This window comes from Hypanus sabinus, chromosome 13, assembly GCF_030144855.1.
Source record: "Hypanus sabinus isolate sHypSab1 chromosome 13, sHypSab1.hap1, whole genome shotgun sequence".
In the NCBI taxonomy this organism is placed as follows: domain Eukaryota; kingdom Metazoa; phylum Chordata; class Chondrichthyes; order Myliobatiformes; family Dasyatidae; genus Hypanus; species Hypanus sabinus.
The window spans coordinates 89,936,216-90,008,304 of record NC_082718.1 but is presented as its reverse complement, the minus strand read 5'-3'; the positions used below and the strand labels follow the sequence as shown (position 1 = coordinate 90,008,304).

The window sequence follows — 72,089 nt, the reverse complement described above, 5'->3', positions numbered from 1 at the left end:
CAAAGGCTTGTTGTTTGCTCTCAGTTTTACTCAGGAGGCAGTAACATTTTGGAATGGTCATTAATTAGAGATTTAACTTATATTAGGTGACAGGTACAGAAATACCAAGAGCGGAGAGAACAAAGGATTATTGAAATTATTATTAAAGCATTGGATCATCACCTAACTAATAATTGGAAATCAAGTTCATGGACTCACAAACTGCAATCCTGTTCTGGACTGACATAGCCATTGGAACTGTCCCCTCACTAAAAGCAGCCAGTATTCCTCACCTGCCTACTACCTGCCTCACTAAAATGAAAAGCAACACATACCAAGTGCTGAGGGAACTCAGCAGATCGGGCTGCATCCATGGAAATGAATAAACAGAGGTTGTTTCCGACCGAACCCCTTTGTCAGGACTGGAAAGAGAAGACACCAGGATAAAAAGCTGGGGGGAGGGAAAGGAAGGTAGGTCGAAGGTGGTAGGTGAAGCCAAGTGGGTAGGAAGTGTATAGGGCTGAGGGAAGGCATCTGATAGGAAAGGAGAGTGAATGTAGCTGGGCTTTTTGATTCAAAGACACACTTGGCAATTTATGAAAATGTATAGTACTTTTGTTTTTTTTTGCAATATCTTCCGGCTGTTCATTTTTTGCTGCTTTTTTGAAAAAAAAGTAACTGTTTTTTTACACGGCAAGGTTTTCACCAGCTGCTGCTTCAGCAGCCATAATATTTAGCTTGAGAATGCCAAAGGGCTTCACGCAGGCAGTGATTGATGTGAATGATGAAGAAAAGCTGGTGCAGAGGGAACAAAGGCAGGTGATGCCATACCTCAGGCACTGAATCTCATTCTGCCTTTGGAGATGAATTTTGTGCAACAACCTTAACAGAACTTCCATCTCTGCCACATCTTTAATGTAATAAATTGTCCGCAACTATTTCATCGGAGTATTATCAAGCACAGGGGGCCTCCACGTCTGGAGTGGAGATACAGAGCTGATGAAAAAGGCCCAAAAGGCTTCAGAAAGGATTAATGAAGGAACTCCAGAGCTCAGAAACTCAGAAGCTGGGGGTCTGCGGTCAGCGGTGTAGCAATCAATTCATCCTAAATTTAAGAAAGCAGGCTGGGACGAGGAAGGAATTGAAAGTGTGGAAGTGGGCAGGGGAAGGGGTGATCAGGGTGGGAAATGCGAATTAGGAAGGAGATCATGAAGGATATTGAAAATGGTCAATATTTTAAAATAGGTGTGTTGTTAATCACAGGGACCAATGTAGATTTGCAAGCCTGGGGTGATTCAGAGGGTTCAAAGGTCCATTTTATTATCAAAGTATGTATGCGGAATAGAACTCTGAGATTCGTCTTCTCCAGCTAGCCATGAAATACAAAAAAACCATGAAAGTCTTTGAAAGAAAAGACCTCACCCCCCCAACACACACACAAAAGAGAAAAAGAAACAAAACTTGCAAACCCCAAGCCCCAACCCCCTCCCTCGCATATCAGAATAGCGACAATAACAAAAAAGCTCTAAACCCCTCTCGCGCACAGAAAAGATTAACAAATCCCCCACACGGAAAACCACCAACAAGGAAACTAGACCCCAAATCCCTAGCCCCCTACCTCAAAACTAACGTATCGCCCACCCGGATATTAAGCCCCCAAATCCACAACCTGCCAAATGGCAACAAGAAAGTAAACGCAGAAAACTGAAAGAGATTATTATAAACTACAGCCCACACCAACAATCGCGTTAAATCTCAGAATTTCAAGAACATCCTCTGTCAGCATCAAGGAGAGCAACCGCTGTCCCGCGACCTCTGTGGAGAGCGATCTCTAACCCGGCCTCCTCAGCATTTGCCTCGGTGTTTCATTTTCCTTGACGCTTTGATCGGTGAGAAATGGAGTCAATCATGGTCCCACATCGTTTCTCTGGTCTACTCGAGGCAACTAACGCTTGCGGTCCTCTCTTGCAACTTTCCTGGGGACAGCAGAGCGCTAGAGCACTTGGTCGAACTCCAAACCGTAAGTCACAGGGCTCCAACAGTTTCTGAGGCACAATAATGGTAAAAGGAATAAGGAAAAGATGTAGAAAAAGTGAACTGATTGACTATCCGCAAGGTGTTACCCGAGGAATCGTTCACTGGTGCCATCTTGACCGGAAGATGGCGGAGAGCGGCTTGGAGATATTTCAAATGATCGAAGTTCGAAGTAAATTTAGTATCAAATATGTACATGTACATCACCATATACTCAGCTGATATCCATTTTCTTGCAGGCATTCACAGTAGAACAAAGAAATACAATAAAATCAATTAAAAATTCATACAAATACTGATAATCAATAATAATAAAACAGATTTTTAATTGAATAGATAGTGTGGTTGACTGTGAGTTTCTGCGGCATTCGTGGTCTCAGGATCTGGACTATGTTTTTTGGCTGATTTTTACTGATATCTGACGTGCCCTTGCTGTCTTGTATGTGCTATGCATGCTTCGTGCTGTGTGTGCCTGTTGGTACTGTGTTTTGTACCTTGGCCCTGGAGTAGCACCGTTTCAATTGGCTGTATCCATGGGTACTCACGTATAACAAATAAACTGGGAAATGGATTGAATAAAGGCTCCCTGTTCCTGCAGTGGTTGGTGCGACGCTATTACGGCCCGGGATCTTGGAGTGCGGAGTTCAGCTCCATCATTGCCTGTAAGGGGTCTGCACGTCCTCCCTGTGGAATGTGTGGGTTTCTGCAGGGTGCTCCGGTTTCCTCCCACAGTCCGAATACATACCAGTTAGTAGGTTAATTGGTCTTTGTAAATTATCCCCTGATTAGGCTCGGGGCAAATTGAAGGTTGCTGGGTAGTGCAGCTCAAAGGGCTGGAAGGGCCTGTTTCACGATGTATCATAACAAATAAATAAATAAACAAACAGACAGACAGATGGATAAACAAATAGATAACTGAATGAATAAATAGATAGGTAAATGGATGAATGAATGAACATGTAGGTAGATAGATAAAAGAATGAATAAAATAGATGAATGAATGAATAAATAAATAGATAGATAACTAGATGGATTCATGTTACTGAGAACATGAACTGTATAGTCCATGGAATTAAGTACCTAGGTTGTGAAATCAGTTCAGAGTTGAGATGAGCTGAGTTATGCACACTAGTTCAGGACCCTGTTGGGTGAAGAGTTTGCTCCTGAACCGAGTGATATGGTACCAAAGGCTCCTGTATGTTCTTCCGGATTGCGGCAGTGAGAAGAAAGAGCCTCAATGGAAGTCTTCTTCTATGCTTCTTCAGAGAGGCAGGCTTGACATTGTTGTTTCATCCAAGCCCGATTTTCCACAAGCACCGCCTTGTGTAAGATAATCCATCGTTAAATTTTCATGCAACAGGAACCTTCCATGTCACGGATGTCATTCAATCAAATCAATCTTCAGTCCTGCGGTAGATAAAACCAGTGGAAGAAGTCATTTTGTCTCAAGAAAGCTTTTCACCGCTCTTCTCATGAAAACACACGTCACAGTTTCTGAGCAAAAAGCTTCCCAGAAGGGTTGGGTTTCTTCTGGTGGTGTAACATACAACTATCATATTCACAAGTAAGAAAGCCTTTCGTTGCTTTAACCCCCAGTTTGTATCAGTCCGTTAATGGTCCTCTGGAGTTCTGTATTAACATTGCAGGTTCGTACCTGTACATCACTTTGAATCAGAAGATGATAGGTTCATATCCAGAGACTTGGAACAGCACCTAAGGAAACGATTTAAGAGGGGGTACACTCAGGGGTGCTGTCCATCAGATGGAGTTTTAGCAGAAGCTGCTAGTGCACATTCAGGTGAACGTAAAAGCTATGGATCCCGTGGTCGGGATCCCACATGTCAGGTCGGCAAATGTAGTGAACAAAGACCTGTGAGGACAATGGCTGCCCCCCCCCCCCCAGATCAGTGAGTCCCTCATGGGGTCAATGGGATTGGAGGCTTGAGGGCCAGTGAGCCATTGAATCCAGAGTTCAAAATCAGGATTTTGTGGTTCTTGTCATTGGGCAGTACAGAATCTGAGGCCTGGAGTTCACGGTGCAGTCATCAGTGAGTCCAGAGTACGAGGCCTGAAGCTCGGGATGCAAGTACATGGTTCATATTCTGCATGGAGGACAGTGACCAGTGGTGTTCTGCAAGGATCTGTTCTGGGACCCCTCCTCTTTGTGAGTTTTATTAATGATCTGGGTGGGGATGCAGAAGGATGGGTTGCAAGTTTGCTGATGACACAGAAGTTGGGGGTGTTGTGGATATGCTGGAGCGTTGTCAGAGGTTACAGAGGGACGTTGATAGCATGCTGAACTGGACTGAGAAGTGGCGGATGGAGTTCAACCCAGAGAAGTCCAGAACAGTTAGTGGAGAGGTTGTGGAGGCAGATGTTGGTAAGACTTCAGACAAAGTTAGGAATCAAAAGGTTAAGCATAGTGGGACTAGTGTCCTGAGCTGCCTGCATTTCAATGCAGTAAGCGTACAATGTACTGTGTACGTTTATCAAAATGGCTTCTTTGGTTTGCTAGAGTAGGAATGCTTTTATGTTTGGTAAGTGTTTTCTCTCGCAGTTGTTTAGCTTTGGACTTGCTGGTATGGGGATTGTATTCAATTTTTAAGCAATGGGGAATGTTATTTTGTCTTGTGAGGCTGGGAGCTTGGGGTTTTCGCGGTCTTTTCGGGGAGGCGGGAAGGAGACGCTGAGGAAGGTGGGCGTGCGCTGCACTGCTCGGTTGACCACTGGGGTTGGTCCCAGGTGCGAGGATGTGGAGGTCGGAGGAAAGTGACGAGGGGTCGAATGGTTCGATGGTTGAGCTCCAACTATGTGCACTAAACTGACTGAACTTTGATAAGTTGGCGCCTTTTACTTCATTTTACTTTCCTTCATATATACTGTATTGCATAGTACTCTTTTAGTTTTAGTAAGATCTTTAAACTGTATTCCATAACGGTATCTGGTGTGAGTTTGATATTGTGTGTGTGTACGCGCGGCATAAACTTGATTCCCACAGCAACTGCGTGTACGGGAGGTGGGGTTGGTGAGTGGCTGGATCTCCTTTTCCCCTAGACATATACCAGCCTGTTGGGTAAGTGTTGCATAAGTATCATAGGAAAGGCGGAAGATGAGGTAGCTTGTTTTCAAACACAGGCGATGTGTAGTGAGAAGAGGCTGTTGACAGTGCAGTCAACAGGATGAGTTGCAATGTAAAAGGTGGACAGAATCAAAAAGAGTGAATACAGGACTGAAGATGTTGTATTTGAACGTGAGCAGTACATGGAATAAGGTGGCTGAACACGGTTGTAGATTGGCAGGTATGATGTTGTTGGCATCACTGAATCACGGCTGAAAGAAGATTATAGCCCGGAGCTTAATGTCCAAGGATACACGTTGTATCGAAAGGACAGGCAGGAAGGCGGGGGGGGGGGTGGCATTTCTCTGTTGGTAAAAAAAAATGAAATCAAATCATTAGAAAGAGGTGACATAGGGTCGGAAGATGTTGAATCTTTGCAGATGGAAGCTAAGGAATCGCAAGGGTAAAAAGACCCTGATTGGAGTTGTATACAGACCCCCCCCCCCCACCCCCAAACAGTATTGAGGATGTGGCCTACAAGTTACAATGAGAGATAGAAAATGCAGACAAAAGGGCATTGTTACAATAGTCATGAGGGATTTCAATATGCAGGTAGATTGGGCAAATCAAGTTGGTGCTGGATTCCAGGAGGGGGAATTTCTACACTGCCTATGAAATGGCTTTCTTAGAGCATCTTATGGTTCAGCCCACTAGAGGATCAACTATTCTGGGTTGGGTGTTGTGCAATGAACCAGAATTAATTAGAGAGATTAAGGTGAAAGAATCCTTAGAGGAAAGTGATCATAATATGATCAAATTCACCCTGAAATTTGAGAACGAGAAGCTAAAAGTCAGATGTATCAGTATTACAGTGGAGTAAAGAGAATTACAGAGGCATGAGAGAGGAGTGGGCCAGAATTGATTGGAAAAGAACACTGGCAGGGATGATGGCAGAGCAGCAATGGCTGGAGTTTCTGGAAGCAATTCAGAAGGCACAGGATATATACAACCCAAAGAGGAAGAAGTATTCTAAAGGAAAGATGACACAACCGTGGCTAACAGGAGAAGTCAAAGCCAACATAAAAGCCAAAGAGAGAACGCATACAAAAGCTTTTAAAAACCAACAGGAGGCAACTAAAAAAGTAATTGAGAGGGTAAAGAGGGAATATGAAAGTAAGCTAGCAAATAATATTAAAGAGGATACGAAAAGTCAGAAATTTCCATCAGCACGGGAGTAATCAAAGTTGTGACAGAGGGGCAGGAAGAATGTGTATCTCTGTAGTTCTGTGAAGGTTCTAATAAATACTGTGAAAGGCAGAGAGAGAGACCGCAATTACAGTAAAATGGGGCTAACAGAAAAATAGAATTGTGAGTCACCTTGAAAAGCAGCAAAAAAAGATGTCTAGGTTTCTTTGGATGGCATGTTAGAGTCCAGTGATTAATTACATCATATTCCCTTTCTTGTGCATATCTGTGGCACTGAACTCTTAACCGGTCATGGGCTTTCAACTAATTTCTTTTTCAATATTTTTATTATTATTAATATCAACATAATGAGATTAATACATAGATAGTGGGATTACAAACTTACAACTTTAAACTGAACATGAAAGGATACACAAGCAATAGTTACAATATAATTAAGTCTTCCCAAATCATGAATGATACAAATATCATATAAACAAAGCAAAACTAGGTATATCATAATATATGCTAAAAAAAACAGAAAAGAGAAAAAGAAAAAAAAATTAACCCTAGAAAAACTAATCTAACAACCTAATAACTAATAAAGAGAAAAAAAGAAGAAAAAAATAAAAAAAATAATGAATAATGGGCTGTTTATAATAGCTATAAAATCATCAGTGTTGCCAACTCCGATCCTCTCAACATATGTATAATCAAAACTGGAAAAACGAATAGGTTTGGAACAGGGTCAAATTACATCATATGAAAATATTGAATAAATGGTCTCCACGTCTTTTCAAATTTAATAGAAGAGTGAAATACAACACTTCTAAATTTCTCCAAATTTAGACATAACGTAGTTTGAGAAAGCCAATGAAATATGGTAGGGGGATTAATTTCTTTCCAATTCAACAAAATAGATCTTCTAGCCATTAGTGTAAGAAATGCAATCATTCGACAAGCAGAAGAGGATAAATAGATTGAGTCCATCATTGGTAAACCAAAAATTGCAGTAATAGGATGAGGTTGTAAATCAATGTTCAATACCGTAGAAATAATATCAAAAATGTCTTTCCAATATTTTTTCAAAAGTGGACATGACCAAAACATATGAGTTAAAGATGCTATCTCAGAATGACATCTGTCACATATAGGATTTATATAGGAATAAAAACGAGCCAATTTATCCTTGGACATCCTTGGACATTTATCCTTGAGCCCTATGCACAACTTTAAACTATATTAATGAATGTTTAGCACATATAGATGATAAATTGACTAATTGAAGAATTTTATCCCAATTCTCAATAGGGATAGTAAGGTTAAGTTCTCTTTCCCAATCATTTTTAATCTTATAGAAGGGCTCTGAACGTATTTTCATAATTATATTGTAGAATTTTGATACTAGCCCTTTCTGAGAAGGATTTAGCTCTAACAAATTCTCCGAAATACCTGAAGACTCAAGATTTGGAAAGGTAGGAAGTACAGTGTTTAAGAAATTCCTAATCTGTAAATATCTAAAAAAATGAAACCTAGGCAAATTATATTTATTAGATAATTGTTCAAAAGACATAAAACAATTATCCAAAAATAAATTGGAAAATCGTAGTAATCCTTTAGTCTTCCAAGCTGAATAAGCTTGGTCTATAATAGGAGGATGAAAAAAGAAATTGGATACAATAGGAATAGTTAAAATAAATTGATTCAACCCAAAAAATTTCCGAAATTGAAACCATATATGTAAAGTATGTTTAACTATCGGATTGTCAATTCGTTTCTGCATTTTAGAAAGAGCAAAGGGAAGAGAAGACCCTAAAATAGAACCCAACAAAAATCATTGTACAGATTTAGTTTCCAGGTTCACCCAATGAGGGCTAAAAGATATATCCGAATCCTTAACCAACATATCAAATATCGGATATTAATTGCCCAATAATAAAATCTAAAATTAGGCAATGCCAATCCACCTTCCTTCTTTGCCTTCTGTAAATATATTTTACCTAATCTAGGATTTTTATTCTGCCATTTATATAAGGAAATTTTTGAATCAACATTAGCAAAAAAAGATTTCGGAATAAAAATTGGTACCGCTTGAAATATATATAAAAACTTGGGTAAAATAATCATCTTAATAGCATTAATCCGACCTATCAGAGATAAAGATAATGGTGACCATTTAGTGAACAAACATTTAATCTGATCAATTAAGGGTAAAAAATTAACCTTAAATAACTCCTTATAATTTTTTGTAATTTTAATCCCTAAGTATATAAAAGAGTCATTAACTAATTTAAAGGTAAATTTCCATAAATTGGAACCTGTCTATTTAAAGGAAACAATTCACTCTTATTAAGATTTAATTTATACCCAGAAAAATTACTAAATTGAGCCAACAATGATATAACTGCAGGAATGGATTTCTCAGGATCAGAAATATATAATAATAAATCATCTGCATATAATGATAACTTATGTATATCCATCCCACGAGTAATGCCAGAAATGTTCGGTGATTCTCTAATAGCAATTGCCAAAGGTTCTAAAGCAATATCAAATAATAATGGACTAAGAGGACAGCCTTGCCTAGTTCCCCAAAATAAACGAAAAAAGGGAGATCTTTGATTGTTAGTAAAAACCAAGGCTACTGGAGTATGATATATCAGTTTAATCCAGGAAATGAATGTCAGACTAAAATTAAACTTCTCAAGCACAGTAATTAAGTATGGCCATTCAACTCTATCAAATGCTTTCTCCGCATCTAATGAAATGACACATTCTGAGGTGCTACGTGAAGGAGTATAAACAATATTCAATAATCTCCTAATATTGAAAAAAGAATAGCGATTTTTAATAAAACCAGTTTGATCTTCCGAGATAATTTGAGGTAATACCTTCTCCAGCCTGGACGCCAGTAACTTGGAAAAAAATCTTGGAATCTACATTCAATAAGGATATTGGTCTATAGGATGCACAGTCAGTAGGGTCTTTATCTTTTTTCAATATTAAAGAAATGGAAGCTCTATAAAAAGATTGTGGCTGTTTACCCAATCTAATTGCTTCTTCAAAAAAGAGAAAGAGTAGAGGAAAAAAACTTAAAAAATTCCACTGTATACTCATCTGGACCTGGTGCTTTCCCAGAATTCATAGAGGAAATAACCCCTTTAATTTCTGCATCCGTAATAGGAGTTTCTAATATTGAAAGATCATCTGATGATAATTTTGGAAAATTCAATTTCCCAAGAAAATAATGCATGGTATTATGATCATGAGGGAATTCAGAATGATACAGAGAGGTATAAAAACTAATTTTTTATTTCCTATTTTACAACTGTGATTATTCTTCTAGTGTACTTCAATTGGCTGTCAACAGCTCTGAGACATTCCGAACAAGAAATGAATGGTGGCATACAAAATGCAGGTCCTTCCTTCATCCCTGCTTCTTTCTCTGCAGACACCATTATGAAGTTCAGAGAGGAGGCATACAGTGCATGCAGCTCCTAGAAGTGAAAATGCGATGTGGTGTAATGTAATTTCCAAGTATGCTTCCAGAATTTTTGCCAAACTCCATGACTTTTGAACTGTCTTTAAAAGTAACTGTTTGCAGCTTGCAGTAAAATTTAATTTGTCCAGTCATAAAACTGTTATTTGGAGATACAGCATAGTGACAGGCCATTCTGCCCAACAGGCCAGTGTTGCCCAATTACACCCATGTGACCAATTAATATACTAACCTAGTGATTCTCAACAGGGACACTCAACAAGTTCGTGCAATTTAACAGTTGGTAGGTTAAGTACGCCCTCTCAACTTTCTCTACAGATCTACGGAAAACAGGTCGCGCAGTGATACAGCGCTGGCCAGAACCAAACGGTGAAATAGAAAACCTGCCAACCCCAAAGATCACTGAGGTGTTCAAAGCGACCTCGGCTTCATATGTGTGGCCAAGGACCATCTTTGGAGATTATGAGACCTTACGTGTCAACAAGGCATTGCTAATGGCATATGCATGGTTTATGAAAAATGGAAAAGTTTATGAAGAGATTCTCTTTTGTAAAAAGTTAAAAACAAATATCATTGGAGAACCAATTTACAATAAGCTCAAAATGTATATTGAGGATAAAAATATTCACTGGCTGCTGCTTAAAACGTTTCTCTTATCTTTTTGGCATCTTTGATCTTGAGGATTAAATTTTGCTCAAAGTCAACGAGAGCTTGGGAATCAAGATTGAATTTCTACGTGGAGATGTGGCATACCTAGCTGATCTGTATGACAAAATTAACATTCTAAATATGAAACTGCAGGTTGAGAATTTCAATTTAATCCAGGCAAAAAGTGCAGTGTCTACTTTTATCCAAAAATTGAAAATATATTAGCGAAACGTTGGGAGAAGAATGTTCTCACAGTTTCCCTGCATGGAAAGTATGGCACTCTCTTTCACAGACAGAGTACTGCTTACATCTGCAGTCACTGAAGAAGGCTTTTCAGAATCGATTCAAGGATTTGAACAATCTGGAGATTCTGGACAGGGTAATCAAGCCATTTCTTTGCAAGGTGGAAGAACAGGAAGAGAGCTTGCGAGTAGAAATAATTGAAATTCAGAATGATGAAGAAGCAAAAATGCTTTTCAAAAATGTCATCTTTTGTGGTATGTGGCTACACTGTCGTATGAAGATTGCTGGTCTTTGGAGAAGAGCCAAACTGCTCTTTGTTGCATTTCCATCCTCCTAACGTGTTGAAAGAGGTTTCAGTGCAGTGAACCACAAACTCACAAAAAGCAGAAACCACTTGGACATTGTTACACGTGGAGACTTCAGGCTTTTGCTGTCACAACTTAACCCAGACATTTCAACTCTTGCTAAAAGCCTTCAAGCACAAGGATCACATTGATATCAAAGCTGTTGTACAGCGCACAGGTGCTGTGTAAGCAAGGATTAAAGACAAATAACAATTTAAAGCAGAATCATTTTTCTCATGTTAGCAAATGGTAGACATGTCTTTACAATATGGGGGCGCCGGAAAGTATATTGTGTCGAAGAGGGGCATTGGCAAGTATGAAGGTGCTTTGGGGAGGGGCATTGGGCTAAAAAAGGTTTGGAAACGCTGACTGTATATCTAAGAAGGAATAGTGAGACTCAATTGTGTATGGGATAATCCAGTAGGTCACAGTGTGAGTTTGACAGCAGGAGCTTAATGAACGTTTGCAAAGCGTTGTCAAAGGCATTGTCACCATAGAGATGGGAGACACCAAAATTTGAGAGGAAACTTGAGCACCTGAAGGAACCACATGCAGTCACAGGGAGAACATGCAAACTCCTCAGAGGCAGCAGCGGAATTGGACCCAGTCATTGGCGCTGCAATAACACGACTCTAATTTTTATACTACTGTGCTATCTCTTCACATGTGTGTGCGTGCGCGCACACACACACACACACACACACACAATAAATTATGAAAAGTTGAAAAATTGAAATCTGCTTCCACACTCAAACTCACCTCCGTCATATAAAGGCTTCACTGTACCAGATATGTTGAACTGTAGTATTGAAGTAACTCAAGCAATTGCACATTAAAATAGCTGTATATTATTCCTGGAAAAAAAATTGAAAATGGCACTAAGTGCATTACCAAAAATAGATGCTGTATCTCCAGTGTGATAAGATGATCCTTACTGAATATTAATAAACCACCTGTCAGTTTTCAGGGCATTCAACATTGCTCGCCTGGGCTACTTCTCAGCCAAGGACCGAGGAGAAAGAAAAAAGATGGGTTGCTGATAAAAGCGTTACCTCCAAGTTTCCTGAACTATGCAGAAATTGTTTATATGTCTTCCAGTAACCAGCCAGTGGTGTAGTGGCATCTGCACTGGACTTCAAGGCGAGGGGTCCCGACAGCTCCTTGCACACTTTTCATCCGCGCCGGGTTGAGTGCCAAGCTAGCAACTTAGCCTTGTAACAAACAGGCAAAATGCTAGAGAAATGGCTAGGTTGCCACCTGATGTACCACAAGGTGCGAAAGGAACAACAAATCATTTTCACTGCGTGTTACTATACCCTAATGGCTCGTACATTTTTGTGGCACATTGGCAAAATTGAATCTGCAAAACTCTTTGAACCTCAATATCAAAGTTCAAAGTAAATTTATTATCTAAGTACATACAGTCTATGTTACCATAAACTGCCTTGAGATTCATTTTCTTGCAGGCTTTTACAGGGAAAAAACAGAAATTTAACAGAATTTTACAATTCTGAGCAAATAAAATTAATACTGGACAAATAAAATTAATACTAAGGAGTTGTTAAGAGTCCCAGAAAGTGAGTCTATGGGTAGCAGAATTGGTTCAGACTAATGAAGTTATCTACACCAGGTCAGAAGTTTGCTGGTTGTAGGGTAATAACTGTTCCTGAATCTGGTGGTGTGTGTCCTACCTTCCACCCAATGGTAGTAGTGAGAAGAGGGCACAGCCTGGATGGTGGGGGTCTGTGATGATGGATGCTGCTCGCTTGCACTCAATGGTGAGGATGTCTTTGCCTGTGTCCACCACTTCCTATAGACTTTTCTGTTCCTGGGCACTGATGTTTCCATAACAGGATTCGATGCACCCCACTGTGCCACTATAGAAGTTTGTCAAAGTTTTTGGTGACATGCCATTATCTTATCCTTTGCATATTAATACTTGGACTCACATTTTATTACTGAATTAGGAATTAAACAACTAACCTACCCACAAAATCTCTCTTCATGACTTTGAAAGAAAGATTGGCATTCTGTAAATATATTGATTTCTCGATATATTGGTAAAGCAAGGTACTCTTCTCTCCAAAAGAGGAGACTCAGTAGCTAAATTTGCACTGGATTTCATTTTAAGTACGTAAATATTTAAAACATAATGTGTTATTTAAAATGTAATTTAAATATTCAAAATGTAATCTTGGCTGTCTGGAGAAGACAAATATCAAGAGTTGTATGTGCATACTTTGACAATGAAACTAACCTTTGAAACTTTGAATTGTTTTTTGGAAGTTTCCTTAAGTGATTATTGAAATCACTATTTTGGCTCTGTGATCTTTGAAATGTTGAAGGTGTTGACAAGAGAAAGAAGTTGTATTTACACAACAACATCTATGACATTGCAGAGCAACTTGTAGAGTCAATGAAGTGCAATCATTGTTATCGGAGGATGCACAGAGGTGGGAGTGTACCCTACTGATCCCCAGCTGGCACTATCAAAGTATAAAGCTAAATTAACTAGCCCGGCCATCACAGAGTAGGATTTGCCCGACAACAGATCAGATATGTTAAAGCAATGGTGCTGGGTGGGCTGCAATGGCAAAATTCTATTGTGCATAGAGCCCAGTGATCATGCCTGGTTGTTGTGCCTTGCACCCTTTGGATTTGGACGTTGCATGTGTCGGGGATATTCTGGAGTTATGGTAGAAAACAAGTACTAATTTCAACAGCAACCAGTCTTCAGATCTGAATATGGATTTAAAGTGCAGCTCAGATCAATGGTGTTCTTGGAGCTGCAGGCTGGGATCGATTGCAAACCAAGAAACACTCATTGACCTGAATTGTCTGCATATGCGTGAATGCAGCTCAGAGACAATGGCGATTAGCCTTCATTTTAGAACATTGATGTGAAGATGTAGGTGTTTGAAAACTATATGAAATTTGAAGGAAGCATTGTAGATACATTGTAACTATAGAATTGTCCTGCCATTGCCTTTGATCTTTAGCATATAAAAATGTTGTGTAATATTGGATCAGGGAGCCTTGTCTTCCAAGAAGACTGCACATGTGTACATGATGCAAATGGAGATCAAGAACACACTCTGGAAGCGCCCAGCATTCAGGTACTCACAGTGCCTTTAGCTCACAGCTGCATGTGGGGACTAATTGAATAGCCAATAAAATTGTGGCCATAAACCGTAGAACTTCAAAGCCTACATTTATTTCTGACTTGCTCATAAGAAGTATTCAAAAATGCTTTACAAATATGACTTTATTTTCTCTTGCCATTTTAGAAGTTCATATAGTTTTCCAGTGAAATTTTATTCCTGTCTCTAACTGCACAAATTACAATGTTTTGTCACAAAATTCCTCTCAAACTTGAACAAATATGAAGGAGGACATACTGCATTTCAAGTAATGATGACAATAGGATTTTTTTTTGTGTGCTTATAAAGTGAATGGTTAAGTATGATTTTACTTAAATTCCCTGGTGGAGGAACGGGCTTCTTTTTCAATCATCTTACTTTTTAACCAAATTTGAAGGTAATCTCAGTTCTTCCAATTTCTGTATCTTGGATTTTCTATGTTTTCTACTTGTGGTTTTAAAAGACATCAGAAGGCATGGAGTATAACAAAGAGGCTGTTTATTCAAAGAGGAAAGAAAACAAGAAATGTGTAGAAGAGCATGACAAAGACAAAGAAAGTTTCTTTATTCCTGGTCTTTCTCTTCTCCATGGGTAATGATATGTACCAGATTCTTGTAGTCCAGGTTACCAGATGCATCAGGTGGGAAAGCTGCAAACATCTGATCAATCTGAAAAAGGACATCACGTTTATTGAAACATAAAGATCATATTAGCAAAACATCTCAAAGCTTATTTGACACTCGTTACTTCAGATGCATAACTGCTTAAGTACCTCACTCAGACGTCTCTTTACTTGAAGGGGAGAAAATTCTTCAAGGAAATTTCTTCAAGCCAGAATTTTGAGAAAATGGATTAATTGGGAGAAGCGGGTACTTAGGACCTAATTAATGCGCTTTATATTTCAGTGACCGTGGAAGAGGTATCAGCCAAAGTGTGTTCCCCGTCCAACTGAAATCACAAGATGTATTGAGGAAGTATGTACGTAACTAGTATGTATGTACGTTAGTAACTCGCTCATCCCTAGAGAAATCACCTCCGAGTTAGAAAATCAAAATGTTAACTTCTGTGAGAGGGCAGAACTAAAAAGGCTGGACTTCTAATGGTTATTTTAGATCTCTAGTGCTTGGACTGAGTGCAATGTAGTAGCGTCACTTGGGATATTGCAGGGACCTACAGAACTGCTCCTTTCACATGAGTAATGAAAGTCGATTGTGGGGAGAACAGAATGAAATTTAATGAAGAAGCATGATCTGAAAATGGCCAATTTCTGCCGAAGCATTTATTTACTTATATGCTAAGGAAAAGTCAATACTATAACTTGAGTAAGGACCGGCAATTTTTCTCCCAGGTTAATTCAGTGGTTGCAAGGACGTACCTCTTCCTTGGAGAATCGTTCTGCCTGAGTCATCAACATTTCCTCAATGCTGTAAAAATGGGTAAAAATGTTTAAATGAAAGCAAAATACTTTAAGGTCTTTTAAAAAATGTTTAGATGTCAGACTCAAACAATAGGGCCTTAAGTTGACAAATATGCACTTACTAATCTTTCCTTAAAAGACCTTTGCCTTCAGGATCAAATATTTTGAATGCATTTAAGATTGACTCCTCTGGATCTGTACCTGTAATTATGCAAACAAACATTTTCTTACTCTGGTTTGACAACGTAGGTTTACAGAACTGCAGACAGTTTACAACATAATTGTGTTGTGGTGAAGAATATTAGTATTCGATTTGATTTAATTTGCTCTCTTTCACTGGAAAGATCAGAAAGCTGCACTCAAACTCTCGCAAAATATTTGCTCTTCCCCTTTCCTTGTCAGTCGTGAAGAAGGGTCCCGGCCTGAAGCATTGACTGTTCATTCATTTCCGTAGAAGCTGAGTTCCTACATCATTTTGAGTGTGGTGCTTTGGATTTTCATCATCTGCAGAATTTCAGTGCTTATGATGATTATAAGATTATTATAAGATATAACTATAAGATTATTAAGGGATTGAACAAGATAGAGGCAGGAAATATGTTCCAGATGCTGGGAGAGTCCAGTACCAGAGGGCATGGTTTGAGAATAAGGGGTAGGTCATTTAGGACAGAGTTAAGGAAAAACTTCTTCTCCCAGAGAGTTGTGGGGGTCTGGAATGCGCTGCCTCAGAAGGCAGTGGAGACCAATTCTCTAGATGCTTTCAAGAAGGAGCTAGATAGGTATCTTATGGATAGGGGAATCAAGGGATATGGGGACAAGGCAGGAACCGGGTATTGATAGTGGTTGATCAGCCATGATCTCAGAATGGCGGTGCAGGCTTGAAGGGCCGAATGGTCTACTGCTGCACTTATTGTCTATTGTCTATTATGACTTGCGATGACAACTCAGGATAGTCTCATAGTCACCAGCAGCTATATTTCTTCAGATCTGAATATGGATTGGAGATTGGGTTTAAAATGCAGCACACACGGGCTTCCCCGTGTTGATGATTCACTAGCAAATGCTTGGTCATTGTTCCCACTATTTTAAGACCATAAGACATAGTAACAGACAGGCCATTCAGCCCATCGAGTTTGCTCTGCCATTCCATCGTGGCTTTTGCTTCTTTATTTTGGGTTGAGTCAATCACAGTGAAGATTCTCAGTCTAGAGGAGTTGACCAGTACTGACCAGGTTGTCTTCCATTCAGGAAGCAGATGAGTCAAATTATTCCTTAACTTCCTTTTCTTAAATCGTTTGTTCAGGGGATATGGGCGTTGCTGGAAAGGTCAGAATTTACTGCCCCTCTTGAAATGTCTCAAAGAAGCTGATGTGGTTAATAAAACTCCTGAACAGTGTTTGTAGTTGGTTTGGGAGTTCCAGGATTTTGACCAAAAGGTGATGGGCAGGATGTTTCCAAATCAAGTCTGGTGCATCATTTCGAGCTGCTGGTCACCCTTAGATGCTTTACAAGGCTTCACAATATTGGGAGCTTCAAGTGGAACTGTATACGTACAATCATCTGTGAAGCTCCCCACTTCTCACATTCTGATGAAGAGAACATCACTGATAAAAGACCTGAAAGTGATTGGGCCTAGGCTGCTGCCTCAAAGGACTTCTGTGGCAGTCTCCTGAGATTTAGATTATTGATTTGCAAAGCTCAGCCACTTTGCCTCCATGAGATGAGTATCAATGGAGAGCCTCGTCACCCATAATTCCCAATTGACTTGGAAGGATGCAATTTACAAAATTAGATCAGTTTTTCCTTTTATGGATAGGACACAGTCAGACCATTTTCCAAATATTTGCCAAAGATGAACTTCTCTAATAATTCATGGAATCTACTCAACCAGTCACTTGTCTCATAGTTCACTATTATTCCTGACCAGCTCTGGTTAAACTGCAGAGCTGTGATCTGGTCAGTAGGTTCGAAGTTCAAAAGTTCAAAGTAAGTTTTATTATCGAAGTACATATATGTCACCATATACGACCCTGAGATTCATTATCCTATGGGCATACCCAACAAATCTATGGAATGGTAACTATAACAGGATCAATGAAAGATCAACCAGAGCGCAGAAGACAACAAACTGTGCAAATGCAAATATAAATAAATAGCGATAAATAACGAGAACTTGAGATAATGAGGTAAAAAGTCCTTAAAGTGAGATCATTGGTTGTGGGAACATTTCAATAATGGAGCAAGTGAGTGTAGTTACCCCCTTTTATTCAAGAGCCCAATGGTTGTGGTGTAGTAACTGCTCTTGAACCTGGTGGTGTGAGTGCTGATGTTCTTTTACCTTCTACCTGATGGCAGTAATGAGAAGAGAGCATGGCCTGGGTGGTGGAGATCCCTGATGATGGGTGCTGCTTTCCTGTGACAGCGTTTCATGTAGATGGGCTCAGTGGTTGGAAGGGCTTTACCCATGATGTACTGGGCCGAATCCACTACCTTCTGTAAGATTTTCTGTTCAAAGGCATTGGTGTTTTCCATACCAGGCCATGATACAGCCACTCAATATACTCTCCACCACACACCTATAGAAGTTTGTCAAAGTTTCAGGTGTCATTTCAAACCTCCATAGACTCATAAGGAAGTAGGGACACTGCCATGTTTTAATTTTGACTGTGGTGCTGACCCACCATGTATCAAGACCCCAAGACTGAAAGCTCATTTTTATGCCTTTCAAATGCCACACCAGCTTCAACTGTTTAATGTAACAAACAACCTACTCCAAGAGGACCACAACCTTGTCGCTGGGTTTGGAGGCTTTTGTACCTTAAAGACCTGGAGAGCTATGTTGGCCATAGTCAGGGCTTTATGTTTTGGCTCCTGGTAGGGTCACCCATGCCAAAGAGGTCAAAGGGTAGAGGCCAGACTAAGAGTGTTTGAGGTTTCAGCTCAAGGCTGTCAGCTCTGACTGGTGAAACAAAACTGTTACAGAAACAGCAATGAAGAATCCTTCCTCATCTGAGTGTGACGGTATTCGAGTCTCCACCCAGGACTTGCGTAGCTGACAGTAGTGAAAACTGAGAGGAAGCTACTGACGTGACGAAGCCCTGAACACAGCCGGAGACAGAGGACCTTCATCACTGCCCTAAACGCCAGTGGTGTAACGGGCCGTAAACAAAAAGAAGACAAGCTATCTGGTGGAGAAACTCAACATGTTGAGCAGTAGTTGTGAGGGGAAAGAAATTGTTGGTGTTTTGGTTTGAAACATTTCAGCCATTTATGTCTGTCTCACCTGCTTGTACTCCCTAATGAACCTGGAACATTGTCTTCATTTGATGGCAATGATAAATTGAGGGATATCTTGGACCAAGGGAATACTGGGTTCTGCTACCTAGTTTAGTTCTGCTCTGAATATGTCCCACTTGCTGGGAGTCATATGAGAATATTCGAGTATGAAGGTGGATCCACGAGGACTCTGTGGTGGTTGCAGCTGCATCTGGGACAGATAGATTGGCAAGGAAAAGATCAAATGGGGTTTTCATTCATTTTAGCTTTCTCACTGTCCACTACAGAATCAGCGTGACAGCAGGACAAGTAATCTGGAGTATAATCCCTGTGTCACAAGCCCTCTGGGCCTGTGGGGCAAACTGTAGAGCGTTGGGCTCCGAGGTATCTAGAACACCTGTATTTGTTAATTATTGTCTGAACTAGACTCATTTAGCCCTTGTGATCTCTGTTTAGCCTTGTCAAGCTTATTTTGACTAGCACAGGTTTTCTGTGTTCCATGATTACGTAAAGTGGATGCCTTATTAGCGCTTATCACGGGGTCCTTGTTTTGAGAATGAGTCATCTCGCGGTGTCACTCAGTCGACGTTCCGTCGGAATGTCTAAATATAAACTCTTGTTTCTGCCTCTACATGGGATTCTGTCGTTCCTCCGTTCCTGGGTTCAGTTGTTGCCAGCAAACTGTGGTTCCATGTTTATCATGACAGACAGAGGTGTAACGCCGTTACACCACTGGCGTTTAGGGCAGTGATGAAGGTCTTCTGTCTCCGGCTGTGTTCAGGTCTTCCTTCATCACGTCAGTAGCTTCCTCTCAGTTTTCACTACTGTCAGCTACGCAAGTCCTGGGTGGAGACTCGAATACCGTCACACTCAGATGAGGAAGGATTCTTCATTGCTGTTTCTGTAACAGTTTTGTTTCACCAGTCAGAGCTGACATCCTTGAGCTGTCCAGACAGCTCCAGACCGAGACGAGCTCTTGGAGTAACCCTATCAGTCCTGTTCTTCCTGCCCACTTACTTGCCTCTCACACACCATCAACTCTTCCCTGGTTCTCCTGCCACCCACATACTGGGTAATTCACCTTCCATTCTGCACATCAGTGCCAAATGGTTTGCCTGGTTTCATTCTTTCTTATGCTGTGTCTTAATCTGGTAAATCTGAACAATTTATAGGAACAAAAGTATGTAGGAAGCAGGATTCTTTTAAACCTGTTCCACTTTTTGTTAAGATCATCATCATCATTATGTGCCATGTCGTATGACATCATCATTATGTGCTGTGTTTCATGACGTAGCCAATCATGATCTCCTTGACCATGATTGTTCTTGGCAAATATTTCTGCAGGAGTGGTTTGCCTTTGCCTTCTGGGCAGTGTCTTTGCGAGACTGGTGACCCCAGCCAATATCAATGCTCTTCAGAGACTGTCATCCTGGTGTCAGTGGTCTCATAACCAGGACTTGTGATGTGCACCGGCTGCTCATATGACCATCCACCACCTGCTCCCCTGGCTTCACATAATCCTGATTTGGGGTGGGGGGGGGGTGCTAAGCAGGTGCTACATCTTGTCCGGGGTGACCTGCAGGCTAGTGGAGGGAAGGAGCACCTTACACCTCCTTTGGTAGAGATGCATCTCCATCCTACCACCCCTTAAGACCTTGGCTGATCCAAAGTTGGCCTGAGCGCCACTCTCCTGATCTTCCCCCACGGTCTTTCTAATCCCTTCACTCTCTGTCTCTGCTGGCTTTCGTGTCCACTCCGTGGGGGATGTCGAGAACATTGGTGAACCCCGCCCCAGCTTTTCCCAGGAGTCTGAGTGGAGGTTGGAGCTGTTCTGTACCGAAGGAGATGATAACCGACTTCTCCTTGGGCGAAGAGCATTGGCGACAACACAGCAGTGCACCATGGAACGGAAAATGTGGTGTCAATCAGTTACTCCAACCTCTTGGACTAGTTAGGAGGGGTAACTTCAGAGTGAGAGGGACATTCACCTCTTACAGACAGCGGTGTAGGCGCAAGCAAATGGCCGAAGCTCCTCCTTGCAGAAAGCGACAGGGCGGCCTCGGAAACGTCATGAGGGGAGATGGGCAGCAAACGTGAAACCATGGATTCAGAGGTTTCGAACCAAGCTGCTGGTATCATTAATAGCATCTATTTCACCATCCCCTTGTTGTGTAAATGTTCTACATTTATTTTAATTATTCAGTCAATGAAATAATCACATATCGTGCTCCCTTATTTCCCGTAAGATAGAATTCTTATTACATATCATATGATCCAATTTAAAACCAACAATAAGGGGAAAGAGGAAGCACCTTTGCTTTGAAGGAACCTATCAATATCTGAATCCCTGTCTACAATTTTCTCATAATTGTTCAAATTCTCTAAATCTATCCATGCCACAAACTAATTGCACAAATCAACACCAATGTTGACTTGTAACTGTTTATTTCCCATTGTTAGTTAAAATGTTTCCAATAATCTGTAACTTGCTTTGACGAATAGTTCATTAATATCACTTTATTTCACTCACCTTTAAGCTTCTCACCAAACATGGTAAGAAAAACTGTGAAGTTAATCGGCCCAGAAGACTCTTTAATCATTTCTTCCAGCTCTTCGTTTTTTACATTTAGCCGGCCTGTAGAATAGATTACAAATCATTAATAACATTTTTTTTTCACCTCAGCAGTAGAAATCCATTTGTAATCGTAAAACTAACCCAGAGCGGCGAATGTGTCCCTAAGGTCCTCCTTATCAATGAATCCATCCCTGTTTTGATCCATTATTGTGAAAGCCTGGTATCAAGGCAAAATCAATACAGTATTAAAAACTGGTATCTTTGATTATACCTTATGGTTCAGGTTCAGCAGCGATACATTTAATATAGTGCATCAGTGCCCCATGCCATTCATCATTCCTTGTCTAACTGAGCAGGAGACAACAGTCTCCTTGTTTTCTTTGCCAGTGTTAATCATTAGCATTTAATTGAAGACCACAGTCCCATAGCGGTGTCTAATTTAAGGTCTGCTCAGCAGTACTATAGCCCCCTGCACCGCAGCGCGATGGCAATTGAGTCTACAAGTGTAACTCTCCCCCGGTTTGTCAGTAACTCTCTCCTGTTTTGTCAGGGAAACAAAGAATGGGGATAATGCTGAGCGTGCAAGTGCTGGAGGAAACGGGTAATTTATCTGCAGTCTCAATTATTGAATAGAATCCTTGTTAACTTCCCTCAATCTACCCTACATAAACTCGAAAGGTCCTCAGAATCTTCACTGCTGTTGTATAACCTGTACCAACTCCTCCTCCTCCTCGTCCATCACCTTTCTACCTGCTTATTTCCATTGGTGAAGCAATGCTTTGAATTTATACATCTGTTTGCTGGCTCGTGATAGCTGATCCCTCCTACTTCTGTGATCTCCTCCAACCCGACTCCATATACAACCCTGAGATTCATTTTTTTGTGGGCATACTCCGTAAATCTAATATCCATAATAGAATCAATGAAACATTGCACCAACAGGGTGGACAAAGAGTGTACAAAAGACAAAAAGAAAGAGAAATAACAATAATAATAATAATAATAATAATAAGTATTGAGAACATGAGACAATGAGTCTGTAAAAGTGAGTCCATAGGTTGTGGAAACAGCTTAGTAATGGGGCAAGTGAAGTTGTGTGAAGTTATCCTCTCTGGTTCAAGAGCCTGGTGGTTAGGAGGTAGCAACTGATGCAGATCCTGAGGCTCCTGTACCTTCTACTTGATGGTAAGAGCAAGTAGGGAGCATGATCTTGGTGGTGGGGGGGGGGGTCCCTGATGATGGATACTGCTTTCCCGGGACAATGCTCCATGTAGATATGCTCAATGATGGGGAGGGATTTACCTGTGACTTTTTGTAGGATCTTCCGTACAAGGGCATTGGTGTTCCCACACCGTGATGGTATCATTCACACTTGTGCTCTTCAGTCATATTATTAAGTACTGCTCACAGCAAGTGCTCCTCTCAATAGTGACTAGTAGAGGCTAATTTTAGCACTTTTATTGCTCCCCAGATAACATCTGTCACCTCTTTACAGACTAGGGATCAACTTGAGACTTCTGCAGTGTCTCATAACTACCAGTTTAGATTTGATGGACATTTTGACTAGTTTTTTGGGGGTGGGGAGGGGGAGTGAAATGTTAAATCTGTTGTAGAACAAGAAGCAAAATATTAAGGAGAGAAGGAATCTGTAATAAGCAATGAGAAGGGTGGAGCACCCAGATCAGACAGTATTTTGAAAGATTAATATTTCAGGTCAATGACCTTTCATTCCCTCTTTCCTTTAAGCATTGTCAATTGACATTAAATTCTCTGAAGACAGCTGATCCTCTTTGAGAGCATGTTTGTCTGAATATAAACTTGGCAAGCCTACCTCCTTGAATTCCTGAATCTGTGACTGATCAAACATTGAAAACACATTGGAGTTGGCTCCCTCAATCTTCTTCTTTGCCTTCTTGGGTGGCTGAGAAACAAAACGGCACCCCAGTCAGCGGAGAACATGCTCGGACATGCAACAGCAGAGACACCTGAGGTTCTGCAGACGCTGGACGCCTTCAGTAAACACACATAAAGTGCTGGAGGGGCTCAACAGGTCAGGCAGCCTCTCTGGAGGGAAGTAGACAGTCAACGTTCCAGGCCGAGGACCTTCACCAGGAGAGTCCTGACCCGCTGAGTTCCTTTAGCATTCTGCGTGTGTTGCTGATGTGAATGGACTTTATGTGGTTGCCACTCACTAGGCACTGAGTGCTGTGGGCTTGATGCTCAACTTCTCAAATTTCATTGAGGCCCCAGTCAAAGGTAAATCCTTATTATCCTGTTGGACAGAAATGGATTGAAATGGTGACTTCAGTTCTATTATTTGATCTATCTTCATTGCTTCTAAATCCAGGAACGTGCATTACTCTCATATATCTTGTACATTCCATTTCACTGTCTCGTCTACAGAAATCTTCAAACCTAACTTACTGACCACTTGTTACACCACTGGTGTTTGGGGCAGCAATGAAGGCCTGCCCTTCTCTGTCTGACTGTACAGTCACACACAAATAAAGAAGGATTCTTCATTGCTATTTCTGTAACAACTTTTTTTTTGACCTGTCAGGGATGTTAACCCTGGGCTGAACCCCTGAAACTCTGTTAGTTTGGCCTCTACCCTTTGACCTGTCTGGCAAAGGTGACCCTACCAGGAGCCAAAGCACAAGGACCAGACTTTGGGCAACATAGTTCTCCGGGTCATTGAGGCACTCAAGCCTCCAAACCCAGTGACAAGGTTGTGGTCCTCTTGGAGGCCGAACCTAACCAGAGGACCCAAAATCAGAAGAAATTCTGATAAGAAGATTGAACATCTGGAATTTCTGCTTTGTTTATTTTTTCCCCTGAAACTCATCACAGGTGTGACCCGCTCTGTCCTCTCCCACCTCTAAACACTTTCTTAAAAGGAGGCGCAGCATGTCCAAACTTGGGTTAGCAGGAATGATAGGATCCCTGTGCTTGAAGACCACATAGAAGCATTCTTAGAATATCGTGCATCAGTCAGATACAGAAAGGTCATTCAAAACTTGACCTTACCATTGGCTGAGCAAATCCAACCACTGTTTTAGGTATGACTTATGTCAAGAACGCTAGGATCTGCTTTAGGACGATACACCAGATATTGAACAAGAACCAAGGACACTAAAAGTAAGCAAGGCAAGGCGCGGCTTGACCCTAAACCAACAGTGATCCAGTCCCCTGCACTATGAGCATTATAAGCCAAAAGAGATATAATTTATGGTCATGAATTCAATTGGGGTCTAAAAGACATCTTCATTGTGGGTTTAAACCTCATCACAGTGGAGCCACTTCCATTGAAAACTCTCTCCGACATCTGTCACAAAGGCTTATTTCAATAACTGATATAAATATTCTATAAAACTTCCAAGGGAATGGATATAATGTGAAAATCATTCCTAGAGTTACACAGCAGCCCTGATTCCCTGGGTGGTTCCAATCTGAGCCTGAGTCCCAGTTTGTTACCTCATCTCAGATTATGAAGTCTTATATCCAGTTTATGAAATGTGTGCGAGTTATTCTTGGTTCTCTTTTCCTCCGCCGGTGTTCATTACCAAGTCGATAATCAATAATATTGCCATTTACTCCTTGATAATGAATAAGAGAGCAGAGAGTTACTGAGTGTCTAGGAATGCACCTTGCTTCCGGAGTAGATGGGTATAAATCTTTATCACAATGAATCCTTTCCACAGGGCATTCATCTTAAAGTGGTGTAACAGAAATATCCCACTCTTCAGGAAGGGGGTTAGTGCTTGTTAAGGCATTTTTAGGGTTAGCACATATAGCAAATAACTTCAGCAACTAAATTCTGCTCCTATATCTTATGGTCCTATAGTCTTACCTTTTATTGTCCATCTGACAGAAGCTGTCCTTGTGTTGGGCAATGTGATCAGTTCACATCCTTCTTAATCAGAAATGAACTTAATAGCAGAAAATGTTGGTTGAACCTTCAATACACCGTAATATAACCTTTTCTTAACCATCTAAACCGCTAAATCTGAATATAGACTGTAGATTAAAAGATAAAATGCAGCTCTGAATAGGTCCCTAAGAGGCACGAGTAGGAGGACCAGAGGATGCTGACATTCAGGTGTCTGTGAAGTGGGGGCGAAGCGGGAGGTGGAAAGTTGGTGCGTAGTTCAAAGGAAGCATTGTGGATGCATTGTAAATATGGAATCGTCCTTCAATCTTTAGCGTATAAGATGTCGTGCAGTGATAGGTCAAACAGGCCTCTTACTTCAAAAGGGGTCTTAATATGATGGCAGCTGTGTCTCATTTTGTTGAATAAAGAAACTGCTTCGAAGCTAACAGTACTTCCCTCTGGTGACTTCATTTGCACAACAACTGTGCTTCCACTTCTGTTGGATCACTTCAGATAAATAATATGAAGCAATTATTTTGTTATGGCCTGAGGGAGAAAACCCACAGGACGTGATGGCTCTATTGCTGTATATTTCATTGAAGTCAGAAGCTTTATTTGGCTACAACAAAATCAAAATCAATGAGCTTGTTTATTCCAATAGGGTATGTTGTTACTAATGTAGAAACAACTTGCATTTATATATTGCCTTTTGTATCCTCAGGATCTCCCAGATTGCTTTAGACGCTGCAGTAATGCAGGAAGCCGTAGCAGCAGATTTGCAAACTGCGGTACTCCACTGACAGAAAGGAAAGGAAAGTAACCAGATAGTTTGTGTTTGGTGGTAATGGTGGTTGGTTGGATTGGAGGAAGGCATGCCTACATCTTTGAAAAGTGCCTTTGGAATCATAGAGTCTACTTGAGTCAGTCAGGTGAGAACTTGCTTTAACATTTTCTTTTCTTAGCCAGAGAGTGGTGGAATTTGTTGCTGCAGGTGGCCGTGGAGGCCAAGTCACTGGGTATATTTAAGGCAGAGGTCAATAGATTCTTGATTAGTCAGGGCATGAAGGGATACAGGAAGAAGGCTGGAGAGTGGAGCTGAGAGGGAAAATGGATCAGCCATGATGAAATGGCAGAGCAGACTTAATAGGCCAAATGGCCTAATTCTGATCTTATGGTCTTATCTTACATTGTCCATCTGACAGAAGCCGTCCTTGTGTTGGGCTATGTATTCAATTCCCATCCTTCTTAACCAGAACTGAACTTAATACCGGTAAGTGTTGATTGACCCTTCAATACACCATAATATAACTTCTCCTTAACCACCCACCACTCAGAAATCTCTCTGAGAGCGTACAGTATATGCAGAGAATGTAGAAGCAATGGTAGTCTTTCTGTACCGCTATGGTCTTCTGCAAGCCAGGTCTTTATATTTTATAGCACTCTCCACAACCTTACATGATTTATCACTTATTTAATAGGAGCCTACTAAATTCTTTGTCAGAAATGAAAATGGGATGGGTTTGACTGTAAAGTCTTATCAATCCTGCTGCCAACCCCTATTAAAACCAGCAGGTAACCTTGCTCACTTTCCACCCTTTTCTTTCCTAAGGATTCTCTCTTCAGCTGCTGGAAGGGTTGAAGCTTGTGGATAAGCATATTTGTCTAAAGCAATCAAGACTTTTGCTGCTTGACCTGTGAATTTGAGCTGAGAATATCAGCAGCCTGGATGCAGTTTGGCCAACCACTCACTGCTCCAGCAAAGCATTTTTAAAATCACTGAACCAGAGCTGGTTTCTTGCTTGAAGACTTCAGCAAGCTGTTGCCATCTCTGTTCTGCACTAACTGAGCTATAAGCCATTAAACTGGTATAGACTGTGGTTGAAATCTATATCTTACCCTGTTGTAAATATCAATTTCTTTCTTCTTTAGTTCTAGATGAACTGGGAAACTTGAATCGTTTTATCATTTGCCTCAGGAAACCTACCATGAACTAACAGTATAGCTGACTATGGAAGCTTTGTGATTAGTTATTAAATCTATCCATTCTATCTTTTGGGCTTAACAATCACATACTTACAGACATGGACGTCATTTGACTAACCTGTGCCTGAGGAAGCTGGCCGGGTTTACCACTGAAACGTTGCAGCAGTAACTATGTGACTGTTAAGGCCAAAGGATAGAATGGATAGAACTATGAACAGGTTGCCATGTTCCAAAAAGTTAATTTCACAAATTAGTTAACGCCATAATAAATCTTGCTTCCAAATTAAAATAAAAGCTACAGAACGTGAGCAAGTAGGTGGAAATGCAATTTTAGAAGCATCAAAAACTCTTGCCTTTCTTGACTCCTTAGTTCTTCTTTCCCAATGTTTCTAATGTAATACAATATGGCATTAACACAGATGCTTACCATTGCTGCAGCCTGTGTGATGTCGCTTTCAGGAGGAACACAATGCCCTAGACATCCTACTCTCCGCAATATATACTCTTTGTTAAGTGTAAAAATAAATGTATTCCTACTTTGGGCATTATCTAGTAGTCTGTTTCTCAACACCTCCCCTACCATTTTTGAGACTATTTAGTTTCAGACTGTGATCCCTGGTATGATGAGTCTGACTGTGTGTTTGCATGCACTCAAGGTTAAAGAAATGTTATGCGTCAGAACTGATTCTACTTTTAAGATTTTGACCTTAGCCCTCTCTCACTCTTTGTCTTTTACCACGACATGTGCACTTGCTAAATTAGGAGAACAATGCAAGAATGCAAAGCATTGGAATTTCTCAGAAGCTCCAAAATCCCACTTCTGTTGTTTTAGATCCATCATCAAAATGCACCCTTGTCATTTCAATTGCTTATTAAAATAAAGGTCATGTTTATTTCTTTGGTAGTGCAATTTAGAAAGTAATTAAAAGAGATTGCATTTGCTTTCTGTTCATCATAAACATGAGTTGCAAAGTGGATATTACTTTTGAATTTGTTATCTCCAATATTAATTTTTACTTGTGAGATCTAAAGCTACTCTAACAGGATTATTAGATTAAGGGAATTGATACCTGATGAGAAAACTGGATAAAATCATTAGTGGAATATCAGTTTGTGGAAAATAATCTGTCAACTGGGTCCTTGTCAAACAGCAGACCGCATTTACATGTTGTCCTGACAAGCAGAAACAGGTCTATCGGAACCTCAAAATAAAGAGGTAATTAATATGGTGAGGTTTCTTATGGTTGTCATAGCCTGGGGAGGAGGTAGTGGAGATAAGATCCCACTACTTATTAAATGCTCCCAACTCAAATAGCCTCTGACAACCAAGTCCAGCTCCTGGCCTTCACGTGAGGCTTAGCTACTAAGCCTGGTGGAACTGTTTCTACTGACATGAGAAGGGGCATAGGCGGGGTTACTGGCACCTTAAAACCAGTCGCTTCAGGCAGATGGGGCTCGTCAGTCGTGATTGGCAGCTCTTCTAGGAGACGGAAAACTGATCGCAAACCTCCGCAGCCTGTCAGCTGTACCTCCTTGTGGGGAAGGCTTCGGGAGTAAACCCTGAGTCAGAATCTGGAGCTGGAGTCACTGAGGCAGTCCTACGTTGAGTTTAATGCTGACTGTCAACTCCTGCAACGCCGCTGGTGACAAGCTGTATCCGTTTCTTTGGATTCATCAGCTGCGTGGAGAGGGGGAGCTTATTGCACGGGGAAGAGCCTGCTCTCTGTATTGTACTGCCCTGGCTTGTGTATCACGTAGACAGCTGGGAAGCAACTTCCACGGTCAACCCTGGCCAGTGGAGGGCCTCAACGTGGTGAAGTCTGAAAATGGAGAAGTAAACAGAAAAGCATGAATGCAGTTAAATTTACAGTTTGATTTTCACAATCATTGATAGTTTGGAGAAGGTTTTTGGATGCAGGGAGAGAGGTAGCTGGACAGGGAACTAGGAGAGCATGAAGTCCCAAATGCTGTTTATTCCCTACTGGATCCATCCACTGTTTGCGCACCTGCGTATACTTTATACAATGCTGTGCAAAAGTCCTGGGCACCCTAGATCTCTTAATATGGCCTCCGCAGAGCCCCAATCTCAACACTATTGAGGCTGTCTGGAGAGACAGAGGCAAGCGAGACAGCCAAAGTTTGCAGAAGAACTGTGGCATGTTCTCTGAGATGGTTGGAACAACCTACTATCTGATTTTCTTATAAAACTGCACGCCAGTGTACCTAAAGGAATTGACCCGGTTTTATAAGGCAAAGAGTGGTCACACCAAATATTGATTTGATTTAGTTTTTCACTGTTTACTGCTCTTTATAGAAAATTTATTGATATTTAGAAACTTCTCATTTCATTATTTTTGAAAGCAACTTTGTTTTACAGAATTTTTTTTACATATACCTACGACTTTTGCACAGTACTGTATTTTAATCTCTCAAGTCTTTCTCAGTTCTTATGATGGGTCTTTGGCTCAAAACTTTAGCTGGTTTCTCTTTCCGCTGATGCTGCTTGACAGGCTGAGTTCTTCCAGCACTTCTACTTTTGTTTCAGCTTCCAGCATCTGCCGATTTATTTGTTGTCTACCTACAAAAAAATCCACTCTAATGCCAAGCACGAAGAAGACAAGAGGCTGCAGATGCTGGGATCTGGAACACAAAACAGAACGCTGGAAGAACCCAGTTGGTTAGACAACATCTGTGGTGGCAAAAGGTGTACGTCAACATCAGGTCAACACCGTGCATTAGGACAGTCCTGATGTAAACACTCAACCCAAAATGTAGAGGTGATATGATAGCGTAGTGGTTAGCACAACACTTTACAGTACCAGTGACCCTGGTTCAGATCCCACCACAGCCTATCAGCAGTTTGTATGTTCTCCCCCTGACTATTTTTCAATGTACTTGTGACAAATAAAGCTAATTTTTAATTTTAGTCTTTCCATTTATGCATGTAACAACAGAGTCAGGTGATACACTGGCATAGATTTTGCAGATTTTCTGTTGCCAGAGCTAATGGCATTTGCTGTCGTTACATTATGAAACTTCCAACATTTTTTGGATTTCCATGAATGCTTAGTTTAACATTGAACCAGCTGCCAAAGATTGAACTTCCTTCCACAGTCCATATAGTTTACCATGGGGTTGGAAAAACGTTGATGTGGAAAAAAAAGACAAAGGTGGCCAGATTTCTGTAAGTTAGCAATGTGAACTGTCCTTTTGCAGCTGACTTCAATGTGAACTTACAGGAAATTATGTGGTAATGTGCTCATCCTGATTTCTTTGCTAAAAGTTTGCTCACACTACCTGACTTCATAAGCAAAGATAGCCATTAGAGACTGATGGCTATTTAATTACACAGTTTTCCATTCTTCGTAAATTAAATAAACATTCCTTGAATTTCCAATAAAGTGAATAACTAACATTCAACCCACAAGAGTAAATTTTGTGCATATTTTACTGTTTTGACTGTTCTAAAGTTTATCCATTATAATGAAAAATGTATGTAATGCAATTATACAATTATCTCATTGGCTCTTCACTCAACCCTGGAACATCTGGACAGCAAAGGTGCATTCATCAGGATGCTCTTTATTGACTACAGCTCAGCATTCAATACCATCATCCCCTCAAAATGAATCAATAAGTTTCAAGACCTTGTCCTCAATACCTTCTTATGCAATTGGATCCTTGATTTCCTGAGTTGTAAACTCCAGTCAGTTCGGATTAGCAACAACAACTCCTCCACAACCTCCATCAGCACAGGTGCACCACAAGGCTGTGTGCTTATCCCCTGCTCTACTCGCTTTACACTTATGACTGTGAGGCTAAGCACAACTCCAATGCCACATTTAAGTTTGCTGACGACACCACTGTCATAGACCAAATCAAAGGAGGTGACAAATCAGCACTTGGGAGTGAGATTGAAATCTGGCTGAACGGTGCCAGAACAACAACCTCTTACTCAATGTCAGCAAGACATTGACTTCAGATTATTGGCTTCAGGAGGTCCATGAGCCAGTCCTCATCGGAGGATCAGAGGTCGAGGGGGTCAGCAAATTTAAATTCCACAGTGTTTTTATTTCAGAAGATCTGTCCTGAGCCCAGCATGTAAGTGCGATTACAAAGAACGCATGGCAGCACGTGTATTTCCTTAGAAGTTTGTGAAGATTCGGCACGATATATAAAATTCTGACAAACTTCTATAGATGTGTAGCAGACAGTATATTGACTGGCCGCATCACAGCCTGGTGTGGAAACGCCAATGCCCTTGAATGAAAAATCCTTCAAAACGTAATCCAATCCATCACAGGCAAAGTCCTCCCCACCACTGAGCACATCTACAGGAAACATTGTCAAAGGAAAGCAGCGTCCATCATCAGGAAGAAGCCGAGGACTCACACCATCAGGTTCAGGAACAGTTATTACTCCTCAACCATCAAACTCTTGAACCAAGAGGGATAACTTCACTTAACTTCAGTTGCCCCATCATTAAAACGTTCCCACAACATATGGACTCATTTTCAGGGACTCTTCATCTCATATTCTCAATGTTTATTGCTTATTTATTATTATTATTTTTTCTTTCTTTTTGTACTGGCACAGTTTGTTGTCTTTTGCACACTGGGTTGAACGACCAAGTTGGTGAAGTCTTTCATTGATTCCATTATGATTATTATTCTATTATGGATTTATTGAGTATGACCGCAAAAAAATGAATCTCAGGATTGTAGATGGTGACACATATGTACTTTGATAATCAATTTCCTTTGACTTTGGCTAAATGTGTGTGTACCATTTGATGAATTTCCAATCATAACATATACCCAAGTCAAAACAGTACCTGCTCAAAACTATAAGTCCCTTTGTAACACAAGAATATATACAGAATAATTGATTCCCTTCAAACGAACGTCCCACAACCTGAATAGAAAATCAATATTTAAAGCAAGGTCAGTGTTTTTAAATTACTGTAAACTGATTCCATATGTTTAGAGACAATTTTTGTAAAAATGGCCCTCAGTGGCCATTTTATTAGGTACAGGAGGTATCTAATAAAATGGCCACAGAACGTGTTAATGTATGTTCATAGTCTTCTGCTGATGTAGCTCCATCCACTTCAAGGCTTGACATGTTGTGCATTCAGAGATGCTCTTCTGCGCACTACTGTTGTTACGCATGGTTATTTGAGTTACTGTTACTTTCCAGTCAGCCTGAACCAGTCTGGCCATTCTCCTCTGACCTCTCTCATTAACAAGTCATTTTCTCCCACAGATCTGCCCCTCACTGGATGTCTCCATGGATGGGAGGAGAGGAAGGGGGCAGGGAAGTGAAATGGAGTTAAGACAGGTATGTAAAACTGTATTCTGGTTGAACAGCCCAGACCAGCCATTTCCACGGATCCCATGGACTATTTGGATTACAGGTTGAAAATTGCTTCGGTGGTGGTTGCCCAGAAAGAAAAGATGTTCAACCTAAGACTGTAGATGATTATCAGGAGAGTGAAAGGCCGGAGAGATCCAGTGATCAGAGTGCAACAGTGATGTAGTAGAAGTAAATTAGCAGACAAAAATTATTTTGGATTATGGGGGTGGCGGAGTAGCATAGTGGTCAGCACAACGCTTTACAGCACCAGTGACCCGGGTTTGACTCCCGCCGCTGCTTTTAAGGAGTTTGTCCTTTCTCGCCGTGACCGCGTGGGTTTCCTCTGGGTGCTCAAGTTTCCTCCCACAATCCAAAAGAAGTACCGGTTGTACCAGTCACTGTAAATTGTCCTGTGATTAGGCTAGGATTAATTAGGAGGATTGCTGGGTGGTTCAGCTCAAAGGGCTGGAAGGGCCTATTGCGCCCTGCATCTCAGTATATAAATAATTTTTTTGATGAGAGCAAAATTTGCAGATTCAATCCAGAAAAGAGCAGATTTAATGAAGCTAATGGACAAAAGTTGTTGCTAGGAGTAAACACCTTGTGCTTTCTGTGGAACGTCCTTGTTTTCTGTAGATATGTGGTTAGCTTAGCCTGAATCTCAGAGCCGAGGCCTTACATGGAGGCTTAACCCCGACTATAGGAGGGGAGGGAGGGGAGTGGTGAGTAGGGGCAAGTGGCCAAACAGGTTCCGTGTCTGAAGCAGCTGAAAAGATCTTTGACAGCTGCTCTATCGCTTTCAAACTACAGTTGGCTTCTATTATTTACAACCCTTGTAGAAGTGTGGACTGATTCGGAGATAAAAATTTCAGACTAATGTTGGCCCTGGTAGCATTGTTGCTCGGGTGAAAAATTGTGGGTTTGCGCCCCACTCTGGGTGATTGCAGGTGGATGTAAAAGCCTGCATGGGACCTTGTTTAAAAGATAATTCTCCTTTGTGTCCTAAACATATTTAACTTTCTTTGCAGCTGTAGAATCCCCTGTGGTCCTGGGCATCGTTGATTATAGTTGTGTACCTCTACAGCAGGGGCTCACACCCTGAACACCATGCTTAGCGGTACTGGCCCACAGCATAGAAAAGTTTGAGAACCTCTGATCTACAGGTTGTACTACCATAAACGTTATGATACATCAGGATTTCTTCTTCATCAAAATGCAAGGCAATCAACTTGGGACCATAGAAATGAATACACATTTCCTGCAGTTTCACTCTAATTCACTCCTTACTTACAGTATTCATTATCATATTACTTCATCCATAAACAAACACTTTAAGGTTGCTTCAAGGTTAACCTCTTTAAGCACTGATAATTACATACCTAACACAATAACGATTGACAACAGATTGGAGATACAAGGGGATTCATGCAGGTTCTATCCAGTGGACCCTCAGAGCAGTGTTTCAGATTTTTGCATTAACTGCAGGGTATATTTAAACGCATTATAACAAGGTAAGCTAAATCACTGTTACATTTGCTCCACAACTTTATCATCCAAAAATATTCATAACCAGGGTGCAGTTGGAGACAGACAATAAGCATGAATGAATGAAGATGATGATCACAAAAAGGTTTGCATGAGAACGACGTTGCTATCAGTTAGAACACGAGTCTTTGTGACTGTATGCTCTTTCCAAGATCGTAATCATATGTACCATGTGCAGCGTGTTGTGTGCTGTTGGTGATGTGTTTTGCACCTTGGCCCTGGAAGAATGCTATATTCAATTAAACCTGAACTTGAACTTGAACTACTGCTTCTATTATTTACTACTCAGAGGCAGAGACTGCTGGCGGGCAATTAAAATGGCGCCTGAGGCAGTGAAACTCTTCACAAATGTTAGTGCAGTACAATTATCGACATCTCGAGTACTCTGTAACACGGGTCTGTATGCTACAGAGACCGAGCCAAGAATCAAGTACAGCAGTTTGCCCCATATCTCTTTAGAACTTTTGTGGGCTTCATGTTGGATGTACGCGCTGTGAGTTTGCCATGCAGGGTTACACGTGCTGGAGAGGGATGCCTCCATCTGCCAGGTGGCTAGGAGAGAAAGGAATGCTGGCCAGATGAGCTGTGCTGGTGATCAGTCTAAGGCCACTTGTTTGTGAACAAGGGAAAAATGCTCTGATCATAGTTCTATGATAGCTCTGATCATTTCTATAGTGCCAAAATAAAACCTTAAGTGGGAATGACACAATGTCGAGAATAATGAGATTCTCAGCAGGTTGGGCTCCAGAGTAGTCAGACACCAGTTCAAATTCACAAGGTAACCTACCAAGTGAGGCTTGTTGCTTTGGAGGGATGCTAACAAGAGATAGAAGAAATGATATACAGTATTGTGCAAAAGTCTCAGGTATATATATATATATATATATATATATATATATATATATATATATATATATATATATAGATACTAGGCTGCCTAAGATTTTTGCACAGTATTGCAGTAATTTTATGTATCATACTGTACTGCTGCCGAAAATTAGCAAATTTCATGACATATGTGAGTGACAATGAACCTAATTCCGATACAGGTCTCTGTTGTGGACTGAGAGTGGAAAGGGAGCAGGGAGAGAAGCATCATGGTTGGGAAAAGGGGAAGAGAGAGGGAGGGAGCGGGATTCACCAGAGAGACGTTATGTAATGATCAATAAACCAATTGTTTGGAATCAAGTGACTTTGGCTGGAGTCTCAGGGCTGGGTGTGCCTGCACCCCCGCCCCTCAGCACTCCTTCTCTGCCACCAATCCCACCCCCCCAACAGCGCTCCACCCTCGCCATCCCCAACATCCTTTGCTCCCACCAGATTTACAGATTTACTCTCCTCTCCACGTTGACAAGTTCTGTGCAAAAGTCTTAGAGACCCCAGCTATATACATGTACCTAAGGCTTTTGTGCAGTGCTGTAAAATCAGAAGGGAATTATTCCAAGAACATTGTCAAGGGATTTCTATTTCCAGCCTTCATTATTACAGTTTTGCCTCAATCCCAAGGCACCTTCTCCTACCTCCCATTGTTGGTAATTTTCACAGCATCCCTTAACCTGCGACAGCATTACAATAACAGCCCAATGCTGCCAGAGGCAGTTTAACACCACTGGTAACTAAACCAAGGAGGGGTCAAGATAAAAAAGACAAAATCAATTCCCTTTTTTCAAAAAAAAGTGAGGTGGGATGATTGCTACCATTAAAGAAACGAGCGCCCTAATTAAGGTTTCTCAATCTAAATTGACGATACTTTTACAGTATTTGCTAGAAACCATTATAAGAAGGAGGACACATTTCCATAATTGAAAGCAGACTCTGCTGGTCACTTACAAAGTAACCTTGGAGACCCTATTTGAAATTCGCATGCAGATGTTACTATAAATTTTAAGCCATCTGCCCGAACAGGGGGGCCACCAAAATAGATAAAGTCCTTGAGCAGGGATCACGTGCTCTTGGCACTGACTCAAAGAAATTTAAGGCGCATTGATGTGGTATGCACAGCCCCTGTTTTATCCTGCAAAAATTTGCACTGCTGTTAATAGTCGCCCTATAGACATTTCAAGCTGACAATGAAATACCTGCTCGAGATAAAGTTTCTGTTGGCGCTGTTGTTGAATGCAACAACTGCACAACAGAATTTGCTTTTGTCTGTAAAGGATACTCTATCTTCAGTGACTGACCTTTCAAATGGCTCACCGACCTTTAACTTTAAATTAACTATTTGTTCACGGAAAACCTTTTTTTAAGAACAATCTGCTTTCAAATACATACCAAGCAAATCCTCTTAATTAAAAACTCTGCAAAAATATCAATTACGTCAGTTATCAAAGGTGACCTTCCTACCCAGAAGGACGGGTGTAATGAGGCACTTCCCCCTTAGTTAACACTCAGTCCAGGGAAGGTATCAGGGAGGGACTGAAAGGTGACAATAAAAGTTGGTTTATCATTGTCACATGGTACAGTGAAAGACTTATCTTCAGTGCCGTCCGTACCAATCAGTTAATTTCAGTAGCACACTGAGGAAGCTATGGTCCAAGCTATGAGAGTTCTGAGCAAAGTGTTATAGCTCAGAGAGAATGGAGCATGGTGAAAGGACAGGGAAGATACGCTCAGCAGGCACTTTCCCAGGTACAGGAGGTAACTAATAAGGTGGTTACTTAGTCTACTTCTGTAAATTTGTGGTCTTCTGCTTCTGTCATCCGCCCACTTCAAGGTTCAATGGTTCAACTTAATGTCAGAGAATGTGTACAGTATGCAACCTGAAATTCTTACTCTTCACAGGCATCCTCAAAACAGAGAGAAAAAACCCAAAGAATGAATGACAGAAAACGCTGGGACCCCCAAAGACCCCCCTCACCCCTCCCATGCACAAGCAACAGCAAAGCATCAACAATCTCCCCCCCCCGCCCCTTATCCACTTGTTCCAGCAGGAAACATCGACCACCCCCCCAGAGCAACAGCAAAGCCCCAGAGACCGTGATCTAGAGTCCATCCCAACATGTTGACGTCTCAGAGAGTTTCTCTCTCTCTCTCTCTCACCAACAAGGGAGAGCGAGGTAGTGGCTCCCGCAACAGATGAGAGGGAGACCATTGGGTCGCTGTTTTGATGTTACAATCTGCAGTGTCACTTATTCGAGTTCCCTCGACTGGAGGGCTGCATTTCGACAGCGGCATACTCTGCTGCCTCGATGCGTCAATCTTCCATGATGCTTCAGTCAGCGACACCGGTGAGGTATTGGGTCATCCACAAAGACACACGACTTCCAGGCCACACCCGGAGGTATTGAAAATGCCATAGTTTTCCCTTGGACCATAGTTTTGAGAGCGAGAACCCAATGCCTTGAAGAATCACAGTTTGAGTTTATCTGTAGATCACGGACTCTGACAGGACCCCAGCCACCCCAGATTCTACACCTTGTGTGTTCAGAGATTCTCCTTTACACACCACTGTTCTAACACATGGTTATTTGAGTTTCTGTTGCCTTCCTGTCAGCTTGAACCAGTCTGGTAATTCTCCTCTGACCTCTCTCATTAACAAGGCATTTTTTCCCACAGAACTGCCACTCGTTGGATCTCCTTTGCTTTTCGCATCTATCTCTGTAAATTCTAGACCAGGGGTTCCCAAACTCTTTTTTATGCCAAGGACCCCTACATTAACTGAAGGGTCTATGGACCCCAGATTGGGAAGCCTTTGCTGTGTGTGAAAATCGCGGGAGATCAGCAGTTTCTGAGATACACAAACCACCCTGTCTGGCACCAACACTCATTCCACGGTCCAAGTCACCTAGATCACATTTCCTTCCCCCATTCTGATGTTTGGTCTGGAACCTCTTGACCATGTCTGTATGCTTTTATGCATTGATTTGCTGCCTCGTGACTGGCTGATAAGTTTTTTTTTGCATTAACGAGCAGGTGTTCAGATGTACACCATAAAGTGACCAAGTGTGTATAACACTATTTTCAGCTGTCATTCACAGCACTCAGCTCTTCTCTGCAGCTGACTAACAGGAAATTCATAGCTTATTTTTTTTCTCTTTTAAAAACAGAAAAGATGATAACATTGGGAAAGGAATATTGCAAAGTTACTTAAGGCAATAGCAAAGAAACTGCGTAAACCAGGAAGACAACACACACAAAATGCTGGAGGAACTAATGTTCTGATGAAGGGTCTCAGCTGGAACATTGACAGTTTATTCTTTTCCACAGGTGCTGCCTGACCTGCTGAGTTCTTCCAGCATTCTACGTGTGTTGCTTGGGTTTCCAGCATCTGCAGGTTTTGTATGTGATTAAACCAGGGAGAATTCTGCTTTGAGGTTGGCGGACAGTTTTTGAGCTGCACAAAAAAATGGTGCCTAATGTATAACCATAGAATCTCGATGCTTTTATTTATTTCATTTTTATTTATTTATTGGGATACAGTGCAGAATAAGTCTCTTAAGCCACATTGCTCAGCAAACTTTTGATTTAATTCCAGCTTGATCTCGGGACAATGACCAATCAACCTACCAGCAGACAAGGTTCCAGGAGGCGAGGGGCTTCGAAGCCAATAGGCTTAGAGTCCATGATCAACTCCATTTCTCGAAGATCTAAGCGCTGATGAAGATTGAAACCATTGAGCTGAGTGCAGAAGGCAAGTGAGTGTTCAACGCTGTCTACCAACCTCTCGCTCGCTACTGTCAGAGGAAAGTGTCTGCGTGAGGTGGTCCCTCTCTCTCTCTCTCTCACTTGCTGCCCCTGAGAGAAGGCTCCTGCCCTCGAATGACCTCTCTGTCCCTCGATGTTGTCAGAGGATAGTGTTGGAGCAAGCTTTAATTGACTTGATCGGTGGATTGGACTGCAGTTCACATAATGATGTGTTTTCTGGTATCCGGTCATTCCTTTTCCTGTTGCATTTTTTGGGGCAGCTTTGAATCGGGGCGGCCTACAGGTAATGAACACTGAACTAAACTGAATGTGCACGCTTCAATTTTGTGTTTTATATTCTGCATTTTCATATGTTTGTTCTTGTTGCCACTTGCGCAATTTGTCTTTTGCGAGGGGGCGGTTTGATGTTCTTGTTGCCATTTGCGCAATTTGTTTTTTTTTGTGCATGGGGGAGGTTCGTGTTCTTTCTTTGTGCGGGTTCCGTGGTTTTCTTTGTTTCGTGGCTGTCTGTGAAGAAGATGAATATCAGGGTTGTACACTGCAAACATACTTTGACAATGAATGTACCTTAAATCCTTTGAACTGGTACATTCTTGGACTGTGGGAGGAAACCGGTGGACCCGTAGGAAACCCACATGGTCACGGAGAGAACATACTTGCAGGTAGTGGCGGGAATTGAACTCAGGTCACCTGTACTGTAAAGCGTTGTGCTAACCATGCCACCCTAATCTGAATATATCTGAAGGTGACTTTTAAAAAAGTTATTCATGTTTTTTGCCATCACTGGTAAGGTCAACATTTATTTTCCAACTCAAGCTACTTTTGAGAAGGATGATAACGAGTTACCTTCTGGAGAAAGTACCCCCCATGTGTTGGTTGGTATGGAGTTCCATCACTTAGACCTAGTGACGTTAATATACTTCCAAGATTTGGAGGAGAATTTGCAGATCACAACACTGATAAGGCGGATTATATAGGATCAGGGAGCTGGCTGACTCTCTCCGTTATTCCCCAGTACCAAAAGCTATAACTGAAACTGAGCAGCAGGAGTTTCTGTAGACAAACTGCAACCTGTGAGCATGAGATCAGAGGTGAACATGTATCCAGGTGACTGCAACATTCCCTGCAAACAACATTAGGTACTATGCAACGGATATCCGTACATTGATACAACATGTGATTGGGAGGAAAAGGGGAATACTGGACCGAAGATTTAATTTATTTAGAAATACAGCATGGGACAGGCCCTTTTGGCCCAACAAGTTGTGTCGCTCAGCATTCTACCTTAGCCTAATCACAGGGCAATTTACAAAGACCAATTAACCTACTAACTGGTACATCTTTGGACTGTGGGAGGAAACTGGAGCACCCGGAGGAAACCTACACTGTCACGGGGAGAGCACGTGAACTCCTCACGGACAGCACCGAAACTGAACTCTGAACTCCGGCGCCCCAACTTGAAATAGCTTTAGACTGACCGCTACGCTACCGTGACTTGTTGGTGAAGCAGCTGAAAGTGGCTGGGCCTGGGGCATTGCTTCGAGGAGCTCTGCGCTGTGGCATCTGCAGGACCCCCGCTTGTGCAAGATTCAGCTCCAGCCGTTTGATTTCAGTTTTGCTAGGCTCCTTGATCCAAAGCTTGGCCAAATTTGTTAAATCTCACCTCACCTCACCTCTGGAATTGTTGCTCCTCGTGATGCACCGGGCAGCAACCTTGCCGTATCTTTTTAACTTTTTTTATGAGTCAGAGTTGCCAGCTCGATGCCCAACCCAGCACGGATGGAAAGCGTGTAAGGAGCCGGCCGGATTCGAACACGTGACCACTCGCCTCGGAGTCTGGTGCGGGTGCCACTACACCACCGGCTGGCACAAAGCTCTAGAACTCTCCTTGAGTTCTAATAAACGATCACAGACCGAAAGCTCTTGTTACTTCTTTTCTTTCCGTGAGCTCTGCTTGACTTGTTGAGTTCTCTTCATCAGATCATGCCAAGTGGGGAATGGAATATTTTGTTATCTACTGAATGGAGAATTTAACAGAACAAGCAGACTTATCAGGGAGCAACTGATGTGGTCCTTTTATAGGAAGTGTATAAACCACCCAGGACACTGGACTGAGAAACTTTTATAGCAATTTGTAAGCACAAGAGATTCTGCAGATGCTGGAAATCCAGAGCAATGCACACATTGCTGGGGGCCCCAGCAGGCCAGGTGATTTCTTTGGAGAGGAATTAACAGTTGATTTTTCCTGCTGAGACCATTCATCTGGTCTGGAAAGGAAGGAAGGAGAAGCCAGAATAAGAAGGTGGGTGGAGGGCGTGGAGTACAAGCTGGGAGGTGATAGGTGGAGACAGGTAAGGGGGAGTGGGGATGTAGTGAGAAGCTGGGAGGTGATAGGTGGAGACAGGTAAGGGGGAGTGGGGATGTAGTGAGAAGCTGGGAGGTGATAGGTGGAGACAGGTAAGGGGGAGTGGGGATGTAGTGAGAAGCTGGGAGGTGATAGGTGGAGACAGGTAAGGGGGAGCGGGGATGTAGTGAGAAGCTGGGAGGTGATAGGTGGAGACAGGTAAGGGAGAGCGGGGATGTAGTGAGAAGCTGGGAGGTGATAGGTGGAGACAGGTAAGGGGGAGCGGGGATGTAGTGAGAAGCTGGGAGGTGATAGGTGGAGACAGGTAAGGGGGAGTGGGGATGTAGTGAGAAGCTGGGAGGTGATAGGTGGAGACAGGTAAGGGGGAGTGGGGATGTAGTGAGAAGCTGGGAGGTGATAGGTGGAGACAGGTAAGGGGGAGTGGGGATGTAGTGAGAAGCTGGGAGGTGATAGGTGGAGACAGGTAAGGGGGAGTGGGGATGTAGTGAGAAGCTGGGAGGTGATAGGTGGAGACAGGTAAGGGGGAGTGGGGATGTAGTGAGAAGCTGGGAGGTGATAGGTGGAGACAGGTAAGGGGGAGTGGGGATGTAGTGAGAAGCTGGGAGGTGATAGGTGGAGACAGGTAAGGGGGAGCGGGGATGTAGTGAGAAGCTGGGAGGTGATAGGTGGAGACAGGTAAGGGAGAGCGGGGATGTAGTGAGAAGCTGGGAGGTGATAGGTGGAGACAGGTAAGGGGGAGCGGGGATGTAGTGAGAAGCTGGGAGGTGATAGGTGGAGACAGGTAAGGGGGAGCGGGGATGTAGTGAGAAGCTGGGAGGTGATAGGTGGAGACAGGTAAGGGGGAGCGGGGATGTAGTGAGAAGCTGGGAGGTGATAGGTGGAGACAGGTAAGGGGGAGTGGGGATGTAGTGAGAAGCTGGGAGGTGATAGGTGGAGACAGGTAAGGGGGAGTGGGGATGTAGTGAGAAGCTGGGAGGTGATAGGTGGAGACAGGTAAGGGGGAGTGGGGATGTAGTGAGAAGCTGGGAGGTGATAGGTGGAGACAGGTAAGGGGGAGTGGGGATGTAGTGAGAAGCTGGGAGGTGATAGGTGGAGACAGGTAAGGGGGAGTGGGGATGTAGTGAGAAGCTGGGAGGTGATAGGTGGAGACAGGTAAGGGGGAGTGGGGATGTAGTGAGAAGCTGGGAGGTGATAGGTGGAGACAGGTAAGGGGGAGCGGGGATGTAGTGAGAAGCTGGGAGGTGATAGGTGGAGACAGGTAAGGGGGAGCGGGGATGTAGTGAGAAGCTGGGAGGTGATAGGTGGAGACAGGTAAGGGGGAGCGGGGATGTAGTGAGAAGCTGGGAGGTGATAGGTGGAGACAGGTAAGGGGGAGCGGGGATGTAGTGAGAAGCTGGGAGGTGATAGGTGGAGACAGGTAAGGGGGAGCGGGGATGTAGTGAGAAGCTGGGAGGTGATAGGTGGAGACAGGTAAGGGGGAGCGGGGATGTAGTGAGAAGCTGGGAGGTGATAGGTGGAGACAGGTAAGGGGGAGCGGGGATGTAGTGAGAAGCTGGGAGGTGATAGGTGGAGACAGGTAAGGGGGAGTGGGGATGTAGTGAGAAGCTGGGAGGTGATAGGTGGAGACAGGTAAGGGGGAGTGGGGATGTAGTGAGAAGCTGGGAGGTGATAGGTGGAGACAGGTAAGGGGGAGTGGGGATGTAGTGAGAAGCTGGGAGGTGATAGGTGGAGACAGGTAAGGGGGAGTGGGGATGTAGTGAGAAGCTGGGAGGTGATAGGTGGAGACAGGTAAGGGGGAGCGGGGATGTAGTGAGAAGCTGGGAGGTGATAGGTGGAGACAGGTAAGGGAGAGCGGGGATGTAGTGAGAAGCTGGGAGGTGATAGGTGGAGACAGGTAAGGGGGAGCGGGGATGTAGTGAGAAGCTGGGAGGTGATAGGTGGAGACAGGTAAGGGGGAGTGGGGATGTAGTGAGAAGCTGGGAGGTGATAGGTGGAGACAGGTAAGGGGGAGTGGGGATGTAGTGAGAAGCTGGGAGGTGATAGGTGGAGACAGGTAAGGGGGAGTGGGGATGTAGTGAGAAGCTGGGAGGTGATAGGTGGAGACAGGTAAGGGGGAGTGGGGATGTAGTGAGAAGCTGGGAGGTGATAGGTGGAGACAGGTAAGGGGGAGTGGGGATGTAGTGAGAAGCTGGGAGGTGATAGGTGGAGACAGGTAAGGGGGAGTGGGGATGTAGTGAGAAGCTGGGAGGTGATAGGTGGAGACAGGTAAGGGGGAGCGGGGATGTAGTGAGAAGCTGGGAGGTGATAGGTGGAGACAGGTAAGGGAGAGCGGGGATGTAGTGAGAAGCTGGGAGGTGATAGGTGGAGACAGGTAAGGGGGAGCGGGGATGTAGTGAGAAGCTGGGAGGTGATAGGTGGAGACAGGTAAGGGGGAGCGGGGATGTAGTGAGAAGCTGGGAGGTGATAGGTGGAGACAGGTAAGGGGGAGCGGGGATGTAGTGAGAAGCTGGGAGGTGATAGGTGGAGACAGGTAAGGGGGAGTGGGGATGTAGTGAGAAGCTGGGAGGTGATAGGTGGAGACAGGTAAGGGGGAGTGGGGATGTAGTGAGAAGCTGGGAGGTGATAGGTGGAGACAGGTAAGGGGGAGTGGGGATGTAGTGAGAAGCTGGGAGGTGATAGGTGGAGACAGGTAAGGGGGAGTGGGGATGTAGTGAGAAGCTGGGAGGTGATAGGTGGAGACAGGTAAGGGGGAGTGGGGATGTAGTGAGAAGCTGGGAGGTGATAGGTGGAGACAGGTAAGGGGGAGTGGGGATGTAGTGAGAAGCTGGGAGGTGATAGGTGGAGACAGGTAAGGGGGAGCGGGGATGTAGTGAGAAGCTGGGAGGTGATAGGTGGAGACAGGTAAGGGGGAGCGGGGATGTAGTGAGAAGCTGGGAGGTGATAGGTGGAGACAGGTAAGGGGGAGCGGGGATGTAGTGAGAAGCTGGGAGGTGATAGGTGGAGACAGGTAAGGGGGAGCGGGGATGTAGTGAGAAGCTGGGAGGTGATAGGTGGAGACAGGTAAGGGGGAGCGGGGATGTAGTGAGAAGCTGGGAGGTGATAGGTGGAGACAGGTAAGGGGGAGCGGGGATGTAGTGAGAAGCTGGGAGGTGATAGGTGGAGACAGGTAAGGGGGAGCGGGGATGTAGTGAGAAGCTGGGAGGTGATAGGTGGAGACAGGTAAGGGGGAGTGGGGATGTAGTGAGAAGCTGGGAGGTGATAGGTGGAGACAGGTAAGGGGGAGTGGGGATGTAGTGAGAAGCTGGGAGGTGATAGGTGGAGACAGGTAAGGGGGAGTGGGGATGTAGTGAGAAGCTGGGAGGTGATAGGTGGAGACAGGTAAGGGGGAGTGGGGATGTAGTGAGAAGCTGGGAGGTGATAGGTGGAGACAGGTAAGGGGGAGTGGGGATGTAGTGAGAAGCTGGGAGGTGATAGGTGGAGACAGGTAAGGGGGAGTGGGGATGTAGTGAGAAGCTGGGAGGTGATAGGTGGAGACAGGTAAGGGGGAGTGGGGATGTAGTGAGAAGCTGGGAGGTGATAGGTGGAGACAGGTAAGGGGGAGTGGGGATGTAGTGAGAAGCTGGGAGGTGATAGGTGGAGACAGGTAAGGGGGAGTGGGGATGTAGTGAGAAGCTGGGAGGTGATAGGTGGAGACAGGTAAGGGGGAGTGGGGATGTAGTGAGAAGCTGGGAGGTGATAGGTGGAGACAGGTAAGGGGGAGTGGGGATGTAGTGAGAAGCTGGGAGGTGATAGGTGGAGACAGGTAAGGGGGAGTGGGGATGTAGTGAGAAGCTGGGAGGTGATAGGTGGAAAAAGTAAAGGGCTGGAACAGAAGGAGTCTGGTGGGAGAGGAGAGTGAACCACAGGAGAAAGGGAAGGAGGGGCACCAGAGGGAGGTGAGAGGCAGGTGAGAAGAAGAGGAGTAAGAAGGGAGCCAGTTCTGGGGTTGAGGCAATTAGTCTCCAACGCAGACAAGTTTGTTTCTTTGAGTCAGATGTTACCATGGCAGAACAACAGCTCTCTGATCTCCAGTAGCTTCAGGCCACTGTCTGGATCAGGGCTGTAATAAGGCCCAAAGCTAAGTAGTTCTGGACAACAGTGAGTTAGCTGAGAACCAGCAAGCAGATTACCACTGGCTTAAATTACAGTGGTGCTTACAGGCTTGCTCATCACTTTCCTGGTACTTGGAAGGAGGCCGACGGAGGACTTAGACAATTACTATTTTTAATAGATTTCATCACTGAGTATCTAGATAATAAGCAAATGTGGATTACAGTTATTTTAAGGAAAAGGATTTGAATTGGTCCTTTCTGAAAGTGTGACGAGCCTTGTTCTATCTGGAGCAAATGATCCTGTGCCCAATCTTACCAGCAAGCATTCAATTCAGAAGGACACTCAGCCCATCAGCATCATGCCAGCTCCTAGCAGCCCTAATCCCTCTCTCCTGGTTTTCCTGTAGCCCTGAAACTGATTTCTTTATTTATTGCGATACAGTGCAGACTAGATGCTTCCTGACTTTTGAGCCACGCCACCCAACAATCCCAGGATTTAACCACCGCCTAATCACGGGACAACTTGCAATGACCAATTAACCTATCAACCGATGCGTCTTTGGACTGTGGGTGGAAACCCATGCAGCCACCATTAGAATGTACAAACAGTGTACACAGAACTCAGGGGGAAATCAGCAGGCCTGGCCGAGTAAACAGTTTCTGACAGAGACCCTTCTTCAGGACTGACTGTGGCGGGAATTGAACCTGGGTTGCTGGTACTGTAAAGTGTTGTGCTAACCATTACACTACTGAGAACCCTCTCTCGCACGCTCATCAGGCTAAACTTGACTTTTTCCTTGTTGTGTAAGAGCTGAGGTACAGCAGCCAATTCCCTTACTGGCACATCTCCGGGATGCAGGAAAAACCCCAGAAACCAACCTGGTTACAGGGAGATCAGGGGGACTCCACACAGAAAGCAGCCAAGATCCGGATCAAACCCAGGTCTGTGGAGCTTGGAGGCAGCAGCACTAATCACTGTGCCACCTTTTAGAGATCTAAGAGTGAGCTACAAAGACCGACTTTGATAAGATCCTGAGACCCAGAAGATTATTGATTTCAAACCTTGGTTGATGACAACTTCTGAAGCCAACACCTGAAATGAGTTAGAGAAGAGCAGAGCATGGGCATGTCTGATCATTGTAAAGTGACTCCTGATAGAAAGAACTTATGTTTGGAAATTTGTTTGGGGCAAGGAAGCTTTGTGACCTTCTCTTTCTGTCCTCCTGTCACAGCCAAAGGTTTCAGTAAGTACGTGGGTTGTTTTGTCTTGGGAAAGCATTGTTTAACTTTTATGTTTAATTGTTTGTCTTTGGACTAGCTCTGGGTTTTCACTTTGCTTTGTAGGTGTCTCCTTTGGGATCATGGGGATTGTTAACTTTGTATTTATCACTTTTGTTCAATTTGGAAGCATTTAATTAACATGGGATTTTCAATAACTTGCACTGTAGTGGTAGTCTTTGGGGGGGGGGGGGGGGGTTATTGCTTGGCCTGGACACCGGGGCTGTCTAATTGGTCCCAAATTCCTACGTGCTCCGGGTGTATTTTTTTTTGGTGTGGGGGGAGAGGCTTGCCAATCCTTTTTTGCTTGTTGTAGATCCTCATCCGGTGAAACTCTGGACTAGTTCTGTGTACTGTGAGTGATTTCAGTTCTTCAAGATGCTGTATAGTTCGCCTACGTTCTCGTTAGTCTTGCTGGTCAATTTCCGTGAGAAATCTCATGTTTCGTTTGAATTGCTAAGTCTCTGGAATTTCTGCACTTGAGTGAACCTGACACCCCCCCCCCCCCCCCACACACACACCTCAGCCCATGGGTGAGTAACCTTCAGATACTCACATATTAGCATCATCTGGAGAATGGATAGTGTATATATGCGCCATGACACATGCATTACTGAATTCAGCCGAAGTTTGCAAGAACAGAAAGTCTCCTTTAGGTTTTTACCGCATAATTTTCTGTTTGCTCTTTGTGGAGATGTAGTACAACACCATCACCACTAGATGGCGCTGGGAACAAGATTTTCTGTCATCCCGCAAAGCCGGGAAAATCAGATCAGGTTTAGTTCGGGCTACAGGTAAAAATTTTGCCTCACGTTTTCCTCAGTAGCTGCAATTTATTATCGAGCGCTTACCCTGCAATAAGCCAATCAATGGTGTTAACAATCACTCTTCATTGTCCTGTTTAATTAAGGTCCACAGCAATGCCAGCATTGCAGGAACGAAGAGACCACGTCATGATAGGGGTATATCTGTAACCAATGCCCGAGTAATGCTCGTAACCAAAAACAATGTGACATCTCGTCTCTTTTTTTTCCAGAAGAAAAATGTATCCCCTGCATTCCTGTCCCTCGGTTCCATTGTGGAAATGGCACCCAGCTATCAGAGTCCAGGGGGTGAACGTGCTTCTGTGGAACTGTTGTCAGCACCTGTGTTTGGATCTGATGACGCCGCAAGGGGTACGGAATATTCCCCAAGTGGTGAGTATGTGGCAGTGGATGTCCTGCTCCTTCTGTGTGGCAGTGGGCGCCCGTTGGTGAAGGGGGTATGACGAGCTGTTGGGCTGGGTCTTGCATGGCAGCTTGGTGTTTCACCGAAGAAGGGTGGAAATGTCTCAGCACCAGGTTTAATATCACCGACGTACGTCGAGAAGTTTGTTAGCTTGGCCGCAGCAAGTACAATGAAATGCACGATAATAGAGAGAAAAACGATTTGCATCATCCACCGGGGTGCGTGGCCTTCGGCAGGGGCAGAGGCCATCCACCTTCACAGAATGTTTCGACCCTTGCACTCTCCAGTTGGCAGGTCAGCAGTGGTGAAATAATAAATGGTTAAATTAAATAAATAGTGCAAAAAATAGAAATAAAAGAAGTAGTGAGGTTGTGCTGTAACAAACAGAAATCTGCAGGTGCGGGAAATCCAAAGCAACATGCTGGAGGAACTCGGAACTCAGGCCAGGCAGAAAAGGGTAAACGGTGAATGTTTTGTAGTGTTCAATGTCCATTCAGATATCGGATGGCAGAGGGGAAGAGGCTGTTCCTGAATCATTGAGTGTGTGCCTTCAGGCTTCTGTTACCCCTCCCTGATGGTGGCAATGAGAAGAGGGCATGTCCTGGGTGTTGAGGGAAATGATGGACGCTGCTTTTCTGAGGCAATGCTCCGTGAAGGTGTCCTGGATGCTACAGAGGCTAGTTAGTGCCCATGATGGAGCTGAGTTTACAACTCTCCACTGCTTATTTCAACCCTGTGCAGTGCCCCCCCCCCCCCATCCCAGACAGCAATGCAGCCAGTTAAAACACTCTCCACGGTAACCCTGTAGAAATTTGTGAGTGTTTTTTGTGACATACCAAAAAATTCCCCTCAAACTCCTAATGAAATATAGCCGCTGTCTTGCCTTCTTTACAGCTGCATGGATATGCTGGGGTCCAGGTTAAATCCTCAGGGATACTGACTCCAAATGACAATCCACCTTTGTTTAAGTGATGAAGGCTTATTGCATGAGTACACTATTGCAGAACAGTTGTCCTTTCTAAGCAGCACAATTGTGCAAATGAATGACTGCAAGAGTTCAAAAGTTCTTCTGTGTCTATGTAAAGAGCAACTTACTTCTGGTTTATACTTCTGGTTAGCTGAAAAACAACCTGACCAAATAAGGACATTTGAGATGTTCCTCTTTGGCCAGTTCTATCTGCAATGTCCTACTCCAAATCTGAGACAGTGGCATCTAACCTGAAATCTGACTTTGTTCTGAAGTGTAATATTGCCTAAAAATTATTCAGATCCCATTGTTGGACAACTGGACACAATGCATTCTGAGGAGAACACAGAGGTCAGGGCTTGATGCTGTCAGTTTGGTAAGTATACACTTTTCTTTCATCTATCTTTGTAGCTGAACAATGAAGAGTGTAGGCCTGGCTGTTCATCTCCATGGAAAATGGGATTAGCTACGGATTAGAGACATCAAAAAAAACTGACATAATTAATGAGTACGACAGACTACAAACATTTTCAGTACATCTGTAATAACCCACTCAGATAGGAAGCAAGTTTTTCTCAAGGCATTGGTGACATTCCCGGCTCTGACCCAGAAGTTGACAGCTCTGAACCTGCTCCAAATGGATCTGGTTCAAAGTTCAAAGAAAAGTTATTATCAAAGTATGTACATGTCACTATATACTACCCTGAGGTTCATCAATCTGCAGGCATTCACAGTAGAACAAAGAAATACAACAGAATCAATGAAAATCTCCATATAAAGACTAACAGGCACCCAACGTGCAGAGGAGATTTACAAGGATGTTGCCTGGATTGGAGAGGGTGCCTTACGAGAATAGGTTGAGGGAACTCGGCCTTTTCTCCTTGGGGTGACGGAGGATGAGAGGTGACCTGATAGAGGAGGATATGATGAGAGGCATTGATCATGTGGATAGCCCGAGGCTTTTTCCCTGGGCTGAAATGGCTAACACGAGGGGGCATAGTTTTAAGGTGCTTGGAAGTAGGTACTGAGAGGATGACAGGGGTAAGTTTTTTCACACAGAGAGTGGTGGGTGCGTGGAGATGGGTACAATAGAGTCTTTTAAGAGACTCTTAGATAGGTACGTGGAGCTTAGAAAAATAGAGGACTATGTGGTAGGAAAATTCTAGGCAGTCTCTAGAGTAGATTACATGGTCGACACAGCATTGTGGGCCAAAGGGCCTGTAATGTGCTGTAGTTATTCTATGTTTCTATGGGCAAAGGAAGACAAATTGTACAAACACGCACAAAAAAATTAAATAATACTAAGAACATGAGTTGTAGAATGCTTGAAGGTGAGTAAGTAGAGATGAAAGTTGTCTCTCTCAATCGGTTTAGTGTCTTCCATCTTCCAGAATACCCTCGCCCGGAATATTTGTCTGGCCCGTCTGCTTGTTCTTGTTTGTTTATTTATTTATCGAGCACAGAACAGGACCTTCTGGCCCTGATTTAACCCTCGGCTAATCACAGGACAATTTATAATGACCAATTAACCTACCAACTGTGACGTCTTTGGAATGTGGGAGGAAACCGGAGCACCCAGAGGAAACCCACACATTCCACGGGGAGGACAAGAACGCTATTCGAACCCATTGCTGGCAATTAACACAGAAGAAGTGTTCTGAACTCTGACAGTCAGGCTAATTAATTAGCCAGCTTCCCATTCATAGGGAAAGAGTATAATGATAGGAAAATATTATCCCAATACAGAGAGGGGAGTGCTTCTCCTGCTTTGTCTAAGGTAATCCAATAATCTCTATTCCCTTTGCATCTGTTGCTGCCAATCAAAACCAGGTATACTTCATGGCCCAAGTATTTCCTCCTTCCTTAGCACTTCGGAGAGATAGGTAGATGAAAAACCTCGTTTCCTTTGGATTTATCAAGACTCAAGATACATTTATTATCGATGTATGTATGCAGTATACAACCCTGAGATTCGTCTTTCCCACAGACAGCCACAAAACCATGAAATTGCTCGAATTTCTATTCTTGTCATCCAAAATCCTTTGCTTACCACTATCACAGTTCGGCTGCGTGAGTTTCTAGCTTGATTGGTAATCTTTGGGGAATCACCAGACCTCGACCCCATCCTGAAATTTTGGGAGCTCGACAGCACCACTTGCTGAAAAGTAGACAATGGATTTTCTGAGTGTGTAAATGGGGAAGACATAGGCAGGACCATTAACTGTGCCACAGACAGTCCCAAGCCCGGCAGTGAAAGGAGGGGAGGGTTGAGCATGGGGCTAGCAACCCCATCCCATAATAACCCAGTGCTACAGAAACTCCAAGGACCTCATCCCTGGAAAGGAAGGGTTTTCGAGGGGTTCACCTTGAAAGACTGGCATAGGGCAGAGAAGTCTGGTGACCTGCTTTCGGTGTCCTACGCCCCACTAGGAGAGATGGGTTTAAGAAGAAGAAGGTAGGGCCATTATTATACTTTATTATCATCTGACATAGAATTCTGAAGCTTCGGCGTGTTTTCATTCCCTTTCTTGTGGAATAAAGTGGTGAAATGCTGAAGCTGGTATCTGATTAGTACTCCACAAATTTATTGCAAAAGTTGGTTTCTGCATAGTTTGGATTAGAAAAGAATGCAGTCAGAAGACTGGCGGGGGGGCGGAGGCGGTAAAAATTGAATTCTTGTCTGTAGACATGAGTAACCTTGGCTGATGAGATACGAGGCAAGAATAGGCTTCAGGCCTTGTGCCAAGTGCCTATCTTGATGATATACCTAGTCCCTGGAGGGAGCTCATCCTCTTCTAGGTCTGAAGAAAAATCGTTGCCGGTGAAGCCAAGCTGACCCCATGATAATAAAACCAGGAAATGCAGTAAATACTCAGCAGGTCAGGCACTATCTATGCAGGGAGCAACAGTTAAACAATTCAGGTCAAAGACCTTTCGCCTGAAGTGAGATGTTCACTGACCCGCTGAGTATTTATAATGTTCACTATTTTTATTTCAGAGTTCTAATGTCCACTATATTTAACTTCTGTGACAATGTTGTCTGTTTTCTTTACCATTATTGTTATGCTATAAATACTTTCAATAAACAATAACTTGCTTGTAATGTGTGTACCATCTTTTATGATAACACACAAAATGCTGGAGGAACACAACAGGTCAAGCAGCATCTATGGAGAGGAATAAACAGTCCCCATTTCAGACTGAGACCTTCCATCGGGACTGGAAAGGAAGGGGGAAGAAGGTCCTCTGTTCTCTCCTATCAGATTCCTCCTTCTTCAGCCGTTCACCTCTTCCACCTATCACCTCCCAATTTCTTATTTCAACTACCCCCCCTCCCCATTCACCCACCTTCCTCCTCTGTCTATCACCCTCTAGCTTGTACTCCTTCCCCCTCCCCCCACATTCATATTCAGGCCTCTTCCCCCTTCCTTTCTGGGCTTCAGCCTGAAACATCAACTGCTCCTTCCCCTCCCCAGTTGATGCCTGTCTGGCCGAGTTCTAGCACTTAAGGGTGTTGCTCAAGATTTCCGGTATCTGCAACTCTCCTGACATGTATTGGCTGAATGAATGCAGTCAATCCACATTTATGACTTTAATATTGTAAAACAGTAACAGCAGTTTCTGAAGGTGAAAATCGGTGCTGGTGAGACAACAGTGTGCTTGCGTTGTCTCTTGACCACCTCCTTTCTCTTGGCTTCTTGGGAACAAAAAAGCAGGCAAGTCACAGAAAGTGAATTTATTACCAAAGTACGTGCATGTCACCATATACAACCTTGAGATTAAAATGCAGGCACACTCAATAAATCCATAGAATAATAACCATAAGAGAATCAATGAAAGTGCACACCAACTTGGTCGTTCAACCCGAGTGCAAAAGACAACAAACGGTGAAAGTACAAAAATAATTATAATAACAAATAAATAACATGAGATGAATCCACAATTTTACACCTTTACAGGAGTGATTTTCACTCTTTTCAATCTGACTGTGCTGTGGTTATGTGTCCTTGGCCATGATTTTCCACGTCAAGCTGAATCAAGCATTATGTTCATGCAAAATTTGACATTTTATAATGACTCATTATAACCACGCTGAATGTGGACTGCTGTAGGGGAGGGGAACAGTTTTTCCATCCAAAAAATGTATTTCTTTATTTTCTTGTAACTGTGTGCAAGAAATTGAAGTTAAGATGGTGACATATGCATACTTTGATAATAAATTTACTTTTAACAGTTTTATAATTTTCAAAAGTCACCACTTGAATCATATTTCAGGAAATTAATTGAATTGGACTAATTGCTATAAATGACTATTTTGCACTAAAGAGAACATTGGGAACATTTAATGTTACAATTTTAATTTGAAACCTGGTGTATTCTTACTCACAACTTCAAGCCATCAATAATCATATTGCAAAATGGCAGATGGAATACAGTGTTGGGAAGAGTATGGTCATGGACTTTGGTAGGTTGATTGTTTTCTAAATGGAGAGAAAATTTAAAAAACTGAGGCGCAAAGGGACCTGGGAGTCCTTGTGCAGGATTCCCTGAAGGTTAATTTGCAGGTTGATACTGTGGTGAGGAAGGCAAATTCATTTCAAGAGGACTAGAATATAAAAGCAAGTTTATAAAGCACTGGTGAGGCCTCACTTGTAGTATTGTGAACGGTTTTGGGCTCCTTTTCTTAGGATGTGCTAAAGCTGGAGAGAGTTCAGAGGAAGTTCATGAAAATGTTTTCCAGGATTGAACAGCTTGTCATATGAAGAGCGTTTGATGACTCTGGGCCTGTTTTCACTAGAATTCAGAAGAATGAGGAGTGACCTAATTGGAACCTATTGAATGGTGAAAGCTCTTGATAGAGTGGATGTGGAGAGGATGTGTCCTATGGTGGTAGAATCTAAGACCAGAGGACACAGTCTCAGAATAGAGAGGCGTACTTTTAGAATGGAGATGAGGAGGAATTTCTTTAGCCAGAGAGTCTGCAGAATTCATTGCCACAGACAGCTGTAGAGAAAAAAATCTTTATGTATATTTAAGGCAAAGGCTGATAGGTTCTTGTTTGGTCAGCATATGAAGGGATATGGGGAGAAGGCAGGAGATTGGGGCTGAGAGGGAAATGGATCAGCCATGATGAAATGGCGGAGCAGACTTGATGGGCCAAATGGCCTATTTCTGCTCCTATGTCTTGTGCTTAAAACAAGTGTAACTTCTCTTTTTATGTTCAGTCTTCCAGAGACTTTTGTTCTCTGACTTGTGACTGCTCTATTCATCTTAAAATGGCAATATTTTATTTTTTGTTTTTTTTTATTGTTATTGTATCCTTTCTTCCCCTTTCTGAGTTGTGCATTGTGTTATCCTGAGGATATTGCATCTATATTTGATGCTTTGTTCAGTGGCAGACTGATTAATGTAATAAACTGTCTACAATAAAAAAATGTTCATTCTAATGGGCTGTACACAGACTGTAGATGCATCTCCTAGGAAAATCTGTAGCCAACAGGCAGCTTTTAGTATTGGAAACTGGAGCCAAGGTTTACAAGTTGGTCAAAGTTCAAACTGAAATGTAAGTGCTCTGATTTTTAAAAAAAATCTCTTCTACTATTAGTACCTCAACATCTTGTCTATCTTCTCTCAGGAGGGGTAAAGTTTGTGGCCGCAGTTGGTTGTCATTTGGGTGCGGTCCTGCAAATGGCCATTATTTTCCCAGTTCCAAAAATGTGTAACATGTGCCACCAGGTGAAAACTATTCTGAATCATGAGGAAGGAAAAATGTAAGGCAAGATTATCCGCCCTCCTTAAATAGTCCTTACCACTGGGTGATCAGAGCATTGTATTGTCAGCTGTCAAGAAAATCATAAAGCCTGACCTTGGTATTAGGGTGTTGTTTTGGGTTTAGCACATTGTAGCAACCAACTTCAGCCTCCAACCTTCAGATCTGAATATGGACTGTAGATTAAATTTAAAATGCAGCTCTGGACAATCGTTTCCTAAGAGCCGCGAACAACTGTTAGTTGGAAGACCAGAAAATGCTGCTTTAAAAATTAATTTGTAGTGTGGGTGCAAAGAAGGAGGTGTGAAGGTGGTGCGTAGTTCAAAGGACGCATTGTGGATGTATTGTAAATATGGAATTGTCCTTTGATCTTTAACATATAAAATGTCGTGTAGCATTGGGTTGAGCAGTCCTCTTCCTCCAAAAGGCTCTCAACATGATGCCTGCTCTGTCTCATTTGACAAATCAAGGGACTGTTTTATTACTACCAGTTACGTCTCTCTGGTGACTTTTGTTCAAGCGACCACACTTGGGTTAACATGCTCCTATATCTTATGTTTTCTCAGCTAGGGAAATATTTGTGAATCTGAAATATCTACAAAATGAGTTTGGGGAATTACGTCAGAGCTTAAGTTAACCTGAAAGACTTTTCTCCATGGTGGGTGTTGTAGTTAATCCATTCTATGAAGCATCATTCATCAACTCAGAGTTCTTGGCTTGAAAAGTTAAATATACTTTATGTTCTTGTTTAACTTTGACACAGCAAAAGGGGTTGCTACTTGAAGCTGTAGGATAAGGAGTAGGTTGTGGGCAGATCCTGACAGGACCTCATTTAGTAATTAGAGAATGGAAACTACATTCAACTTGAAAATCAAAGCATCTGCACATGCTCTGTGTGTGTATATACATAGACAGACACACACGCACATACACACACTCACTCACTCACTCATTTATTTATTTATATAAAATCTATAATTGTTACTCAACAGGAGGTCCCTAACAAAGATGCCACAATTATTTGGAATTTGCTGTCTTGTGTTGGTCGGGGAGTGACATGCAACAAAAAAAAAGCAGCAACATTCAACAATTTTAAAGAATAAAGAGTCATATAAAAAATAAAGTTAGTTTAAAGCTTACAGATAGGGAATAAAATTTGCATAAATATGTACAGTAAATACCGGCATGTATTTACAATGTAATCTGCATTGTAAAAAGTGACTCACTATTTACAGTGCAGTGAATGGGGCAATAGATAGAGGGGAATGGGGGGGGGGGTGCTAATTAACTGCCTGGGGGAAGGAAGTTTTGAGAAGGCATGAAGTCTTTGTTTTAATAGCCCTATAGAACTTTCCAGAGGAAGCTTTTGGAAAAAGATGGGTAGCATCCTTTGGGGTGAGGCAACACTTCACCTGTGAATGTGCTGGAGTTGTCTATTGTGTCCGGTGTGGCCTCTTCTACATTGGTAAATTCATTGAGTGCCTACAGTCCGTCCGCCAAAAGCGGAACTTTCCCATGGCAGATCATTAATACCCCTTCCCATTCCTGTTCCAACATGTTAGTCCATGGCCTCCTCTTATGAAAAGACAAGGCCACCTTATATTCCGTCTGGGTAGCCTGTAGCCAGATGGCATGAATATTGATTTCTCCTTTCAGTCATTTTTCCCCCTCCCTCCCCTCTTCTACTCCCCACTCTGGCCTCTGACCTCTTCTCACCTCCCACTGGGTTCCCTCCTCCCATGGTCCGCTTTCCTCTCCTATCAGATTCCTTCTCCTTAACTTTTCTGCTCCCAGCCAGCCTCCTTCTTCCCGTCCCCCACCTTTTTACTCTGGCTGCTTCCCTCTTCCTTTCCAGTGCTGAAGAAAGGTCTCGGCTTGAAACGTCGGTTGCTCATTCATTTCCATAGATGCTGCTGAGTTCCTCCAGCATTTTGGGTGTGTTACTAATGATTTCACTGCCCGCTGCTTTGTTCTGGACAAAACCAGATCCCACCTTACTAAAGGTGACAGAAGACAAAGTGGAAGTTGTATTGAATCACAAACACAAAGAGCTTCTAGCTTTAATCCGCTGGGTTGGTTTCAAAATTTAACCAGTTTAGTAACCGAGGTATTTCCACTGTTCCTGAACAAAAAAGAAGAGCATCAGACAGGAATCTTACCTTGACAAAGCAGATTGAAGAGGAACATTTGGCACGCTATGCTTCTTTATGCTAGAAAAACTTGGAGTATTGTGAGCAGCTTTAGACCCCTTACCTTAGAAAAGTTGTGCTGGTACTGCAGAGTCCAGAGGAGGGACATGAGAATGATCAGGAGTGAAAGGGTTAATAGATGAGGCGCTTTTGATAGCTCTAGACCTGTACTCATTGGAGTTTAGAAGAATGAGGAGGATCTCACTGAAACCTATCAAATATTGCAAGGCCTAGATAGGGTGGATGTGGAGAAAATGCTTCCAATAGTGGGAGAGTCTCGGATCAAAAGGCACATCCCCAGAATAGAGGGACATCCCTTTAGATCATAGATGGGAGGGATTTCTTCAGCCAGAGGCGGTGAATCTGTAGGATTTATTGCCAAGGATGGCTGTGGTTGCCAAGCCATTGGGCATCTTTAAAGTGGAGGTTGATAAGTTCTTGATTAGTCAGGGAGTCAAAGGTTACGGGGAGAATGGGGATAAGAGGGACAATAAATCAGCTATGATGAAATGGGGAGCGGACTTGATGGGCCGAATGGGCTAATTCTGCTGCTAAGTTTTATGGTCTAAAATACCTGGGTAGCACACCGAAACAGAAACAGAGATTGAGGTGTCCTGAGGGGCAGAAATCTGTGGGATCTATGAAAATGAACCATGCCCCTTTCAAAACAGGAATGAAGGAAAACAAAATAGGCTTAAGAGAAACATAAAATAATTTAGAATCTGTCACTGGAGCTGCAGATGTCAGTTTTATTTGAGGTAGCACTGTGCCATTAAATTATTAAAAGGAATGGATGTTGCCTTAAGCATAAATTCCCAGCCTTCAACTTGTATTAGCGGAAACAATTCTTCATGGCGCACCAAATCAGCTGCTGAGTTTAGTTGTTTGCTGGAATGTGCAGGGTGGGAACTGTGACTGATGTGTTCACTTACGACTGCGTCATTTCACAGAGGTAATGTTTACAACATCCAATATATATATCTTTTTAAAAACTCATTAAACCTTTTTTTAACTGGTTGCTTTATTTAAAACATACGAGAATCTCAAAGCAGAGTAGTACGTAAAGCTGACTGAAAAGTGGTGGTGACTGCGGGTAATGGATAATATCCCTCCTTTTATATTGACCCCCTTTGAATGTTAAAGGAAGCACACGAAAGGCATGTTGGTCATGTATAATTCATACTGCAAGACTAAAGGGAAATAAAAAAAAGAATAATGCAAGTTCTTTGGACAGATGGGGGAGAATACAAGGCACAAATCCAGCAATGCACACAAACCTTGCCTGTAATTGAAATATAGTATCACCCCAAATTTCATAGTGCACAAGCACCACATATGAACATTTTTTCATATCACAAAACGTGCCAAAGACTCGCTTCTGTAAATATCTTCTTTCTTTCTTTCTTTTTCAATCTTTTTATTGATTTTCACATATACACAAAAAAAAATAACATAGTAATAAGTAAATTATAAATACAATAGACTTGAAATCACATTGATAAGATAATAATATCCTACTAAACATCAACAAAAGAGAATACCTTAATCAAGTCCACATGATTATATGAAAAAAAAACAAATAACCATTAAAAAAGAAAAAAAAAAATATTAAAAAATATGTGAGAAAAAATATATATTAAAAAAAAAAATAAAACACTAAACTAAACTAACATAGGCAATAATAACAGTTTACAAGTATAAGATAGTGTCAAAGAACTCCGGAACTCCATACCTGAACATGAATAAGCAGAAAGGTCCGGAAAAGGCCAAATTAATTCATATGAAAATGTCGAATAAACGGTCTCCAAGTTTCTTCAAATTTAATTGATGAGTCAAAAATAGTGCTTCTAATTTTTTCCAAACTCAGATAAGAAATAGTTTGAGAAAGCCACTGAAATGTAGTAGGAGGATTTACTTCTTTCCAATTTTGTAGTATAGACCTTCTGGCCATTAATGTTACAAAAGCAATCATTCGTCTGATTGAGGGGGAAAACTGATTGCCATCTTCATTTGGTATACCAAATATTGCAGTAATAAAATGAGGTTGTAAATCTATATTCCAAATTGAGGAAATAGTAGTAAATATATCCTTCCAATAATTATGTAAAGTGGGACATGACCAAAACATATGGGTCAATGAGGCCACTGCTAAATGACATCTGTCACATAGAGGGTTAATATGAGAATAGAATCGAGCAAGTTTATCTTTAGACATATGAGCTCTATGTACAATTTTAAATTGTATTAAAGCATGTTTAGCACATATAGAAGAAGAATTAACCATTTGCAAAATTTTTTCCCATTTATCTGTTGATATGTTATATTGAAGTTCTTTTTCCCATTCTTGTTTAATTCTAACTGATATTTCTGGTTGTATCTTCATAATCATATTATAAATAAAAGCTACTAATCCCTTCTGACAAGGATTTAAGGTAAAGATCAAATCTGTAGTGTCCATCAAAGTTGGATTAGGAAAAGATGGTAAAACTTTATGTAAAAAATTTCTAATTTGTAAATATCTGAAAAAATTAGATTTAGGTAATTCAAATTTATTAGAAAGTTGATCAAATGACATCAAAGTATCTTCAAAAAAGAGATCACGAAAACATTTTATACCTTTCCTTTTCCATATGTTAAAAGCTTGATCTGTCCAGGAAGGTTTGAAAAAGAAATTAAATAAGATAGGGCTATCAAGAACAAAGTTTTTCAAAATAAAGAACTTACGAAATTGAAACCAAATTCGTAATGTATGTTTAATAACAGGATTAAATATTTGTTTATTAAATTTAACTAAATCCGCAGGAAGACAAGAACCAAGAACAGAGAATAGAGAATATCCCTTTACCTCATTACATTCCAAATTTACCCACTGTGGGCACAGTGGTGAATCCAAATCTAATTTCCAATACAATAAATTACGAATATTATTTGCCCAATAATAAAATCTAAAATTAGGTAAAGCTAAACCACCATCTTTTTTTGATTTTTGTAATTGCTTTTTACTTAACCTAGGGTTTTTATTTTGCCACACAAATGAAGAAATTTTTGAATCAATGCTATCAAAAAAAGACTTAGGAATAAAAACTGGTAGGGCTTGAAATAAATATAAAAATTTCGGTAAAATCATCATTTTGACAGCATTAATCCGACCAATTAATGATAAAAACAAGGGAGACCATCTTGTAGTAAGTTGATGAATTTGATGAAGCATAGGTAAAAAATTCATTCTAAATAAATCTTTATATTTCTTGGTAATTTTTATACCTAGATAAGTGAAGTTATCAGTAACAACTTTAAATGGTGTCCTATCAGTCAATAAAGTTTGTGCATTTAAAGGAAATAATTCACTCTTATCTAAATTTAGTTTATAACCAGAAAAAGTACCAAATTGAACCAACAAGGATAAAATAGCAGGAATAGACCTATCAGGGTCAGAAATATATAACAGCAAATCATCAGCATAAAGAGATAATTTATATAACTTCTCATTACGGGTAATACCAAAAATATTAGGAGATTCACGAATAGCAATAGCTAAAGGTTCTAATGCAATATTAAATAATAAAGGACTTAAGGGACAACCCTGTCTCGTACCACGAGATAATTGAAAAAAAGAGGATCTGTGGTTATTCGTAAAAACAGAAGCAACAGGTTTATGATATATTAATTTAATCCATGATATAAAATTAGGACTAAAATTAAAATTTCTCAATGTATTAAATAAATATATCCATTCAACTCTATCAAAAGCTTTTTCAGCATCTAATGAAATAACACATTCTGGGATTGTGGGTGGTGAAGTATGAATTATATTAATCAATTTTCTTACATTAAAAAAGGAATACCGATTCCTCATAAAACCAGTTTGATCTTCTGAAATAATCTGAGACAGTACTTTTTCTAATCTAATAGCTAAAATTTTTGTAAGAATCTTAGAATCTACATTTAATAATGATATAGGGCGATAAGATGTACATAAAGTAGGATCTTTATCTTTTTTAAGAATTAAAGAAATATTAGCTTCATAAAAAGATTGAGGTAATCTCTTCTTAGCAAACGCATCATTAAAAATTTCACATAACCAAGGAGAAAGCAAAGAAGAAAAAGTTTTAAAAAATTCTACTATATAACCATCAGGACCAGGAGCCTTCCCTGAGTTCATTGATGAAATAGCCTCTCCTATTTCCACTATAGAAATAGGAGCATCTAACAGACTATGATCTTCATCAGTCAGTTTAGGAATATTCAAATTGTTAAAAAAATTATCTATCATGGACTGGTCACCATCAAATTCTGAATGATATAAAGATTTATAAAAATCTTGAAAGGTATTATTAATTTCTTTATGATCAGTAGTTAAATTACCGTCTAATTTGCGAATTTTAATAATTTGTCGCTTAGTCGAGATAGCCTTTAATTGATTAGCTAACAGTTTACCAGTACGGTCACTATGAATATAAAATTGAGCCCTGGTCCTAATTAATTGATTTTCAATTGAAGAAGATAATAGTAAACTATGTTCCATTTGAAGCTCAACTCTCTTCTTATAAAGTTCTTTGGTAGGAGTCACGGAATAAATCTTATCAATTTCCTTAATTTTATCCACCAATAAAGCAATATCTAAATATCTTTGTTTTCTTTTACCAACAGAATATGAGATAATTTGACCACGAATAAAAGCCTTAAAAGAGTCCCAAAGTATTCCTCTGTCGATTTCTTCAGTACAGTTTGTAGAAAAGAACAAGTCAATTTGCTGTTTTATATAAGTAATAAATTCTGGGTCTTGAAGCAAAGTAGCGTTAAGTCTCCAAGATCTGGTGTTATTGGAATAGTCCGAAATCTTAATAGATAACTTCAAAGGTGCATGATCCGAAATAGTAATAGAATCATATTTACAATCAATAACATCCGTTAATAACCGATGATCAATAAGAAAATAGTCAATTCTAGAATAGCTATGATATACATGTGAAAAAAAAGAAAATTCTTTATCTTTAGGGTTCAAAAACCGCCATATTTCTGTAATTCCCGAGTCAACCAAAAATGAATTAATAAGTAGGGCTGATCTATTCGGAAGAGTGCGAATAGGTTTAGATCTATCCATCGAAGGATTCAAACAACAATTAAAATCTCCACCCATTATCAACATATATTCATTTAGATTAGGAAGAGAGGTAAATAAACGTCTAAAAAATTCAGGGCAATCAAAGTTTGGAGCATAAATATTAACTAGAACAACTTTCCGATGGAAAAGTAAACCAGTTATCAACAAAAATCTACCCTGTGGGTCAGAGATAATTTCATGATGTGTAAACGATATTGAGGGATCTATAAAAATAGACACACCCCTAATTTTGGCGGTACAATTCGAATGAAATTGTTGACCCTTCCAGAACCTAAAAAAACGTTGATTATCCTCCCTCCTGATATGGGTCTCCTGTGCAAAGATAATATTAGCATTCAGTCTATGGAATACTTTAAATATTTTTTTGCGTTTAATCGGATGATTTAAACCATTAGTATTCCAGGAGATAAAGTTAACAGATCTATCCATCATACCAATATTAATTGTGTGTATCATAAAAGGTTAAAAAGACACATAACCCACAATTCAGGAAGGAGGAAAATTGATTCAGGAGCAGCCGGAGAACATGACACCTCAACAATATTAGTAATTTAAAGTCGGCCCATAAACTAAAAGCAAAAAAATAAAAAGCAAAAGCGTGAAAAAAGATCCCTACCCCCTCCCCCCACCCTTCGAAAGAAAGCCAAGCGGCAGGCGCATAATCTAATACTAATATTACCCCCATTTCAAGATGGCAGCTCTATAAAAAAAAGATTAGAAGAAAACTATATATCACCCAAATTAAAATATAGAGTTGCAAAAAAAAATATATATATCAATCAGAATAATAAAAAAAAAACTAATATAATACAACAATCATTAATAAAAAAAAGGTATAAACGTCAAAATTTAAAAGTGTAGTATACCTTTAAAAAAAATCCCATATTCAAATACAAGATGACGTTTCAAGAGCAAAGACTTATGGGAAGAAGAAACGCCATTTTGAAAAAACCATATTACTAAATACAAATGTGAGTTCAGCAATCTGTTAAAAGACAAAATAACATTTAAAAAGAAAGGGATATAGTACAGTACAGCATATATATAAAAAAAAACTAAAAGTCCAAAACATTCGTCCCATATCTGAGTACAGGCAAACAGATAAATGCTTGTAAAAAAACAGAATCTTACGGGAAAAATAAACAACTTAAAAAAAAGATAAATCATTAATGCAAAATATAAACGTATATAACCAAAACAGAAAGAAAAAAAAGAATATTATCAAAATTAAAAAAAACATCTATAAACAATGAAGCTAGTAAAAAAAAACCGAACCCATAGATCAAAAAATAAAAAGTTATAACCCAACTTCATAGGTTAAAACTTAAAATAGGAAGATATCCTCTCTCCGAAAAATCTTCCACATAACACATAGTTCAAGTTGCAGTAGAAGATCGAAATTCTCCAACAAATTTCTTCGCTTCTTCCAGAGTGTTGAAAAATCGTTGACTGTAGTCGGGCAGCACGATTCTAAGCTTTGCTGGATACATTAAAGCTTGCTTAAGTCCGATGGAATGAATCTCTGCCATCACTGGTTTAAAAGCGATCCTGGCTCTCATTACTTCAAAAGAATAATCCTCGACTATTCGAAACTGAAAGTTTTTGTAGGAAATCATACCTTTTTTACGAGCTAATCGAATTAAAAGCTCTTTCTCACGAGGATAATGAAGGCGAACAATCACCGCTCGTGGTTTATCAGGCACAGACGAAAACCTCGCAACTCTGTGAGCGCGGTCGATAACAGGTTTAGTTTGCAAACCCTCATCACCGAAAATTTCCCATAGTAAATTAGAGAAAAATTCAGTTAAATCACCGGACTCAACTTTTTCGGGAAACCCGATAATACGCAAGTTCTGTCTGCGAGATCGATTTTCGAGATCAGAAATTTTAAACTTATACTGATCTACAGTCTTAAGAGTCGATTGTACCTTCTTATCCAACACTTCAATTGTACGTACTTTTTCAACAATTAATTTTTCAAGAGTCGCCAACTTATCTTCATGCCGCTGAATAACCGATGCCTGCGACTGAAACTTAGTATCAAGCGATTTAACAGCTCCTTCAAGTTCAGACATTTTCGTGGTAAACGTGTTTTCCAAACTTGCCATTTTACTTTCTAAACTTGCCATTTTACTTTGCAACTTGTTATCCAAACCTGCAAGTTTAGTATCCAGAAGATTAGAAATTGTTTCAACAGATAACGGCTCCTTAGACGATTTCTTACTTGTAGCCATTTTAAGTTCGGCAAAGTTAGATCAAATATAGTTTTAAAAGAAAAAAAAAGTCAATCGAAAATATCAACTCATTTGATTAAATTCGAAAAGATTAGATTAAAGGGTGATTATAGTTAGAAAAGTGAAGAGCGCCTAAAAGGCAGATGTTTACGTCGCCATCTTGAAACTCCACCCCCCAATATCTTCTTGACCTTAAAAATATCAGGAGTCTTGTGCAGGCACAGAGCCTTGGAGCACTAATATATTGTAGGAGGAGGTAATTGTGCAGCCAGCTTCGGTTCAGGGAGATTTCTGGTGGTTGCTATTTTTTTTTAGTGACTTATCGGCATGGAAAAGAGATTGTGCGTGCAAGTATTTACCTCAAGATCATAGAGTGGGAATGGCTCACTACCAAGGACATTAAGGAATGGATAAGAAATACCATCTTTGTTTGGAATGATGCCTCTAATAAGGGAAGGGGGGAAAGATTATACCAGCAAAGGATGGATGGGGAAGAGATGGTAAGTAAAATCAAAGGGACTTATTTCAATTACAAAGAGAGACGTGCTGGATGACACTGGAAAAGGGTTGTGGAATAATGTGGCAAAAAGGAACTGGAAAACTGGAGTGTGGCTCATTGTTCAAAAGGGGCAGAGGGATGAGGCTGGAATGGAAGTGCCATGACTGAGAGCCAGGAGGTTGCTGGAGACGACTCTGAGGAACTGGAGTTATGTTCTTTTGGAAAGGCAGGAGGCAACATGGTTTGTGGAGGGGAGATCATGTCCCACAAATTTAATTGAATTTTTTTGTGGAAATTACGAGTAAATTTAACAGTCGACACGATGGAATGTATTTTAGTGAGGCTTTTGACAAGGTCCTACATGGCTGACTGGTCTTAAGGCCCTAGGAATCCGAGGGGCGTTGGCAATCTGGATCCAAGACTGGCTGGGTGATCGGAAGCAGGGGGTAATATTGGATGAGTATTTTTCTGACTGGAAATCTGTAATAACTGTTGTACTACAGGGTTCGGTGATGGATCCTTATTGGTTGTAATACAGTATATATAAATTACTTAGATCAGAATGTTAGGGGTAAAATCAGCATATCTACAGACTACACAAAAAATAGTGGACTTGTAGATAGCTAAGAAGGTTGTCTAAAGATACAGCAGGATATAAGTTAGCTGGGCAGAGCAGAGGTAGGAGAAATTTAATTCAGACAAAGTGAGATAATGCACTTTGGGAGGTCAAAATAAGAAAGTAGAAAATTTACAGCACATTGTAGGCCATTTGGCCCACAATGTTGTGCCAACCATGTAACCTACTCTAGAAGCTGCCTAGAATTCCCCTACCATATAGCCCTCTACTTTACTAAGCACCATTTACCTATCTAAGTGTCTCTTAAAAGACACTATTGTATCTGCCTCTAATAGAGATACAGAGAACATTTAGAGAAGATGGCAAGGATCTTAGGAAAAAAGACGTACCTGAAGATTTTCGGGTGCAAGCCAATATCTCTCTGAAAATGTTCCTGCAAGGGGAGAGGGTAGTAAAAAAAAAAAGTCATTTAGTATGTTTGCTTCTATAGGCTGACACATTGAGAACAAGAGCTGAAAGATCAGGTTGTAGTTGTAGAAATCATTAGTTAGACCTCAGAGTCTTATGTACAGTTATGGATGAGGTAGCAGAGACTCACCGGGGCAATGGAGGGCTGTCGTTAAAAGGAGAGATTGAATAGTTTGGGTGCATCCTCATTGGCGGGTATCTGGAATACCTGGAACAGGCTGCCAGTGGAGATGGTGGAGGCAGATACAATTACACCTAAAAGGCAACTGGACCATGAACTTAGATAGGCATGGCACAGGAGGATCCCAGCTCAATATGGGCAAATGGGAATAGTGTAGAAAGGCATTATGGTTAGCTTGGACAAAGTGGGCTGAATGCCTGTTCTATGTCATATGTTTCTATACTTACTGCCCATTACACCACTGGCATTTAGGGCAGCAATAAAGGTTCTCCATTTCTGGTGGTGTTCAGAGCTTCCTTCGTCATGTCCTTAGGTTCTTCTAGGTTTTCACTGCTGTCAGTCATGCAAATCCTGGGTGGAGACTCGGGATTACCGTCCCACGCAGACGTAGAAGGGTTCTCCATTGCTGTTTCCATAAGAATTTGGTTTTAACCTGAGCTGAATCCCCGAACCTGGAGGACCGGTGGACCACTCTTAGTCTGGTCATCCTTTGACCAGTTTGGCATGGGTGCTGCTAACAAGAGCCAAAGCTCTCTGGGTCACTGAGGCATGCAAGCCTCCAAACCTTACAACAAAGTTGTGGTCCTCTCGGAAGAGGTGTTTCTATGATTCTCTGGTACAGGTAGTCTTCTCAGAGAGGGAGAGTGGTGGATGCACAGTAATTTTAAATCAGATGGCCAAGATTTTCTGACCACTTGATTCATTGAGCTGGAAGATTTGTTGCAACAAGCAGATTGAAACAATGAAAGGTTTTGAACTTAATAGGCTGGAGAATGGGTAGGTTTAACAGGTGTTTCACAAGATAACTCATAACGGCAATGTATGACAAGTAGATTTCTGATCGATTCCAATTCATGAATGCTAGAGAGAGGAAATCAGTGGCCAGTGTAGAGAACGTATGACAACTTAATCCATGATGACTAAACATAATTAAATTAGGAGAAGGGATCTAATTGGACATAGCTCACTTTGGAAAGAAACAATCTCTAGGGACTTCAGTGTTTACAATCTTCCTTAGGCTTCTTTTCCCTCATTGTCCCCAAGCTCCCTGTACTTCCTGAAAGTGTTCTCTGAGACTTAATGTGTACAAGGAAACTTCTAATGAGGAAAGGAATGAGATGGTACTTGGTATACTTTAAGTTTGAAAAGATTTAGAACAATATTTCTCAGTCAACTCAAAGAGACTCGGGTGTCTTGGAATAAACACATTCTGCACATCCAAAGGAAGACCAGATCAATGGTGGATGGTAGCACTGATGAAATTTTACCATCATCTGTTGATGTTGGATTTCAATATTGAATCTATTTCTGGCTTCCAGGAAACAAGAGCAGAAGTTAATCATTGGATAAGTGGAATGTTGGCATCATTGGCAAGGCCACCAGTTATTATCCAATTGTGTTTGGTGATAAGTCACTGCCTCAAATCAATGACATACTTGTAATGGAAATGCTTAGACAACCCTGTCAGGTCGAGGTTTACAGTTAGTATAGAGTCAACAACGACAACAGATATTGCTGTAACACGCAGACAAGCAACACATCACTTTGGACATTGTCGGGAAGTCTTTCACAAGGAAAGTAACCAATATGTGGAATAAATACTAATAACAAGCAGTAACATTTTCTGGCAAACAAGTGGATGCTACACAGTGCACAAGACTGAATCTCTTTGAATGCATTAATTAGAATGGGTCTAAATGGCCGCTTCTATAATTATCCTGCAATTCTTTACAAATTTGTGATACGTTTCTTGCGTGGTACAATGGTCAGTGCAGTTTCAGCACTGAGAATCAACTTAATAATTAATCTTGGAACCATAGAAGTGACCAAAGTAAAAGTTTCATAATCTCAGTCTTTCCTTGGACAAATTGAGAGTTGCAGCATTGTTTTTTCTGGACTGGTATCAAGAGGTCTGTAGTACTTGTGCCACAGAATGTTGTCAGCTTTGATAAAAAAAAACTTAATTGAAAGACAGTGAATGGAAACACACCAAACAGACACAGACAGTGAATAGGGTACCCACCATACAGTGAATGGGGATCTCACCAGACAGATAGAGACAGTGAATAGGGATTCCACCATACAGATACAGACAGTGAATGGGGTTCCCACTATACAGATACGGACAGTGAATGTGGTACCCAACATAGAGATACAGACAGTGAATGGGGATCCCGCCATACAGGTACAGACAGTGAATGGAGATCCCACCATACAGATACTGATAGCGAAAGGGGATCCCAACATACAGATACATACAGACAGTGAATGGGGATCCCGCAATACAGATTGGGACAGACAGTGAATGTTGATTTGACCAGACAGATGCAGACAGTAAGTGGGGATCCCATCATACACATACAGACAGATAGTGAATGGGGATCCCACTATACAGATACAGACAGTGAATGGGGATCCCACTATACAGATATAGACAGAGAATGGTGATCCCACTATACAGATACAGACTGTGAATGGGGTTGCCTCCAGACAGATACGGACAGTGAATGGGGATCCCGCCATACAGGTACAGACAGTGACTGGGATCCCACCATGCAGATACAGACATACAGTGAATGGCGTTCGCAACATACAGATAAAGATAGTGAATGGGAATGCAACCATACAGATAGATAAAGACCATGAATGGGGATCCCATTATGCAGATACTGACTGATAGTGAATGGGGTTCACACTATATTGATATAGAAAGACAGTGAATGGGGTTCCCACCATACAGATACAGACAGTGAATGGGGATCCTACCAGACCGATACAGACAGACAGTAAATGGGGATCCCACCATACAGATACAGACAGTGAATTGGGATCCCACCATACAGATACAGACAGTGAATGGGGATCCCACCATACAGGTACAGAGAGTGAATGGGGTTCCCACCATATAGATACAGACAGACAGTGAATGGGTATCCCACCATACAGATACAGACAGACAGTGAATGGGGATCCCACCATAGAGATACAGACAGTGAATGGGGTTCCCACCATACAGATGCAGACAGACAGTGAATGGGGTTCCCACCATACAGATACAGATGGTGAAGGGTTTTCCCACCATACAGATACAGACAGACTGTGAATTGGGTTCCCAACATATAGATACAGACAGTGAATGGTGATCCGACCATACAGATACAGACAGTGAATGGGGATCCCACCATACAGATACAGACAGACAGTGAATGGGGATCCCACTATACAGATACAGACAGTGAATGCGGATCCCACCATACAGATACAGACAGACAGTGAATGGGGTTCCCAGCAAATAGTTACAGACAGTGAATGGAGATCCCACCATACAGATACAGACAGACAGTGAATTGTGTTCCCAACATATAGATACAGACACTGAATGGTGATCCGACCATACAGATACCGACAGTGAATGGGGTTCCCAAAATATAGATACGGGCAGTGAATGTGGATACCACCATACAGATACAGACAGTGAAAGGGGTTCCCACCATACAGATAGAAACAATGAATGGGGATCGCACCATACAGATACAGGCAGACAATCAATGGGATTCCCACCATACAGATACAGACAGTGAATAGGGATCCCACCATACAGATACAGATAGACAGTGAATGGGGATCCCAACATAAAGACACAGACAGACAGTGACTGGAGATCCCACCATACAGGTACAGACGGTGAATGGGGTTCCCATCATACAGATACAGACTGACAGTGAATGGAGTTCCCACCATACAGATACAGACAGTGAATGTGGTTCCCACCATACAGATACAGACAGACAGACAGAGAATGGGGATACCACCGTTCAGATACAGACTGTGAATGTGGGTCTCACTATACAGATACAGATAGTGAATGGTGATCCCACTATACAGATACAGACAGTGAATGGGGATCCCACCATACAGATGCAGACAGACAGTGAATGGGGATCCCACCATGCAGGCACAGAGAGTGAATAGGGTTCCCACCATATAGATACAGACAGACAGTGAATGGGTATCCCACCATACAGATACAGACAGACAGTGAAAGGGGATCACACATACAGATACAGACAGACAGTGAATGGGGATCCCACCATACCGAAACCGACAGTGAATGGGGATCCCACCATAGAGATACAGATAGTGAATGGGGATCTAACCATACAGCAACAGACAGTGAATGGGTTTCCCAACATACAGATACAGAGAGTGAATGGGGATCCCACCATACAGATACAGACACTGAATGGGGTTGCCTCCAGACAGATACGGACAGTGAATGGGGATCCCGCCATACAGGTACAGACAGTGAATGGGGATCCCACCATGCAGATACAGACATACAGTGAATGGCGTTCGCAACATACAGATAAAGATAGTGAATGGGAATGCAACCATACAGATAGATAAAGACCATGAATGGGGATTCCATTATGCAGATACAGACTGATAGTGAATGGGTTCCCACCATACAGATACAGACAGTGAATAGCGATCCCACCAGACAGATACAGACAGTGAATGGGGATCCCACCATACAGATACAGACAGTGAATCGGGATCCCACCATACGGATACAGACAGTGAATGGGGATCCCACCATACAGGTACAGAGAGTGAATGGGGTTCCCACCATATAGATACAGACAGACAGTGAATGGGTATCCCACCATACAGATACAGACAGACAGTGAATGGGGATCCCACCATAGAGATACAGACAGTGAATGGGGTTCCCACCATACAGATACAGACAGACAGTGAATGGGGTTCCCACCATACAGATACGGACAGTGAATGGGCTTCCCACCATACAGATATTGACAGTGAATGGGGATCCCAACATACAGATACAGACAGTGAATGGGGTTCCCACCATACAGATATAGACAGTGAATGGGGTTCCCACCATACAGATATGGACAGTGAATGGGGTTCCCAACATATAGATACAGACAGTGAATGTGTATCCCGCCATACAGATACAGGCAGTGAATGGGGATCCCACCATACAGATACAGACAGACAGTGAATGGGTATCCCACCATACAGATACAGACAGACAGTGAATGGGGATCCCACCATAGAGATACAGACAGTGAATGGGGTTCCCACCATACAGATACAGACAGACAGTGAATGGGGTTCCCACCATACAGATACGGACAGTGAATGGGCTTCCCACCATACAGATATTGACAGTGAATGGGGATCCCAACATACAGATACAGACAGTGAATGGGGTTCCCACCATACAGATATAGACAGTGAATGGGGTTCCCACCATACAGATATGGACAGTGAATGGGGTTCCCAACATATAGATACAGACAGTGAATGTGTATCCCGCCATACAGATACAGGCAGTGAATGGGGATCCCACCATACAGATACAGATACGGAAAGTGAATGGGGATCCCACATACAGATACAGACTGACAGTGAATGGGGTTCCCACCATACAGATACAGACAGTGAATGGGGATCCCACATACAGATACAGACTGACAGTGAATGGGGTTCCCACTATACAGATACAGACTGTGAATGGAGATCCCACCATGCAGATGCAGACAGACAGTGAATGGGGATCCCACCATGCAGATACAGACATACAGTGAATGGCGTTCGCAACATACAGAGAAAGATAGTGAATGGGAATGCAACCATACAGATAGATACAGACACTGAATGGGGATCCCATTATGCAGATATAGACTGACAGTGAATGGGGTTCCCACTATACAGATATAGAAAGACAGTGAATGGGGTTCCCACCATACAGATGCAGACAGTGAATGGATTTCCCACCATAAAGATACGGACAGTGAATGGTGATCCCACCAGACAGATACAGACAGACAGTAAATGGTGATCTCACTATACAGATACAGACAGTGAATAGCGATCACACCAGACAGATACAGACAGAGAATCGGGATCCCACCATACAGATACAGACAGTGAATGGGGGAACCCTCCATACAGACACAGACAATGACTGGGGATCTCACCATACATGTACAGAGAGTGAATAGGGTTCCCACCATATAGATACAGACAGACAGTGAATGGGTTTCCCACCATACAGATACAGACAGAGAGTGAATGGGGATCCCATCATACAGATACAGACAGACAGTGAATGGGGATCCCACTATACAGATGCAGACAGTGAATGGGAATCCCATCATACAGATCCAGTCAGACAGTGAATGGGGATCTCACCATATAGAGAAAGACAGACAATGAATGGGTATCTCACCATCGAGATACAGACAGACAATGAACGGGGTTCCCAGCAAGCAGATACAGACAGACAGTG

The 72,089-nt window shown here is 41.9% G+C and overlaps 1 protein-coding gene across 1 annotated transcript; it reads right to left on the bottom strand.

Annotated features, from left to right (window-relative positions):
- Positions 1–14,681: 14,681 nt before the first annotated feature.
- On the bottom strand, positions 14,682–50,799 carry LOC132403533 (myosin regulatory light chain 2, ventricular/cardiac muscle isoform). Its single transcript, XM_059986928.1, has 7 exons — positions 50,775–50,799; positions 23,230–23,319; positions 21,540–21,615; positions 21,354–21,458; positions 15,670–15,748; positions 15,506–15,554; positions 14,682–14,798 (listed from the first exon to the last, which is right to left on the bottom strand). The coding sequence occupies exons 2-7, from the start codon at positions 23,263–23,265 to the stop codon at positions 14,694–14,696; spliced, it is 450 nt and encodes a 149-aa protein (XP_059842911.1). The 5' UTR covers positions 23,266–23,319; positions 50,775–50,799; the 3' UTR covers positions 14,682–14,693.
- Positions 50,800–72,089: the final 21,290 nt, after the last annotated feature.

Excerpts from the sequence above, each read along its gene's own strand:
- LOC132403533 (XM_059986928.1), bottom strand. The coding sequence starts at position 23,265 with ATGTTTGATCAGTCACAGATTCAGGAATTCAAGGAG. Across the intron at positions 15,555-15,669 it reads GGTCTTTTAAGGAAAGATTA|CATTGAGGAAATGTTGATGA; the intron begins GTAAGTGCATAT and ends CCATTTTTACAG. Across the intron at positions 14,799-15,505 it reads AACGATTCTCCAAGGAAGAG|ATTGATCAGATGTTTGCAGC; the intron begins GTACGTCCTTGC and ends GTCCTTTTTCAG.